This window comes from Melanostigma gelatinosum (genome assembly GCF_949748355.1).
Source record: "Melanostigma gelatinosum genome assembly, chromosome: 5".
In the NCBI taxonomy this organism is placed as follows: Eukaryota; Metazoa; Chordata; class Actinopteri; order Perciformes; family Zoarcidae; genus Melanostigma; species Melanostigma gelatinosum.
In genome coordinates, this window is record NC_136638.1 from 8,786,882 (window position 1) to 8,858,970 (window position 72,089).

Below are 72,089 nucleotides of genomic sequence, written 5' to 3' on the forward strand. Positions count from 1 at the left end.
AGTTTGTTGGGATCAAGGATCCCTGCATCGAATCTTTCACGGTCTTTGAAGTGACAAATCAAAAGCAATTTTGAAAGTGTTAGTGATGCTTTGTTTATATATAAACGCCCTCCTCACCTGTTGCTGATCACTACACTCTGACACTTTGTCCTGCACGTTTTAAAGTAGAATAACAGTGGAGCAGACTAGATGAGGAGCACATTCAGAGGCCTGGCAAGCTCTTCATATTATGCATAGTTATGAAATCAGTCTGTGTGTGTTGGTGTGTGTGTGTTTGTGGGCCTCATCCTTAGCTGGCTTGTTTTTGGCCCCGGGGCCTAAATCTGTTCTGTCAAGCATCTGCCTGTGTGTTGTAACACACATTGATTCCCTTTCTCACACACACGCACACGCACGCACGCACACGCACACGCAGACGTGGACAAGAACCGTCACTAACCATTTCCTGTTTGTCACCGCCATGGATCTTCAAGTTGGTCCTTCATTGCTTTGTGAAACAGAGCTAAAGCTGCTGCTTGGTATCCCCGCACCACCACGTGCTTCGACACTAGCAGGTAAGTTAGCGACAATTATGAAAGTTATTTCTGCTTATTGTCTCAGCGAACGACCACACGTATCATGTCTACTGTTAATTCAGAAACAAATAATGCTAATGTTTAAAGAATGTTCAGAGTTGAAACATAGTTCACGTTGAAGTATGATAAGATATGATCATAAACTCCCGCTGCTGCAGGTATACAGGTGCTCAACTCCCAGCGGGCCGAGCAGGGCTCATGCGGTGCTCCGTTAAGTTCCACTGACTGCATTTGGCTGCAGTGTGAGAGCTGCTCAGCAGCCCAAGTCTCCTCCCCGGGGTCCTCATCCTCCATGACCTCACCTGCTGCTTGACAGATGTGGAGAATCGCACCACATGTGGTCACAGATGACATCAAGGAGAGCTCAGTGTACGCTGCCTCGAGGAAGAAGCATCACATGTTTTACGATACACTGCACTGTAAAAAATGTTTAAATTGTATGGTATGTGTCAAATGTTTCTTAAGTGAAAGTATGTAAGTATAATAATCAGGAAAGGGTACTTAAAGTATTAAAAGTGTTCAATGCAGTATTTCTTTTTTTCATTTTCTTTAATTGTTTTGACGATGGATTCATCTGCTGATCATTTCTCAATCGATCGATTGTTTGGTTTGTAAAAATTGTGAAAACAAAACCATTACCCGCATTCCCAAATTACACTCCAACCAACAGTCCAAACCTCAACATTATTACAAATAAATGAAAGGAATTAAAAGGAAAAGAAACAAATCCTCACATTTTAGAAGGTGGAAACATGAAAAGTTTATGAATGAAAAATGGCCGAATCAATTGAAAAAATTGTTTCCAATTTATTTCCTGTCAACTGATCGATTAATCTGCCAAACATTTCAGCTGTTCTTGAAGACACTGTTGGTTATATTTATAACTATGCATCATATTTTACAGGCCAAGATCTTCATTTGTAAAGTCACTGGTGGCTAAAGCTCACAGGTAATTGCAGTGGAGTAAAATGTATAGTATAGAGTAGAAGTGCTGTGAAAAGAAAAGACTCAAGTAAAGTACAAGTACCTCAAATTTGTACTTAAGTAGGTACTTGATGAAATGTACTTCCTCAGAGGCTTGGAGGAGGTGTTGATGGGTGTTTGGCGGGCGTAGCCACCATCCCAATGGTAAAGTAGCCAGGAGAGCAACGACTGTTAACGCACTGAAGGAAAAGCATGGTTGTGCATCAGATGCGTGTGGTACTTTAATCCCAAATATACTGCCGTCAATTGCACCAACGCAGTCACTAAATTCCTCGTGGGCAGCCAAGTGTGCAAAGCTCTGCCCGGTGCCGCGTCCGCCAGTGGGTGAGGAATGATTTGGTCTCCTCATAGTGAATTTCTAGCTACAATTTATCAGCATGCCAATTGGTGTACATTTGGAGATATGTTAATTAGAACACAGTGGTGCTAATGAACATCTGTCGGGTCATAAGTCATGAATCTGACAAGAAAATGGGTGTGCTGAGGCAAATATTTTGGCATCTTTAATCAAGCCATCACTGAGCCTGCAAAGAAATAGACATATAATATTTTCAGAAGGGTCAATCACAAGCTCAATCAGGAAGTCGGGGGGGGGGGGGGGGGGGAAGCAACCTGTACAGCAAAGAGCAGATCATTCTGCCCCTAAGGGGCTTGTAGATATTATGAGAAATATGATTCATGGCTCATCATATGAGCTGTAGATCATCTCCCGTTGTCCATTCTCCTCACAAAGTTCACAATGAGTCCACTCCAAATGTTCACCAGTTCCACAAGGCCATCCTGTCACTACACCTGTCCACTCCTCTGAGAAGGTATTATTGCTGTTCCCATTCTGACCACTTCATGCTCACTCCATTTAAGCAACTGAAATGTGCCACTATAACATGGAAACACATGTATTGTGTTTAAACATGACTTGGGGAGGGCACATATATTATAATTTGAAAACTCAGGAGTTTTATCCAAGCACACTGCAATTTTTTGACTTTCAGTGCTCCTGTGCACCATTTACTATTTAAAACCAAAATATACATATTTACAATGTATTTATGTTGTAAAAATAACAAAAAAAAAAGCATCTCAAATGATTTGTGTTTGATGTTCTTTGTAAGGGGGGTAAGCAGGAGCTCCGGAGACTATCTATCAAACCTTCCAGACATGGACAAGCTAGCTCGCTAACTAGCCAACCTCTGGAGAGGACGGCTGGCTAATATGTTCCCATTGGTTATTGTTAACTTTAAGTCAGTGATTCTCAACTGGTGGGTCGCGACCCAAAAGTGGGTCGCGGACCCGTTTTCAGTGGGTCGCGGGCCTTTGACTGACCCAAAAAAAAAAAAAAAAAATTATTTTATTTTGAAGGGCATTTTTTATACAGCGGAATTATTCCAGCATTTACGGCACTTGTTCAGCGGTGCAGGAAAAACACCGACCAATGCGTTGTGAATCACATCACGTGATGCAGCTCATCCAATCAAATATGAGTATTCTGACAAGTTTCCTGACTTGAGTGAGATGTTCACACACCGTGACACACGGGGAGAGACGAGGATACAGAGAGCAGAGCAGGACTGTTGAGGTGTGAAAGTCAAATCATATGACGATTTCCAAAAGAGAAATTGGCCAGAGAGAACAGAGTCATAGAGGTGAATTCTTCCAACACTAAATTCTCTTTTTAGAAGATGAGAAAAATATAATATTGTGGCCTTTTCACTTCATCCTGAATGGACTGAATTTAAAGCTGCAGGGCAATTCAGTGAAAATAATTTTTCGAAAAATAATTTTCGTTTACGAAATTTATTTTTTAATCCAGCCGTTATTTTACTTGAAATGAGAAGAACATTTATTCATGTATTTCTTTGTATTATTTATAATCCATCCAGTTACATTTGAAAAATTTGAATAATATTTGTTAAAATATAATTGATGTGTACTTTCTTTATTTGATTTGGCACAGATACGTTACTACTACTAGACTTCTTGAATATAGATATACATATATATATATATATATATATATATATGTATAATTAGGGTCGTGGGTCCCGGCTTGTCATTAAGGGGTGATGGTGGGTCCCGCAGCCAGACCAGTTGAGAACCACTGCTTTAAGTAACACTCGCTCTCCCGGAGTGAGTACATATTGAGAGAAACTCAACTAAAAATCAAGCCAACAAAACTTGCTAGCCAGCATTAACGAACGTCTTGAGAGTAGTATTATGCCTCCAGCTATGTTCCGCCCACAGAAACACATTAGCATATGTACCAAATCAAAAGATGTCTATTCGGTCCATGAAGATGTTTAGCCACCCTAGTCACACGGCCCTATGGATTAATATCCGTATCTCAGCCCACCACTGTGGTCCAGACAAAATCTCAACAACTACTGGAGGGATTTGCGCAGACATTTGTGGTCCCCAGAGGATGTGTCGCTGGTGATCCTGACCTTTCATCCAGTGCCATCATCGGGTCTAACGTTCAATTCCTCCAATACATTGCTCTATGACTAAATACCTGCGAAACTAATGACATTCCCATCAGCCTCAGCTGTGTTTTGTGCTAATTAGCAAATGTTAGCATGCTAACACACTAATTGGGAACATGGTAGCCTCGATCTTATAGCTCCTCAACAGTATGCTTCACAATCTGTACAGCATACGACACCATCGATCAGTATGTACAGCCTCGTAGAGCCACTAGCATAGCGTTCGACTCTTAGTCTTGTTACATTTTTTATTCTATAGAGACATTGCCTGATAAGTCTTTCTTGGAAAAACAGAAAGTGATTCATTTTGTGTCTTTTTTTAATTAAAAGAATAAACAAGCATGCTAACAATTACTACCTGGCACTAAACACAAACACAACTTGTATGTCATTCATTTTGCAGGTATGTATTCACAAACCAAAGAATTGGGTGAATATGGATCAAAGCTCTTACAATTCATCCTGAGGGGGACATCAACACACAAAACATCCAATAATTGGACCAAAGCTGTGGACCAGCCAAGGAAAGCAAAGAAATCCCAAACATTAAACATTATCAGCTGCTGACCCAGTATACAATTTACCAATTATAAACCATTTTGAATCCAATTTATTTTAGACCATCCCAGTTATAAATCACTGAGTGGAGACAGGCAGTAAAGACCTACATCAGTTAGTAACGGTCAACACACATTGATAAATGAGCGGTGAAATCCTGACAACAGTTGCCATGAAAAACAAACGCCAAAAAACATCACATTACAGATGTGTACAGGGGTGTTCTACAGCTGTGTGGCTGTGTGGAAAGCAACATGGCTTGGCTTGAGATGCGGAACAAGACAGATGTGATTTATAGCGGTTTCATAAAGTGGAGCGATGGAGGGATTCAGTGGCTGTAAGTTCTGACACAATGTCCACACTACAGACATGAATACCATATATAATATAACAGATCTGTGATAGGAGGCTTTCAAAAGTCTCAGTTTTGATCTGAGACTGATCTGAGATCTTACTCAGGTTTTCTCAACAGTATCTCCATATCTGTCTTTTTTTGGTTGGCTTTTTGGTTTGATAAATACACTCATCTATGTTTTACCCAGTGGAATCAGGAGAGGTTGTGTGTTGTGCCCCTTGGGGCTGTGGATCGGTCCTGGTCACTTGCGTCAAGAACAGTTGTACAACAGCAGAGAGAGCAGGGTGCACCTTGTAGACCTTTAACACTAAAATTGTCTTTCATGTGATAGGGAGGAATTCAAGTCAGTCCTAACGCTGAGGAATACCATGAGTAGCACCGAGCTCCGTGAAACAAAGAGGAACCTGTTGCAGCAGGCAGGACTGAAAGTTGTTCACAGAGAGAGAAGCTCTGCTGTCAGGAGATTTCTTCATTAAAACAATTTAGTGATCACAAAGATCTTACCGTAGTGTAATTGCTTGTGATCTGGTATAATTATGTGCACACTAGCGGTTTCTCGCGTTATATGAGCTCTCCTCGGCTGGGACCTAGCTTTACAGGAAGCAACTGAATGTTGAAGAAATGCCAAATAATAGATATTGATCAAAGAGATATTTTAATGGTGATGGACGTCCTGTACAGTATACTCTGTGTGGTGCAGTCGTATCCCACACAGTGACTAAATGCTCATGATGATCGGACTCTGATGAACCTTTCAGATGAGTTATCCAGTTCTACAGTTGGCTCTGGGCCTCGTTTCTCTTCGACTGCCATTTTAACGTGGGCCATTGGACATCCACAGAAGTAAAGAGGTCATCTACATCCGACAGCCGAGACGGAGGTTCATTTAAGACCCCCCCCCCCCCCCCGAAATCACTCACATGTCATATGGTTTCATACTTAGGTCGTGTGATGACAACATAGCAATGCACTGTGGAAGACAACAAGATATGGCTGAAAGGTTATTTTGATAAATTACAGGGTGTACTCCAGGGTGTGCCAGTGCACTGTGACATCACTGTTGGGCGTGGTTACTGATTTAAATTTTCAACCAGAGAGGGCAGGGCATGTTATTAATCTTTCAAGGAATAAATGTAGACTGACTGACTATCACAGAGGGTGATATTTACATTTTTCTTTCAGTCTTTCATTATTTTTTTAGCAGCGTGGCTGTGAAGATGAAATCAGACTGTGAGGTTCTTGCGGATGTCTCGCGGCAAAGGAGGATGTTGTAAAAAGGAATTTTTGGCAGTTTCACACCTCATCTTTTCATAAATGTAGTTCGGTTTTCCTTAAAAACAGAAACTTGAGCTTGTGGAAACATAAAATAGTGCAACACACTGCAAATGGAGAGCATTCGCGTTTTATGGTCCGTCCGTTGAAGGAATCTTGGCTCTGTGAAGGAGCGAGTGAAGGAGAGAATACAGAAAGTGCGTGACAAGAGGTGGAGATGAGCAGCTGAGCAACATACAGGTGCTTCAGGTCCTTCTGTTCAACTGCTGACAAATCAACACAGCTGGGCCGGATAATCCAGTGAAAGAACTTGGAAGAGAGTGGACATAAGAGGTACCACAAAATACAATGATAGAGAGAACGCAGAGGAGGAAGCCCCTGAGAGCACAAACACACAGCCATGTATCACTCTGTCATCTGTGGACTGGACACATCGTCAGTGGTACGTTGCAGCTTTCTCAGGAATTCTTAGAAAACACACATTATTTATGTTGGACTTATTGCAGCTTTAAATGATAATACTAGTTCAATACACATAGCAAGTATTTTGTAACTATTTTATTGAATTACTTTTGTAGTGATGATATTCCGCTTGACAAAATACGATCAGATGCACGTTGGTAAGTTTGCATTTTAAAGCACTAAATTCCATGCATGTACTAAGCATGGATTGATTATTGAACGGGCCTAACGGGCACAGGCACAGTGTCAAGGGCCGACCTGGCCTTTCGCCTACAAAATGAGACTAAAAGAGACACGTATACCGACCAGGGAGAGACTAAAATTACCACAACTACAAAGAGATTAAAAACAGCTGCAAAAAGACCACAATGAGACTCACATCGACTATGAGAAGGGATCAAACAACCTCAAGGAAACTCAAAATGCCTACAAATATACACAAAGCAACTACAAAGAGACGCAAAATGACCACAAAGAGACCAAAGCAACTACAAAGAGACGCAAAAGGACCACAAAGAGACCAAAGCAACTACAAAGAGATGCAAAACAGCTGCAAAAAGACCACAATGAGACTCACATCGACTATGAGAAGGGATCAAACAACCTCAAGGAAACTCAAAATGCCTACAAATATACACAAAGCAACTACAAAGAGACGCAAAAGGACCACAAAGAGACCAATACAACTACAAAGAGACGCAAAATAGCTGCAAAGAGACCAATGGAAGACTCACATCAACTATGAAAAGGGACAAAAACAACCTCAATGGGACTCAAAATGACTAGAAAGAGACTCAAACCGATAACAAAAAGAGGCCAAATAACTTTAAAGTCTATGTTTTTTGCTCCTTTTTAGGAAAGGTGGCGGGGCCTTCTACCCAGGGGCCCATCGTCTCATAATCCGCCCATGTGTAGCAGAAGGGAGCATCGGTGTCCCTTTAATTACCGGGCCAATCGCAGTGGGCGGGCATCGCATAAATGCGCCAGGGATCCCCTCTGCTCCCTCCTGACGTCAAACGCGTGTCCCGCTTCTGGTTTGCTGGACATCCGCCGCTGTGCAGACTATCTCTGGGCTCCCCTCGTCCTGCACAGGTGATTCACCTGCGGAGCTGTCGGTGAGTCTCGATTGGGTCCTGATTTAAATATACTCGTGTTCTGTTAGTGACAGTGCTTTGCTTGTATAGCTGCCGGTAGCTACGCTACATGCCCTCCTCCCCCCTTCTGGAGCCGACGCACATTGCCTGATCGGTAAGGTGATTTTATTCTGTTAGTTTATATACTTGGTGTTAATTATCCTTTAATTCATTTTTTGCTATCCCGTATTACAGGGGACTTTTGGTTGGGTTCAAGCGGAACGCCGCCAGAGCTGCGGCTACAGCTAACCCTGTGTAAATTAAGGACGCTGCTGTTTTGTGTACCGGTGTTTTGTCTATGGCCTTGGTTCAACTAACTGTGGTGGCCTACGGGATTGGTGTACTCTGACCGGCGCTGTGTCGCCTACAGAGTCTGACGCTGCTGTTATCAGCACTGCGCCCCTGTCTTGTGCTGTTGTTAGCAGCACCCTTGTTTTAATGAACCACCTCTTTTTAGCCTGAGCCATTCACTTCTTGTATTCTGACCAACGGATGTGAAGGCCCACTTTAGCTTTTAGTGTGTATAGATTGGGTTACTGATCACCCCCCGTGGCTGATCAGCCAACCCGAACTATTGTTGTTGTTTTCCTTTTTGCTTATTTTTGTTTTGTTTCCTTTCTTAAGAACCAGAGCCTTTTTATAATTGTGTTCTTTGTCCGAGTAGGAGCTGCTAAGCCAAGGTGGTGGGGTTGGTGCTTCCAGGTGGTGGTGTCTCCCTTTGTGTGCTGTGTCGTTTGGTGTGCCCCGGGTTGAGACCCTCACGTGTGGTTGTGTGTGTGAGTGTTGTGTACACGGGTGATCGGGGTGCCTCCTCTTTCGGGATCCTCACCTGCGCTGGTCCACCTCGCCACTGGTAAGCCGCAGTCCTCCTCTTTTTAAATGTATAACGGCTCTCTTCGATTTCGTGTATAAACTGTAAACAGTGCATTGTGTAGCAGAATAAAGATAATTTTGTATTGGAACCACGTCTCCTGCTCATTGTATAATGAACCTGAGTGCCTTTGGTACCCTGATACAGATCAGGGGAAAGTGAATCTCTAGGTGCAACTCCTAGGGTGGCGTTGTTGTGCGCTGATAAAACAGTTCGTCCACGTATCGCCACATTTGGCGTTGTTGGCAGGGTCTACTTTTTGAAAGCAGAGACGTGTGTTCCATTTTTTTCTTTGTTTCCTTGAGTAAATGTTATTTGGTGTATTGTGTGTTTAATTGTGTACTTTTTATTTATTGGTGAAAGCAAAACAGCAGCTGGTTCTTTGGGTTTCTGAATGTAGCGGGTTCTGGTAAGGTGTTCGGCTAGCCTATTTTAATTTTTTCAACCCAGGCTGCGGTCACGGTCTTGCCTAATCGCACACTGTCTGACATCTGTTCTCTCCAGCAGGCTGACCCAGTTATCCAGGCAGTCTCGTTGTTCTGGAGACAGAAGCAGCGTCCTAACCATGAGGAGCGGAAACATTTATCTCAGCCCGCCTTGGTGCTGCTCCGACAATGGGACCGCCTGGTTGATCAGAACGGGGTCCTTTGTCGTCAGATCTTCCGCCCTGATGGTGCAGCAGCAACGTTCCAACTGCTGCTGCCGGCTGTCTTAAAGAACGAGGTTCTAACAGGGGTTCATCAGGAGCACGGTCATCAAGGTGTGGAGAGAACGTTGGAGCTCTTGCGAGCTCGCTGCTACTGGCCAGGTATGTCTTCTGAGGTGGCAGACTGGTGTCAGACCTGTGAAAGATGCCAAGTGGCTAAAGACACCCAGCCAGCTACTCGTAGCTACTTGGGGCATTTATTGGCTTCCCGTCCTAATGAGATTGTAGCCATTGACTATACTGTGTTGGAACCTGCCCATAATGGATTGGAAAATGTTCTGGTGTTGACAGATGTTTTCAGTAAATATACACTGGCTATTCCCACCCGTGATCAACGTGCCTCTACAGTGGCACAGGTTTTGGTCGCAGAGTGGTTTTTCAAGTTTGGTGTTCCTGCCCGTATACACTCAGACCAGGGCCGCAACTTTGAAAGTTCCCTGATCCAGCAGCTGTGTGGTCTTTACGGCATTGGAAAGTCTCGCACCACCGCCTACCATCCGGCCGGTAATGGGCAATGTGAGCGGTTCAATAGAACTCTCCACAACTTGCTGTGCACACTACCCGTCTCTCGAAAGAGAGATTGGAATTCTTGCCTGCCACAGGTCCTATACTGTTATAACACCACTCCCCATCAGGCCACTGGTGAATCCCCCTTCTTCCTCATGTTTGGTCAAGAACCCAGGCTGCCGGTCGATTTCCTGCTGGGCAGAGTTCAGGATCCGGTGGAGGGAAACGTCCACGAGTGGATCCAGGAGCACCGGACTCGGCTGCAGGTAGCCTTTGAGGGAGTTAGGGAGAGGTTGAGGTTGGCGGCCGAGCGTCGAAAAAGAAACTATGACCAGCATGTTCGAATTGCGCCTTTGAGGAAAGGTCAATTGGTATTGTTGAGGGATTTTAGTGTGAGGGGACGTCATAAAATCCAGGATCTGTGGTGTCCTGTGGTGCATAGAGTCCTGAAGGCACCTAAGGATGGTGGCCCAGTTTACACCATTGCACCGGTGGATGACCACAGTAAGATCAAGCAAGTCCATCGGAACCGGCTAAAAGCCGTGGTTGGAGCTGACTCCCCAGGTCGTGGCTCCACCAGTAGCCCATGTTCCATGGACGTGCCACTCTCTGAGGACGAGTCCTCATCCGATGGTGATTTGTTGATGCTGCAGCAGCAGGAATGTCTTCAAGCAACCCCTATCTTGACATCTGCTAGACCAACTGCAGCGACACCAACCACCTTGGGGCTGCTACCCCCACCATTCGACCCGGTGTCCGCTGTGCCAGACCCCGTAGTGGCTCCCGCTATCGTGAGGACGAATAAACCATCTGCCTCCTGGGCTGGCCCACTATCCAGTCCACATGATGGTGGTGATGTGGCCGTACGTCGGACCATACGGTCAACTGCTGGTCAGCATTCTAATGTGCACCATCTTCCCAGAGCAGTGGAGAGAATCACAGACAGGCCTGCAACTCCCCCTGGTCCGGTGTCTAATGCAATGTTTGCTGTGTTCAGGCCCTGGAGTTAGTTCAAACTAAGTTTAGTCTTGTCTGTTCCATCGTCGGGGCGGCGATGCAAGAAGGAGGGGTAGAATGTAGCAGAAGGGAGCATCGGTGTCCCTTTAATTACCGGGCCAATCGCAGTGGGCGGGCATCGCATAAATGCGCCAGGGATCCCCTCTGCTCCCTCCTGACGTCAAACGCGTGTCCCGCTTCCGGTTTGCTGGACATCCGCCGCTGTGCAGACTATCTCTGGGCTCCCCTCGTCCTGCACAGGTGATTCACCTGCGGAGCTGTCGGTGAGTCTCGATTGGGTCCTGATTTAAATATACTCGTGTTCTGTTAGTGACAGTGCTTTGCTTGTATAGCTGCCGGTAGCTACGCTACATGCCCTCCTCCCCCCTTCTGGAGCCGACGCACATTGCCTGATCGGTAAGGTGATTTTATTCTGTTAGTTTATATACTTGGTGTTAATTATCCTTTAATTCATTTTTTGCTATCCCGTATTACAGGGGACTTTTGGTTGGGTTCAAGCGGAACGCCGCCAGAGCTGCGGCTACAGCTAACCCTGCGTAAATTAAGGACGCTGCTGTTTTGTGTACCGGTGTTTTGTCTATGGCCTTGGTTCAACTAACTGTGGTGGCCTACGGGATTGGTGTACTCTGACCGGCGCTGTGTCGCCTACAGAGTCTGACGCTGCTGTTATCAGCACTGCGCCCCTGTCTTGTGCTGTTGTTAGCAGCACCCTTGTTTTAATGAACCACCTCTTTTTAGCCTGAGCCATTCACTTCTTGTATTCTGACCAACGGATGTGAAGGCCCACTTTAGCTTTTAGTGTGTATAGATTGGGTTACTGATCACCCCCCGTGGCTGATCAGCCAACCCGAACTATTGTTGTTGTTTTCCTTTTTGCTTATTTTTGTTTTGTTTCCTTTCTTAAGAACCAGAGCCTTTTTATAATTGTGTTCTTTGTCCGAGTAGGAGCTGCTAAGCCAAGGTGGTGGGGTTGGTGCTTCCAGGTGGTGGTGTCTCCCTTTGTGTGCTGTGTCGTTTGGTGTGCCCCGGGTTGAGACCCTCACGTGTGGTTGTGTGTGTGAGTGTTGTGTACACGGGTGATCGGGGTGCCTCCTCTTTCGGGATCCTCACCTGCGCTGGTCCACCTCGCCACTGGTAAGCCGCAGTCCTCCTCTTTTTAAATGTATAACGGCTCTCTTCGATTTCGTGTATAAACTGTAAACAGTGCATTGTGTAGCAGAATAAAGATAATTTTGTATTGGAACCACGTCTCCTGCTCATTGTATAATGAACCTGAGTGTCTTTGGTACCCTGATACAGATCAGGGGAAAGTGAATCTCTAGGTGCAACTCCTAGGGTGGCGTTGTTGTGCGCTGATAAAACAGTTCGTCCACGTATCGCCACATTTGGCGTTGTTGGCAGGGTCTACTTTTTGAAAGCAGAGACGTGTGTTCCATTTTTTTCTTTGTTTCCTTGAGTAAATGTTATTTGGTGTATTGTGTGTTTAATTGTGTACTTTTTATTTATTGGTGAAAGCAAAACAGCAGCTGGTTCTTTGGGTTTCTGAATGTAGCGGGTTCTGGTAAGGTGTTCGGCTAGCCTATTTTAATTTTTTCAACCCAGGCTGCGGTCACGGTCTTGCCTAATCGCACACTGTCTGACATCTGTTCTCTCCAGCAGGCTGACCCAGTTATCCAGGCAGTCTCGTTGTTCTGGAGACAGAAGCAGCGTCCTAACCATGAGGAGCGGAAACATTTATCTCAGCCCGCCTTGGTGCTGCTCCGACAATGGGACCGCCTGGTTGATCAGAACGGGGTCCTTTGTCGTCGGATCTTCCGCCCTGATGGTGCAGCAGCAACGTTCCAACTGCTGCTGCCGGCTGTCTTAAAGAACGAGGTTCTAACAGGGGTTCATCAGGAGCACGGTCATCAAGGTGTGGAGAGAACGTTGGAGCTCTTGCGAGCTCGCTGCTACTGGCCAGGTATGTCTTCTGAGGTGGCAGACTGGTGTCAGACCTGTGAAAGATGCCAAGTGGCTAAAGACACCCAGCCAGCTACTCGTAGCTACTTGGGGCATTTATTGGCTTCCCGGCCTAATGAGATTGTAGCCATTGACTATACTGTGTTGGAACCTGCCCATAATGGATTGGAAAATGTTCTGGTGTTGACAGATGTTTTCAGTAAATATACACTGGCTATTCCCACCCGTGATCAACGTGCCTCTACAGTGGCACAGGTTTTGGTCGCAGAGTGGTTTTTCAAGTTTGGTGTTCCTGCCCGTATACACTCAGACCAGGGCCGCAACTTTGAAAGTTCCCTGATCCAGCAGCTGTGTGGTCTTTACGGCATTGGAAAGTCTCGCACCACCGCCTACCATCCGGCCGGTAATGGGCAATGTGAGCGGTTCAATAGAACTCTCCACAACTTGCTGCGCACACTACCCGTCTCTCGAAAGAGAGATTGGAATTCTTGCCTGCCACAGGTCCTATACTGTTATAACACCACTCCCCATCAGGCCACTGGTGAATCCCCCTTCTTCCTCATGTTTGGTCAAGAACCCAGGCTGCCGGTCGATTTCCTGCTGGGCAGAGTTCAGGATCCGGTGGAGGGAAACGTCCACGAGTGGATCCAGGAGCACCGGACTCGGCTGCAGGTAGCCTTTGAGGGAGTTAGGGAGAGGTTGAGGTTGGCGGCCGAGCGTCGAAAAAGAAACTATGACCAGCATGTTCGAATTGCGCCTTTGAGGAAAGGTCAATTGGTATTGTTGAGGGATTTTAGTGTGAGGGGACGTCATAAAATCCAGGATCTGTGGTGTCCTGTGGTGCATAGAGTCCTGAAGGCACCTAAGGATGGTGGCCCAGTTTACACCATTGCACCGGTGGATGACCACAGTAAGATCAAGCAAGTCCATCGGAACCGGCTAAAAGCCGTGGTTGGAGCTGACTCCCCAGGTCGTGGCTCCACCAGTAGCCCATGTTCCATGGACGTGCCACTCTCTGAGGACGAGTCCTCATCCGATGGTGATTTGTTGATGCTGCAGCAGCAGGAATGTCTTCAAGCAACCCCTATCTTGACATCTGCTAGACCAACTGCAGCGACACCAACCACCTTGGGGCTGCTACCCCCACCATTCGACCCGGTGTCCGCTGTGCCAGACCCCGTAGTGGCTCCCGCTATCGTGAGGACGAATAAACCATCTGCCTCCTGGGCTGGCCCACTATCCAGTCCACATGATGGTGGTGATGTGGCCGTACGTCGGACCATACGGTCAACTGCTGGTCAGCATTCTAATGTGCACCATCTTCCCAGAGCAGTGGAGAGAATCACAGACAGGCCTGCAACTCCCCCTGGTCCGGTGTCTAATGCAATGTTTGCTGTGTTCAGGCCCTGGAGTTAGTTCAAACTAAGTTTAGTCTTGTCTGTTCCATCGTCGGGGCGGCGATGCAAGAAGGAGGGGTAGAATGTAGCAGAAGGGAGCATCGGTGTCCCTTTAATTACCGGGCCAATCGCAGTGGGCGGGCATCGCATAAATGCGCCAGGGATCCCCTCTGCTCCCTCCTGACGTCAAACGCGTGTCCCGCTTCCGGTTTGCTGGACATCCGCCGCTGTGCAGACTATCTCTGGGCTCCCCTCGTCCTGCACAGGTGATTCACCTGCGGAGCTGTCGGTGAGTCTCGATTGGGTCCTGATTTAAATATACTCGTGTTCTGTTAGTGACAGTGCTTTGCTTGTATAGCTGCCGGTAGCTACGCTACATGCCCTCCTCCCCCCTTCTGGAGCCGACGCAGATTGCCTGATCGGTAAGGTGATTTTATTCTGTTAGTTTATATACTTGGTGTTAATTATCCTTTAATTCATTTTTTGCTATCCCGTATTACAGGGGACTTTTGGTTGGGTTCAAGCGGAACGCCGGCAGAGCTGCGGCTACAGCTAACCCTGCGTAAATTAAGGACGCTGCTGTTTTGTGTACCGGTGTTTTGTCTATGGCCTTGGTTCAACTAACTGTGGTGGCCTACGGGATTGGTGTACTCTGACCGGCGCTGTGTCGCCTACAGAGTCTGACGCTGCTGTTATCAGCACTGCGCCCCTGTCTTGTGCTGTTGTTAGCAGCACCCTTGTTTTAATGAACCACCTCTTTTTAGCCTGAGCCATTCACTTCTTGTATTCTGACCAACGGATGTGAAGGCCCACTTTAGCTTTTAGTGTGTATAGATTGGGTTACTGATCACCCCCCGTGGCTGATCAGCCAACCCGAACTATTGTTGTTGTTTTCCTTTTTGCTTATTTTTGTTTTGTTTCCTTTCTTAAGAACCAGAGCCTTTTTATAATTGTGTTCTTTGTCCGAGTAGGAGCTGCTAAGCCAAGGTGGTGGGGTTGGTGCTTCCAGGTGGTGGTGTCTCCCTTTGTGTGCTGTGTCGTTTGGTGTGCCCCGGGTTGAGACCCTCACGTGTGGTTGTGTGTGTGAGTGTTGTGTACACGGGTGATCGGGGTGCCTCCTCTTTCGGGATCCTCACCTGCGCTGGTCCACCTCGCCACTGGTAAGCCGCAGTCCTCCTCTTTTTAAATGTATAACGGCTCTCTTAGATTTCGTGTATAAACTGTAAACAGTGCATTGTGTAGCAGAATAAAGATAATTTTGTATTGGAACCACGTCTCCTGCTCATTGTATAATGAACCTGAGTGTCTTTGGTACCCTGATACAGATCAGGGGAAAGTGAATCTCTAGGTGCAACTCCTAGGGTGGCGTTGTTGTGCGCTGATAAAACAGTTCGTCCACGTATCGCCACACATGGTACTAAGCGTTTCTCCCTTGTTGAACCTTTGATATTAACCTCTTTTTAGCGTCACAAACTCCAGCGAAACAAAGAAAAATCCTTGAAAAATCTCCATCGTATCAAATCCCCTTTTTGATTCTGGTTTACATTTCCTCAGCAATTGTTATTCAGTGTGTTTTGTACTTGCCTCAAGAGAAGAGTCCACCTCTCCTGTCCCACTATCACACTGTTTTCGCGTAACGCGGAAGACAACTTTTGATGATGAGAAGTTTTTAATATATTGTATCTGGTATAATTGTGTCAGATAACTGTCTTCTTTATGTTCGGGTGCCCAAGTCGCACTTTGTGGTTTACATTTCTCACAGATTATCCGCTCAAGTCACGTTTCTCTTGGTTGATACAGAGTTAATTCTGTGACCTGTATTATTAAAAAGCACTTATTGTTTCAGACAATAAGGTGTTTCCCAGTTTTCTGAGACTTTTTTTAGGGGTGTTTCTGCTTTCATGACAGAGGCAGTAAACAAATAACACAGGTTTAGGGCCAGAGCTGTTACACCAGAGCACCACCTGAATCAAGAAAATCAGTTCAACGAGAGTCAACAAGCGTCTAATCCACTGGCTAATATTTGGAATGGAGCCTCTCCTGCAGTAAAGCTACTCCAAATAAACTAGAGAGTTCCTTTCAAAGGGGATATGCTTTGAAATCTGCATGTCTGCCGACAGGACTGTACTATAGGGTACCGAAACAAAGAGAGAGAGAGCAGGCAGATTATAGAAATATGGAGAGAAAGGTTGTTTGATAAAGACCTTCAGAGCTTGTGAGATTAAGAGAATGAGAAACCAGCGGTGAGCGATTTAGAAGGAACGTCTGAGGAGACGGCCTACATCACAGACAGGTTAAGACAGAATAATATAACTGTACCCTGAACTTTTGGTCGAGAGTCACAATCAACAAAGAAAGTTTTACACCAAGGTTAAAAACACTGTCAACTTCATGTTGACAAAAACCTCTTTGACCACCTCCAGAACTGGTTTTAACAAGGAGATTGTTTGCTTCCTCTTTCTGTGAACTTGTTGCGCTGACACAGCCAACCGTTAATTAAAAGGACTAATGTTGAAATAAAGACGAGCGATGTCAATACAACTATGTGTCTTTTGGTGGTTGTGGATTTGTCTTATTAATGCAAATAACCACATCAATTCTTTTTAGTTTCTAAAAAGTAGAGTGCCAAAATCGCTTCATAGCTTGCTTGATGGCAACCGTGTGTGGTCATGTCATTAGCTACGGCAAAACTGAACATTAGCTTTTAATATGGACATTTTTACACATGCTTTTATCTTCTGTTTTGATGCGTTTGAAAACATGACATGAAAAGCAATAGATTAAAATGTTGCTGATTGCTTTGTGTGCTGAAAGGTTGTTAAGGACGCACAATACATGCACAAGGATTAGTTAATCTTGCAGCAACCTTGGTCCGTCATCAAGGCACCCCAGTTCGGGAACCACAGATCTAGGCTTTAACACAATCTGCTGGTGGCTGAAACATGTTGGTTTGGACATGGGGGATCAGACAGAGCTGTGAGGGGGTCTGAAGGCAGATCATCAATCTAATCTCTTCAGCATAATATCTGACCTGTTCAGGCAACAACCTCCAGGTCTTAAAAGTGAAGCCAATGCAAAAGTGTCTTCAACTTGAATTCTTTCTAATGGCCATCAGGGGGCGACTCCTCTGGTTACGCTCTGGTTGTATAGAAGTCTATGAGAAAATGACTCTACTTCTCACTTGATTTATTATCTCAGTAAACATTGTAAACATGAGTTTATGCTCTCAATCGCTTCATCAATAAATTATTATCGTTTAGTAAATGATGGTCCGTAAAGCAGAGTATGCTCACTGTGATTGACAGGTCACTGATGCTATCAGAGCCGTTTACAGTGTCTCTACGTCACCCCTCCGCATTCCAAATATGGTAACTTCCGTTCTTTGGTTGCAAAAACAACAACATGGCGACGGTCGTAATCCAAGATTGCGAACTCAAGGCTTCAAAACATCAGTCCACAAACCAATGGGTGACGCCATGATGACTCCACTTCTTACATACAGTCTGTCGGTATTTCCGGTAAAACAAAACACCTCTTGTACTTAGCTCCACCCCCTCGTGTCCCTTCTGGTTAAAACAAGATGGCGACGGCACAAACGTCACCGGGTGACGTCAAGGTGACTATGTCCACGTCTTGTATACAGCCTATGGGTTTAACCAGGTTCCTCCGGGTCTGTTCTCTGTGCTGTTGGTGGCACAGAAGCCTGAAAGAGAACATGAGATTTGAATCTTCAAGATGGATGAGCCGTATAAATGTTTAAGTGTGCAAACACTGCTCCAAAATACACACACACACACAGAAAAACATTACAGAGGCGAGAAAAGAAGCCTGTCAAAACAGGATGCAAAGTTTGTTGTTGCTTACAGTGACCAATCTGTATGTGGGTATGCACATGTGTGTGTGTGTGTGTGGGTGTGTGTGTGTGTGTGTGTGTGTGTGTGTACAATGTTGCTGGATACCAGAAAGTGTGGAGAGAAATGGCTGAGTGATGTAAAAGTGGCGCCGTCTGCTGTTTGAGACAACTAAGGATTAGACACAGGAACCAGATCGCTTCTGACGCCAACATCTTGGTCCAGTCGCCTACAGATTCTACACATGAATGCAGAATCTTTTTAGGATTAAAGTCAAACTTCATGCAATTATCAGTCTGATATTGTTTTGTACGTGTCATTTTATTTCAAAGAAACACAGAATTAAGAGTATTATTTCTGTAAATCAACGTCAGTTATGCTTGTCACTATTTTTATCTCACGTTGTGGCACAGGAAGATAACATCCTCTGTCTTAGGTCTGGAACCAGACGATCATGATGGATGAATCACCTCAAGAAAGAAAGAAAATTAATTTTGACAAAGATTACTTTTTTTTGTGTGTGTCATCATATTCTGATGGTGGAAAGGTTTAACAAAACTCTTATTTACCTTGCTCTCATTGCTATTGTATTCTATTTTGCAATGGTGTCAGTATTATGTCTTTTACACTTAATAATAGTTATTCTATTCATATATGTTTATATTTTTATTCTATTTTCTTTTTCTTCTGTTGTAATCTTTAATGAATCTCTGGCGCAATAATTTCCTTCGGGATTCATAAAGTTCTATCTCATCTCATCTTATCTTTTTAAACCGATTGTAAAACTCACAGTGGAAACGTAACTTGCACAAACCGATGACACGTGTGCAGTTAGAAGGAATCGACTGAAATAAATGACATACTTGAATGTACCTAGAGGCCTGTCCTCTTTTCTTTATTACTACTAAAGCATTACATTATAATTGTATTATTTCCTACGATTAAGTAAGATTTAATCATAATACAGAATAAAGATAGTGGGGGTGGTAGTGGAAGCAAAAGGAAGGGAAAATAACCCCTATAACAACAGGCTTTTTACTAAATGTTTTACAAGCTTTGGCTTGTATCACACACATGAATGGCTCCATCTCTTCCTTCTCCAGCTGAAGTAAACTAAATAAAAGCGGGCAACATTAACAAAAGAGCCCCTGTTACAAAAGACCCATTCATATAGATGTGTTTAGAACAGGTCAGCGACTTAAGTGTTTCCAAATGTTAGCGACAAAGATCAAACCTCTTACGTGCACTCGCACTGTGCCGCTCCGTGCCACCGGTTTGTGTTGTGAAAAGCCCAGACTTTACATTTCTACATGACAGAAACTTGTCTTGAAGCCTGTAAATCGCTGCATCAACACAGACCAGGTATGGTGCCACGGTGTTTCAACACTGCAGGTATTAGGTACAGTATCAGGGCTTAAAGGGACAATTGGACTGTTGAAAACCCACCCATCCTGTTGGGAGTCACTGTAAATCGAATCCGGCCAGCTCACATGAACGATACCCCACGGCCTGCCAACTTTTGCAAAGTAGGCTTCATGTGTACGGACGGATTATTATAATTGCCTAATCTGTATTCAAAAAGGTGCAATGTACCTTCGCGAGGGAGAAGAGAGAGAGAGAGAGAGAGAGAGAGAGAGAGAGAGAGGAAGAGGGAGGTGGAGAGTTGGCAACGGTGAAAGCGGGTGAAGAGAATAACAGGCAGAGGGGGGGAGAGCGGAGATAGAGGGAGGAGGTGAAAAACACAGAGGAGTGAGGAAACAGTGAAAGAGGAAAGGGAAGTGATAATGTTTCCACCAGGATTGGCTGCCTGAAATGGGAGTCAGATTGTCGGAGAGGGAGAGAAAGCAAGCGGAGGGATAGTTAAAGCAGAGGGAGGGAGGGAGAGGAGATGAATGGAGGAGGCGAGGGGAAGGAGCAGAGGTGTAGGAGGCAGATGGAGAAGCAGCATTCCTGACCGAGCAGTTACGGAACGTGGACGAGAAGGAGGTGATCGGGAATCCAGATGCCTCAAGGACCAGCAGAAGGGTCAAACTAACGCGTGCACACACACACACACACACACACACACACACACACAGATAGAAAGCGCTCCATCTCCTCTCCTGCTCCCTCTTTCACAGACCTCAGGACCTCAGTGGCTTTACAAGTCAGCAAACATCCACGGGACTAGAACATCAACTGGATACTTTTTTGATGCCTGTTTTTCTCGTAAAACTCTTGAGACTTTCCAGCCTGCAGTGAGAACTGAAGGACTTGTTTGGAGGTCTCTTTTGTATTTGTATTCTTTCCCTTTTCTGGAGGAATTTCCAGGTGAGTGTTTTGTGGTTTTTACAATGGGACCTTGTTAAATGCTCCCAGATGCAAAAAAAGGTAAATATAATAGAGGCTTATTGTTTGGTTTCAGGTGTGTGTTGGTGTGTTGGTGTTCGGTGCGGAGCTCATGGTTTTAATATGTTGATGCTCATTTAAACACGATGATGCAATTAGACCAAACGTTTGCACTGATTCAGTGTCGTTTTCAAGAGTGAGCCGAAAGCAGCTGACGTGTGTCTGATGACTGATTGTCCCACATTTAGCCTTAAAGTGTCAAGTTGATTAAGTTGAGGTCGTCCAATGGGTGTCAAAAGGTTGCAAAAGTGGCTGTTTTAGAGCCGCAGTTGTCTTTGCGACGTCGTGGAATGCCGTCGCACTCTGAAATCGGATTTTATACTGACATGTCATGCCGTGACGGATGTGGTCGGTGTCACGGGAACCCACCTGTTGATTGACTTGTGTGGAATCAGCAGGACTGCTGTGAAATGGAGCTCGTCTTCAAAAGCTTTTGTACCTCTCTGACCGATATGTAACCTGTTTTTGCTCACCGCAAAAAGAAATGTGCTTCACAAGATTATATTGATGTTCAAAGAGCATTTATGGCAAATATTTACACTCTATATGCTGTGTGCAAGACAGAGAAATCTGTGTCAACCACAGCCTGTTTCTGGGAAAAGTTTGTTTACTATGACCATGTCCTTTGGCGAAGTGCGTTTCAATCATATTGGTACCAATGAGCGCTCCAGGCAAACAGACGCTCAGTATAAATACTCTTTAGGTATTTATTAGCTACACGCTGCTTTGTTTTTCCGACTAAAAGGGGGCTGGCTTTTTAGTAATAATAAGCAACAGACAGAAAAGGAGAGCTTGCTTGACTTTGCCTAGACAGTGCAAATTATTTTCGGCCACCTGAGCGTCTCTCCGTGCCAATGCAGCAAGCCATAATACAACTTTGAAAGATTTACAGCCCAAACTTGGAAAGGACTCCTCAAAGGAATCTGCCCATTAAAAAGTTTAAGCGATTAATTAACATCCAGTCCATTTTGATTCGCATCCAGATACTGTACATTCAGTGGAAGGGAAACACAAGGTAAGGCAAGGCAAGTTTATTTGTATAGCACATTTCAACAAGGTAATTCAAAGTGCTTCACATAAAACCATTAAAAGCATCAAAACATAAGGCAAAAGAAAAGGAGATTTAAAAACAATTAAGAACATTCATTAAAACATTAAAAAACAGTGCAAGAAATTAAATGCAGTAGTAAAATGCAGAAATGCAGGAAATTGATTAATATATTAATTGAACGTGGTTCAATTAAAGGCAGCAGCAAACAGAAAAGTCTTCAATCTTGATTTAAATGAGCTGAGGGTCTCAGCAGACCTGCAGCTTTCTGGGACTTTGTTCCAGATATGTGGAGCAGAAAAACTGAACGCTGCTTCTCCATGTTTAGTTCTGACTCTGGGAACAGAAAGTAGACCGGTCCCAGACGACCTGAGGTCACAAGAGGAAAAAAAGGGGCATTTGTTCCGTATTAATACCCTTCCACGTTTTATAATGTCCATCAATAAAACAGACGTCTGAAACTAAAGTGGACTGTTTTTACCTTCAGAAGTCTCTCAAGAATATAAAAACATCATGTCACTATGGAAACAATTTAAATAAATTACCATAAGACAGACGTGGACGAAGTGAGTCGGACAACTATGTAACTCCCCATGAATATTTTAAATATAAATGTTGAAATATATCTTTGTCATTCATAAACCAACCTCGACACGGTTTCGATAACAACACCCGACACATTACGTTGAAAGAGATTTCCCAATGTGTATATGGCTGCGCACGATATTAGAGACTTGCATGAAAACATGTGGTAATCATATTGTGGTCTTCTCTTGACATGTGTTATCTTGAATAAAGCAGCTGTGGCTTGGCTGGCAGTCGGCGTAATGCTTTTGACATTTAGCTGTATTGGCCTCAGTCAGACATTCTTAAAGGCATACTCTAAGTATTCAGGAGGCTGGTTTGGCTTTTGATCTGTTTTAAGTTTGAATTTATTAAGTTTGGACACCAAAAATCTACTAAGAGTGGTCTTTAGATTATTGACCAATGCTGCTATTGAGCGTGGTTCAAGCTAGCATGCAGCAGCTACATGCTAGCTTGAACCACGCTCAATCACCCTGGACTTCCGGAAAAACAAAACACATGGTAATGTCTTTCCTTCCTGCAGCTATTAATACGATTACAGTTATGTCTCACTCGTGTAAGTAAACTGTGTAGCTGATTCGCAATCACTTCTTATTTGCAATATAATATGGCAAGGTTTAGGGAGTCAAAAAAACCCGTCATAGACACATGTTAAATCACATAGCTCCACGGTGTCATCAACAAGTGCCCAAAGTACATTAGCACCATGCTAAAGACTTTAATGACATTGAAGACAATCTAAACATCCAAACAATGCTAAATAGTTGCTTCAAATCTAGTTTTTATCTCCAGGTAAAGTAACTTGTTGTTGTTTATAAACCTAGGTAAAGTTGCCTGATGATGTCAAATGCTAATGTACAAATGAATTTAACTCGCTATGAAAAGGAACTGGCCTTTTTTTTACCTGGCTATTAGGTTAGCATAGCATAGTATACTAACCACTTTTAATGCAGACGTAGTCGACGCAAGCGCCACACTGGAGACAGCTCAATGCTCAACTCAGTTAAATTCGAACGAAAACTATTTGCTATGAAAGTACGATTGCCAGCTGTTTCAATGAAAGCTTTTGGCAGTGGTTGCAATGTAAAGATGATAAGGGCCAAAGGCCATTTAGCTCTATTGTACAGGGGTGGTTGCCCAAGTCTAGAGGAAGTCCATAGACCGCATATAAGAAGTGGACGTAGTCATCATGACGTCACCAATGGGTTTGTGGACTGTCGTTTTGAAGCATGGAGTTCGACGATTTCGCCGTTGCCATCTTGGATTACGGCCTTCACCATCTGTTTTTGCAGCCAGTTAACGGAATGCCATATTTGTAATGGAGGGACTTAGAGACGCCGTATACGGCTCTGGTAGCAGCGGCAACCTGTCAATCACAGTAAGGCCGCTCTCCATAATTTACTAGATTCTCATAATGCGGGATTGAAGAAGTCTTGAAACTAGAGGTTGAGACCATGAACTCATGTTTGCAATATTTACTGAGGGAATAAATCAAGTGAGAAGTAGAGTAATTTTCTCATAGACTTCCATACAATCGAAATACTTTTTGCAACCGGAGGAGTCGTCCTCTGCTGTTGCCCCCTTAGGGAATCTCAAAACCATGGCCAGTTTGTTTGTTTACATGGCAAGTAGCTTATGATGCAATTGTAGGCCCCCCTCAAATTAAACTTCAACATTTACGATATTGAGTTCGATTTTTGACCAAATAAGAAATCCAAAACGTTTTACTACCAAAATATTACGCTCCCTTTTGTTTTTTGCTACACATAATCCTGCTATTATTCAACCTGTTGAAGTCTAAAGTGTGGGCTAAAGATCCACGAGGAGGTTTTCTTCTCTATGTTCTCGACCACAATTTCTGCCCAACATTCATTTATTTAATTTACCATTTATTTTCTTTGTCAGTGTGACTTTGACTCCCTGCATAGTTCAGTCACTGATTGTGTTTCAAAATACACCACAGAAGAAGACAAAGGAGTGAAGGATGTGTCTTGGCAGGACACCACTGTGTGCCAATGAGCATACGATTTTGATAAGCAGGAGGTTTGACAGTGCAGTGCTCTGGCTCCTTCACTGGATGCACTTTATCTCTGTCAGGTGAGAGTCTGGCATTGTTAAGTGATTTCATTGTACAGGGACACCCTTTTCTCATCTCTCCAACTCTCCTCATCTGTTTTCTCTTGCTCTTCTGCTCTCCTCTATCGTGCCTCCCCTCCCCTTCCTCTTCCCCCTTCTCTGTTTTTACCCCTCTCCCCTTATTTCCTTTCCTGTCCTCTCTCCTGTCTCCAAAGTGCTAACACAGGAGAACTGGCAAAGCCATTAGAGGAAAGCAGGAGCAGAGAAACCAGCTGGCTGACAGCATTCACCTGTGATCATCATAACCCTCGATACTGGAGACCGACTGAAGGGACACCTTTATTGCTCTGTAAAGTTAAAAGTAGAAGATGTCGCAGCAACAGGTTTTTAGTCTTACCTGAGACATATTATATGCGGATCACTGAACAGCTGTGTGCAACACCGAATAAAATGCATCCAATATCCGTTCTCTTTTTTAAAGTCATTTGAATTATGGACCCGACGACCACGTTTTTACAGACAATCCGGGACATTCTTTGTGAGCCGTAGAGTATATCTGTATAATGTCAGATACTGGCTTTTGAACAATGTTAAGCATGAATTTTTATGATCTTGGACACAAGGTGGCGAAGTCATTGAGACCCGAAGGCACACGTTCAAGCTGCTGGAGTGTCGACCCCAACAACGAGCCTCTGCTCTAGTCGACCCTGACCTCTGACCTCCCTGTGGAGGATGCAAGAGGAGATGTTTTCCGTGGATCAATAAAGGATTATTATCACATACATACCATCGGCTAATGTATATATTTTGAGTGTGAAAGTTCATTCTTGACCCTGTAGAGAGGCAAAATAATCTGAATTTAAAGGTGCACTAATCTTTATTTTAGAGTAACAATGGTTAAAATTACTACATTTTTGTGAAAGGTGTTTTCTGCAGCTTCCCCTCAGCTTTTGTTTTACGGGTAGACAACGGGTTTCAAGCTTGTTTACGCTGCCCCCCAATTGGCGGAATCAGTTAATCCAGGTTAGCTTTTTTCCAGATATTTCAATTGCGTGTCATGGCCATCTGCTAACAAAGACCAGGAGGTATTGAAAGCTCTGGAAAGAGTTAGTAAGTGGACCTTGAGTTGAGATTGTCAGATTGTCTCGGTGAATCCTATACTTTGGTCCAGACTGACATTTATCAACCATTGGATTTATTGCAATGAAATTTTGTGCATACATTCATGTCACCCTCAGGAGGAAATGCAATTATTTTGTAGAGCCCCCTGACTTTTGATCCAGTGCCATTATCAGGTCAACATTTCAATTTGTCCAATACTTTGATTCATGACCAAGTATCTGTCAAACCAATGACAGCCTCAGCTTTACTGTGTCTTTAGTACTAATTAGCAGACAAAGATGTTGAACTCGGCTTCTACCTTGTTGACACCAAGTCCCAAAGTAACTTTTGCATTTTTAATTCTTCTCACCAGTTCAATCTGAAGATGATACTTTTGCTGGAAACAATAGACTGCTGTCACCGCCTTTTTTAAAGACACTTAAAAGCTTCAAAATTCACGAGAGGGGCATCTACTGACTTATATTTAAGACATTAAAATCTCGAAACATTGTGTTAACCACACACCATGTGTTCAACCATCCAAAAATCCATTGACTTCAAGACGAGGGAACCGAAAGTCCAAAAATGTTAACTAATTTCGGGTTGTAGGCCTTATGAGATCTTAACTGTCACCTCTGAAATCAGAAGACCATACTATACAGATACAGTTAATGTATTCGTCAGATCAGGAAGGAGCGTGAATATCAATAGCATATCAAGATCCAGGTCAACCCTTAGGGCATCCTCCTCCTGTCTTCCTGTTACAAATGTCACACGCAGGCACACACACACATACTGGTGGATATGTAATAGGCGGACTTTTTCGCCATACAGGCCCGGTTGTGGTTTGGATGGACTACCCTTTCCTGAGGTCCCACAGCTTTGGCAGTTCGGTTAAAACACTTCAAAAAATCTGAAAAAAATTCAGCTCACTTTAGATTTCAGATACAACCAAAACAACTTCAATACACAGCAACCTAATTCTATTGTGGTATAGGCAGACATTTCTATTTTTGACAAAAGTGTGACTTATGAGGACCAAAAAAACACTGTTGGGTCTTTAAAGGGACAATAAGCCCGCCCTCCTCATTAACATAAATACACACACCTGACAGGACACAGCATTACTGGAACAGTTAATTTAATATCAAAACTAATCTTAATAGATGACCAAATTGGAGGCATGCAAGTTGGCCACCTCCAGAGTGAGACAGTATGTGTATAGATAGATCTATCTATCTATCTAGAGAGAATCAGCGAGTGCCTGAACCTGGCTTCAATATCTGGCTTTCATTTAACATGAAAAAAAACAAGAGGTGGGGCGCTTTATCATTCAGTCAAGTTTATTAAGTTCAAACTCAGGCCACAGACTTAATTTTTTTGTAAACAACTCTTGACAAACCGAAGAGAACAAGAGAGAGCGACAGAGACAGAGAGAGAGAGACAGCGACAGAGAGAGAAAGAGAGACAGCGACAGAGAGAGAAAAAGAGACAGCGACAGAGAGAGAAAAAGAGAGAGAGACACAGACAGAGAGAGAGACACAGACAGAGAGAGACACAGACAGAGAGAGAGAGAGCGAGCGAGACAGAGCGAGAGAGAGCGAGAGCGAGACAGAGAGACAGAGAGAGAGCGAGCGAGAGAGACAGAGAGAGCGAGAGAGACAGAGAGAGCGACAGAGACACAGAGAGCGAGGGAGAGAGACAGAGCGAGAGAGAAAGAAAGAGAGAGAGACAGAGAAAGCGACAGAGACAGAGAGCGAGAAAGAAAGAGAGCGAGAAAGAAAGAGAGAACGAGAGAGAACACATGAACATTAACTTTCCTGCCAAAAAAAACAAAATAACAAAAAAGGATATTTGTTTACAGCTTCTGTGACTGTCTTTTTTCAGCTGTTCCCCGATTCCGAACGAAGTCTCTGACATTTTGCACAGTTCTTTGTTCCAAGACTGGTCCTTCCACCAACTTGCAGTGACTGCATTCGTTCTTGGAGGCCAGGTGACCTTTACGAATGTGATTTTTGAAGTGCCGCATTACTGCTGCAACCTCAGCCTTGGACCACGCTTTCTTTGTCCCTCTTCTGGACCCAGCATCTTTTCCTGGAAGATATACAAAGTAGACAAGACGATCACACAAACAGAAAACAAAATGTATTGGCAAAATGAAGCAATCAAGTACGGACACTTAGGAATATGTTAAGCAGTAAAACTTACAACAAATTACTGTGATAACATCTTTAACATTTTAAAGTGGCTGAACCTTTTTATATTTCAATAGATAACTCATTACAGTGCATGAGGGAAACCATTTCTGTTGTTTTGGTTCTGTACTCTAACACACTAGATTGGAAATTAAAGAAAAAAAACAATGTTGAGTTAAAAGTCTCAGTGAAGCGTATTTACCTTCTATACTGTGACGCAATCTCCAATGAAACAGAATATTTGAGCTGTGTACAGTAACAAGTGGGATCAAATTCTTCACATTTGATTGGACAGCTAAAGAGTGGGCAGGCTTAGAGTTTAGCATGATATGGAGCTACAGAGGACTGTTGGCTTTACACACCTCACCAGTTGGTAGAGAGATGGAAGGGAAACCTTGCAGATTTTGAAACAGCACAGTATCACTACACCGTAGCCAGTACATGCAGATGACCGGTACCTAGAGCTCTCTGCTGAGCCACTGACAACGCAGACCGGCGGAAGTACATTTTCTTCCCACCGATATTCAAATGCACATCTCTTGTTGTCTGTCTCCACATTGTTACCAAGATCAACAAAAAGGTGATATCACTGGTGTGGCTACTTCGTGGCTCAAAGTTTTGTTTGATCGGATACATTTTGAAGACTTCAAACATTTGAAACTGTTTTGCTGAGAAAAGAAAGGGACTTTATGGGGATTTTGATGAAAGTTACCTGGATATTGATATTGTTTTACATATATTTGGCATAGAACAAGAAATAAATGAACAATCAACACTGGAACTTTAATTAAGATCCAATTCACAGTTAAAAAAATTATTGAATTAACATCCACATTGGATTAACAGTGGGAATTGGGCCTGAAAGTTCAATATTGACCTTGAAAATATTAGTCATAATCTTCAGACTATGGTCTGCTCTGGAAAAAGGCAAGCTGTGTTGATTTAGTGTCGGTGCTAGCACAGAGGGGAAAAGCAATGCCACTTCATCCAGCAAAATAAGTGCCAGCATTTCTGGTACTAATAGCTATTTACTACAACGTTTTGTACCTAACGGTTTGTGTCTGTCCTGAGACTGCAGATCGAAAGCAGCGGAATTTGGTAAAATGCATCGGTCTCCTTGGATGAGATTAATGTGTTTTGTACATGAATGATAATGGTTTGTTGCCGTGATAACTTCCTTCTCAAAATCCTTCCATAAAGTATTATTAGCCATTGTGAATGTTATGGCTTCTGATAAACCTTAAAACTATTATTAAAACCCGCTGAAAGCTATTTCCAAGAGTCGAGACAAAACAATAAAAAGTGAGTCAGTCGGTTACTGTATAAATATGTATGGACTACAACATATTTTAAATAGGATTAGTCAAGCCTGCAATTTTCTTACCAGACCAGGAGTCTCTGGTCACAGTGAAAATCAGGGTGAAACATTTAAATGGGTCCAATGAGTGTAGTAGACTCATTCGTATGTGTGCCTGAAACGGGTAGAATGAAATTCACTACGGTCATGTTATGTTTTAGTTTATAAATAATGATACATTTTTTAACAGATCTGGTATTAGTTATATTTACCACAATCTTCAATCCCATCTTCAATGAATTAAGGGATATAGATAGATAGAGATATATATATTCATACCACTTTTTAAAATATTTATTTTGCATTTTTCTTGAAAGTGAACTTTAGCGTGAACTACTTGGGCGCTCCTCACTCTTTTTAAATCGTATGTCTTCTCATTTTGCCTTTTCTTTCTTCTATACCTTGCATCAATGCCTTTTTGTGTCTAATGTAACTACTTTAAAAGGTGCTCTACCATCAAACTTGGCTTACCTTCAGAGAGAGGGGCGGTCTCAGTTACTGTGGACGACACTGTTCCTGCTAAACACACAATTTCACAATACTTTAGTTTCAAATTGAATTTAAAGAACATTTGGTGAACAGCGACAAGTATAAAGTGAGGGAACCTACCTGAATCTTCAAAGTCATGGACCTGCTCTGTGATTGTAGAGTCAGATGTAGCATCTACAGGCTCGCTAGTTCCAAACTCTGATGCTCTGCCTGCTGTGCCACAGTTATCGGATTCGCTCCCACTGTCCTCGTCTTCAGTGCCGCTGAATGCAATTTCATCTGGAAAATAGTATTAGTAGTTCTCGCATGAAAAGCTGCACATAAAAACAAATCAAAGTTGGAAATATTTTTGCTTATTATATGGCAGCATATATAAAATTTAAAACAGTATCAGGTGTGTTGTAAGTGTTAATTTCTTTACAAACCGTCCACTTCAAGCTCATCCAGTGATTTTCCCTGCATGCTGGAAAGATTCCCTTTCTCCATCGATAAAAGCAGTTTGGAAATCTTGGCCAGTTGTGTTGTGGGAACTGATAATCTGTAGAAATCCCGGTGAACACGGATGTCGTGACCCATGAAATCTGCAACCTGATCAAGTTCATTGTTTTTCAAATTAAGGACTTGTGAGAGTGTGGCGACGTGTTTCCTGAGCTGTGTCGACCTGAGGTACTCGGGGTGCTTTGCTCCACACTCGCTTGCATAAACACGCAAACAGTCCTGTCCCCTGTAGTGGCTCATCGAGTTGGGTATCGCAAACAGGAAGACATTTGTGGCACAAACACCACAATCTGTTCTTTTACTGGTAAGGAGTGACAGAGCATCCATCATGCTTGGTGTGAGCAGAACTGCAACCTTTCTGCCCCTTTTTCCCATGATTTCGATTCGGCTGAAATAGTTGCACAGTCTCTGTTCAGTCTTCGACAACCCCATGGCAACATCTTCATGAAGCTTTGTATCGTCTCTTTCATGGAAACTTTTGAGGCGCATTTTTGAAACCTCCCCAGCACGTCTTCGATTGAACACAATGATTTGTGTAAGTGTACTCTTTGCAAGTTGAGCATAGTTCTGAGTACTGGTCTTCTCCTTCAAGTTGCAAAAGGCAGTTTCTGCAGACTTCTCGAGGTGCCGATGAAGGCTCTGAACATCTTCAGTGAAGGGTAATGTTGATGGCTTGTTATATTTTGCGTCACTCAGTGTGTTCAGGGCACTGTGAGACACCATCTCAGACCACTTGGTGGTGTACAGCTTCTTGAACATGTCAGTGGACTTGATCAGTTCTTCATCTTCTGCCATGAGGCCCCTACAATGAACAATGTCACCGATTTTCTGAAGTGCATGTCCCAATTTCAGCGCGAGGCTTGGTCTTGCGTATGAGTGTTTTTCTTCATCAAAACCTGAAACTTTCTTTACAGCTTGCACAACCCTCTGGAAGTTAGCAGGTTTAACAGCCTCCTCTAGGTTATGTACAGAGAAGTCTTCGCGCAGACATAGCAACAAACGCCCCACTTCACGGAGCTTTTGTCGTATGTACTCATACTTGGTAGGATCTTGTCCATGTTTGTTATAGAGTGACTGAGCTAAATTAATAATGGTGAGGTCATTTCGCACAACTGAGGCAACCGCATCCTGTTTCATGACACTAAGGATCCTCCACACTCCACTTGAGATCTGCTGACAGAGTGCAGATTCTTGAGCTTCAGCCAAAGCCAGTACTTTGGTTCTCCCAGGTTCTTCATCTTTGTTTTCTGGCTTAAAGGGACATCTGCGGGCATGTCTCCAAAGTTCCTTACGAATGTACATGCCTTGACAGTACATACAGTGAATAAACTTTCCAGCCAGTGCTTTAGCCTTTGGTTTTCTTTTCACTTTCAGTGGTCCTGTTCCATCTTGTAAAACTTTAGTGTTGTGTCTAAAATTTCCCTTATTCCTCATCTTTTCTACTAATATCTTGCGATCTTTTGAGTGCTCAGGGAGGGAAAATGCTTTTACAATTTCAGCATGTGTCTTGTGTGTTTTCAAATGGCGGGAAATTTTGCTTTGTGGCTTACCACAAACATAACAGTAATTCTTTTTGGTCATAGTCAGATGTGGTACTTGTTGTTCGTGAAGCGCAACTTCACACTTTTCCTTTGTTGAGTCTTTGGTAGGATTCAATGAATCAGATGTTTCAGCAGCATTGGCAACCATGTGATCTTCAAGAGGTGGGAAACCTTTTACTGAAGTGGACACAACTGGGACGCTCGTGTCTGACCCATAAGATGTTCCAACATCAGGTAGTACTGGTTTTACTTGAATCTGTTCGGCTTTCAACTGACTAGGCATAATGGGGATGCTTGCATCTGAATCATCATCTTCTGTTTCTGAGTCTGGTATGTATTCCTCATCGGACATGCACTTATCATCATCTGATATTTGATCCAGAAACTGGTAAGAAAACAAAGGATTTCACATGATGATGGACAGCTACAGACAGTTAAGAGTTCAGCAAACCATATGTGCTCTGTTTTCTGTGTCCAACTCACCTGTGATGAGTATTGGAAGTTATCATTTTTAATTCTTCTGAGGCAGGATTTATGCCAGACTCCTGAACAACCTGTAAGACATTTTGAATATACAGTACAAAGTTTCAATACCACATGTTTATTCAAAAAGTCTCCCTTTTAAAGAGATAATTGATGCCCATGTTTGCACTTGTAAGTGTAATAACAGGTGCATTGGAGAAAAACCTCTAGCATTAAAACATAACAAATCTTGTCAGTGCCAATGAAGCAAAATAAAACACCTTTAAGTAATCTGAATGATATCCCACACTCTTAACTACTTCAACTTCATCATAACACATGTTTACACATCCTACAATTTTGAGAACTAGTTGATATATTAGCCTATGTTGTGAACCAAGGATTATTTGTCATCAGTGTTTCATTGTTGAATGGTTTGTACATTAGAACAGCAAATATACCGACCCAATACCCTAAGACAAACTCTGTACCAATTCAATAAATATCTCACCTCTGCATTCATAGCCAATCCACTTGTAGGAGGATACAGGTCCCACACAATGAACACACTTGTCCAAGGAGGATATTGTTGCGCACACCAGGCGATGATTTTGACACTGTTAAAATTAAGTATAATTTATTTCTGACAGTTTTACATTGACATCTACTAAGTTGACTACATTTTCCAATTGACCTTCTGAATCAGAATTTTCTTTTAGGAACTGTAATTGTTCCATATACACCATATGAGGCAACTGCACTTACACACACTAATGAAACATGATTTCATGTTTTTCATAAATAATGTAATTAAACTTAAGTTTACCTTTTCAACCCTGTGGAGGGGATCAAGTTGTGGACATGTTTGAGTCAGGCCATCCTCAGAGGTCTCAATCTTGTCAGTCGCTTCACTCTCAGCAGTCTCAATCAGCTCACTCTCAGTTATCATCTGTAGCAGGCAAAAAAGGAGGACAATGAACAGAGAGAAACTGTAATGTACCATTACAGACACTATTTGGAGTTTTAATGAGAGAAACAATCCTACTGTTGCTAAAACTATGTTATGGACACCAAACATTTCCAGAGGCATTTCCTTATCAAGACCCTGAAAAAAAGGTCTTATCATATCTATATTTGTTGAAGACTGGGTGCTTCTTGTGTAACATTATGTGGAAGTTATGACTGTTTTTGCCTTCATAGTTCTTATATTAGCTGTGATTGATTAGTTAAACAGATATACATATCACATGCAGGTTGTGCAAATATTCTTAAAAAACAAAGTGCTTGACACACACACAAACAATACTGACTTACACTTGGACAAGCATTTAATGAGATGGCTGTCCCAATAAAACATACGACAGTCAGGCAGCTGCATACACACACAACCATCATATTGGTATATTTAGACAATATCTCATGTCCTCATATACCACCCGTCTCTATAAACCATGAGAGGAGACTACACACACACACACACACACCCACCCAACATATTGGTATATTTAGACAATATCTCATGTCCTCATATACCACCCGTCTCTATAAACCATGAGAGGAGACTACACACACACACACACACTAATGAAACATGATTTCATGTTTTTTCATAAATAATGTAATCAAACTTAAGTTTACCTTTTCAACCCTGTGGAGGGGATCAAGTTGTGGACATGTTTGAGTCAGGCCATCCTCAGAGGTCTCAATCTTGTCAGTCGCTTCACTCTCAGCAGTCTCAATCAGCTCACTCTCAGTTATCATCTGTAGCAGGCAAAAAGGAGGACAATGAACAGAGAGAAACTGTAATGTACCATTACAGACACTATTTGGTGTTCAAAACATAGTTTTAGCAACAGTAGGATTGTTTCTCTCATTAAAACCCCAAACATTGTCAGAGGCATTCCCTTATCAAGACCCTGCAAAAAAGGTATATCTATATTTGTTGAAGACTGGGTGCTTCTTGTGTAACATTATGTGGAAGTTATGACTGTTTTTGCCTTCATAGTTCTTATATTAGCTGTGATTGATTAGTTAAACAGACATACATATTACATGCAGGTTGTGCAAATATTCTTAAAAAACAAAGTGCTTGACACACACACAAACAATACTGACTTACACTTGGACAAGCATTTAATGAGATGGCTGTCCCAATAAAACATACGACAGTCAGGCAGCTGCATACACACACAACCATCATATTGGTATATTTAGACAATATCTCATGTCCTCATATACCACCCGTCTCTATAAACCATGAGAGGAGACTACACACACACACACACACACACCCACCCAACATATTGGTATATTTAGACAATATCTCATGTCCTCATATACCACCCGTCTCTATAAACCATGAGAGGAGACTACACACACACACACACACACACCCACCCAACATATTGGTATATTTAGACAATATCTCATGTCCTCATATACCACCCGTCTCTATAAACCATGAGAGGAGACTACACACACACACACTAATGAAACATGATTTCATGTTTTTTCATAAATAATGTAATTAAACTTAAGTTTACCTTTTCAACCCTGTGGAGGGGATCAAGTTGTGGACATGTTTGAGTCAGGCCATCCTCAGAGGTCTCAATCTTGTCAGTCGCTTCACTCTCAGCAGTCTCAATCAGCTCACTCTCAGTTATCATCTGTAGCAGGCAAAAAAGGAGGACAATGAACAGAGAGAAACTGTAATGTACCATTACAGACACTATTTGGAGTTTTAATGAGAGAAACAATCCTACTGTTGCTAAAACTATGTTATGGACACCAAACATTTCCAGAGGCATTCCCTTATCAAGACCCTGAAAAAAAGGTCTTATCATATCTATATTTGTTGAAGACTGGGTGCTTCTTGTGTAACATTATGTGGAAGTTATGACTGTTTTTGCCTTCATAGTTCTTATATTAGCTGTGATTGATTAGTTAAACAGATATACATATCACATGCAGGTTGTGCAAATATTCTTAAAAAACAAAGTGCTTGACACACACACAAACAATACTGACTTACACTTGGACAAGCATTTAATGAGATGGCTGTCCCAATAAAACATACGACAGTCAGGCAGCTGCATACACACACAACCATCATATTGGTATATTTAGACAATATCTCATGTCCTCATATACCACCCGTCTCTATAAACCATGAGAGGAGACTACACACACACACACACACACACACCCAACATATTGGTATATTTAGACAATATCTCATGTCCTCATATACCACCCGTCTCTATAAACCATAAGAGGAGACTACACACACACACACACACTAATGAAACATGATTTCATGTTTTTTCATAAATAATGTAATTAAACTTAAGTTTACCTTTTCAACCCTGTGGAGGGGATCAAGTTGTGGACATGTTTGAGTCAGGCCATCCTCAGAGGTCTCAACCTTGTCAGTCGCTTCACTCTCAGCAGTCTCAATCAGCTCACTCTCAGTTATCATCTGTAGCAGGCAAAAAAGGAGGACAATGAACAGAGAGAAACTGTAATGTACCATTACAGACACTATTTGGAGTTTTAATGAGAGAAACAATCCTACTGTTGCTAAAACTATGTTTTGGCCACCAAACATTTCCAGAGGCATTCCCTTATCAAGACCCTGAAAAAAAGGTCTTATCATATCTATATTTATTGAAGACTGGGTGCTTCTTGTGTAACATTATGTGAAAGTTATGACTGTTTTTGCCTTCATAGTTCTTATATGGGAAAAGTATAGATAAACTAAAGCAAGACAAGCTAACAAATGCTACAGAGAAGTGGATACAAACTGCAGGTTAGTGTTGTGGAAGATGTCGGTCTGAGGAATGTTCTCAAGGTGCGTTCGCGTCACGTTTGGTGTGAACGCAGCTTTAGGATCGCAACGAATGACGTCACGTATGAGCCTCAAGACGCACAGTCACAAGAAGAATGCACGAGTTGTGTTAAAGTAAAATTTGGACTACCTTGCATCTCCACGGCCAGTCTGAGTCACCATAATTATAGGTGATCTCCTCTCCTTGACTGATGTCTCGTGCTGCAAACAAACACAGATGGGGCTTCCCTTTGATGGTTACGTACTTCATCTTGCCATTAGGGTTTCGATTATCGTCGTTTACAAGCCTTCCAAGCGACCCATCCTCTTTTGCTGCATCAACACTACAAAAATACAAGTGAATATTAGTTTCACAACAGTAAATATATAAAATAAAGGCAATGTGTCATTTAATTTTGATTGGACTAAGCATTGACATAATACGCACCACCATAGTTTGCCATTAAAATGGAACTCAAACATGAAAACCTTAAGGCTGTTGTGGTAGATTCTCTGTCTCCGCTCACATTCTTGCTTGCTTATCAGTTCACCTCTATATTCTAAGAGAAATTCTCCCTTTTCAAATGGAGTACAGGTGAAGATGCCGCGACCTATTTCATACACAGAAAAATATCCGTCAAGTTTATTCATACTTAAATCATGATTACAAAATCAGAACATTCAACTTACCTTTGAAGGCATTGATGTATTTGACATCAAGTCCCACTTTGTCCGCTCCAGTGTCAGTGTAGAATTTTGCATCATCCTTTGGATTTATACGTCTTCGCCGTTGCATATTTTTTGCTGAAATTACCAAAGAAGATGGTTGTCAGGATTATCATCTTTATTTGTAGAACATGCATGTTCAGAAAACATTGTATAGCCATTTAAACCAGTAATATACTGGGATAAAGGTGAGGAAGGCCAGCAGCGTGCTGGGGTGTCCACTGGATACTGTGGAGGTGGTGGGAGACAGGAGGATGATGGCGAAGCTCTCATCCCTGATGAGCCACGCCTCCCACCCCATGCAGGACACTCTCGCAGCTCTGCACAGCTCCTTCAGTCTCCCCGCTGCTGTCAGGCTGCACAACAAACTGCTCTCGGTGGACCACTAACACACTGAACACGAACACTGAACACGAACACTTTAATTCATTCACCTGGTGCAATATCTTATCTAATCCGTGCAATATCCAATATGTTTAAGTATTTACCTGATCCGTCTGTATATTCTGTATATACTGGTATATTTAATACTCTTCTTTACCGTCTTATTTTATTACTGTTTTACTGTTTAGTTTATTATATTAATTGATTTGTATCTTTTATTTTATTTACTTGTGAGCAATGCTGCTGTAATCCTGTAATTTCCCCACTGAGGGACGAATAAAGGATTATTTTATCTTAAAAAATATGAAGAAAATGCATAACTGCTCCATTCATATTTGTAATTGACACTGCTTCACTTTTTAAGAATATCATTAGACCATCTAAGATTAACTGTCCTCTCTGCAGGCACAGAGTAAACGCACTATCGCACTATTATCATATTGGATAACCCGGACCACCCTCTCCACCAGCTCCTGCAGGGACAGCGGAGCACTTTCTCCAACAGACTCATGCAGCTCCGCTGTCACAAGGACAGATTCAGAAAAACATTCATGCCCTCTGCCATTAGACTTTATAATAAAACACTCGCTCGCTAGCTCGCTAACACGCTAGTTTGCGCTCGTTCGCTAGCTCGTGCGTTGTCATTGTTAAGGCCAGTGTTGAGCCACATCGTGTGTCAGCTAATGTTCGCTACATCGTCTGTCAGCTAATGTTAGCTTGTTCGCTAATGCTAGCTAGCACACCACATGACTCAACTGCCCTTAAAAATCACAAAGCATGCCATCATATCTCACCTCACACTGTCTCATCTCCTCCAGTCTCACCTGTTGCGAGCTCCGTTTTATACATACAAATAAAAATGCTTACCTGGTGGTGGTGTCTAATCCTCCATGAGTCCATGCGTCTCTTCCATGCCTGTCTGTGATTAAAGGGCTCCTTGGACTTGATGTCCGTAACGTTACATCGCTCCGACGTCCCTCCCTCGCGGGAAAACCAGGACGTGACGTCCCTACGTCACTCCGACGTACCTCGACGTAAAACCAGCCCGCGAAATTTAACTTGTGTATCAAAATGTGTATGAAACTGCACCAGCATGGTCAAGCCGATAGCAGGCGCTGTTCTATACACAGGGATACACAGAAATCAGGTCAACTGGTAAAGGTGGACTTAAGAGAATGTATGTTATTTAGACACTTATAAGGCGTTTACACTCTTTGTTTTATGAGGATCAGAAATCAGGGCTGCTGGTAAAAAAGGACTTTCCACGAAAAAGAGATTGTATGTTATTTAGACACTTATAACGGAGTTTACACTCTTTGTTTTATGAGGACCTCAGCATGGTCCGCATATACCAACTAAGTTCTCATAATGCTGGTGTGTAATCAGGTGAACAGTCCAGCCATAACATATCCACAGACACACACACACACACACACACACACACACACACACACACACACACACACACACACACACACACACACAGCTGTTAGGTGAATTAGCCTCCCTGTCAGGAGAGAATACAGAGATAGAAGTGGAAACCAGAAAACCCCAAACTGGCCTCTAATGACTTCAAAATATGTATGTGTGTTGTTTGGTACCTGGGGGGGGGGGGTCTGTAATTGTTATGTAATCCCCTCAAAGCAGCGTGTTAACATTTAAACCAACATAGTGAGCGCCAAACCACCTGGCACTGTAGCAAACCACAACTGCCAATGTTAAGTGCTTGTTTTCCACCCTACACTCTATTGTATTGTGTGCGGTAGTAGCAGTGGCGGCTGGTGGAAAATGTTCTAGGTAGGGCCATCCTATCAATTTCAGCAAACATCCCAGTTTGATTTCATGCAAAAACATGCATTATTACTTGGCAGTTAAATATTTAACATGTATTCCAACACGAAAACAATCAGTGAATAACACTTATATAATATAATATAACATGTTCATTTATTGAGATGCCCCTATGGACCTTGTTATAGGAGGTAAAGATCAGGAGAAGTAAACATGAAGTGTAATTCTGAATACTGATGTTAAATTAAGCTATGATGAGTTTTCACTGTTAATTTAACATCTCTATTACATGTTGATGCCTCCATGACTAAGTTAAGCAGATGAGACTGAGGACAGCTATGTAGAATAAAAGATGTTCACTTTGTCCAATATGTAGCTTGACAGAGTTCTCATGTGTGTCCTGGTGTTCTCATGTTTCCTTACCTCCTCATCCCTCACTCCCTACCCTGGTGTTCTCATGTTTCCTTACCTCATCCCTCACTCCTGTAACTGTCCGTGCTGGATCCGGCCCAGTTGTTTTAAAAAGCTAAATAAATGATTAGCATGACGTCATCCAGCTAGCCAAACCTGTCTGGTGTACAGCTAGTACAGAAGCTTCATGTACTGCTTCCCTTTCCCGCGAGTCTGCTGTCTGATTGTGAGGTCAGGCTGATCTGATATCAGCTCTTTAGCTGCAGAATCTCCTCAAAGTTCTCTTCTCAAACGGGTCTTGGAGGAGGAGTGCTCGCCTGTAGAGACTTCTCCTGACGAGAACGCTCAGCGAGGGGGGCCTGATCGTTCTGGCCCACACTGAATCTATTTGAGGGCGCTGATTGGCTCAATTGTATGTCACTCATTTATATCTTGAATCAGCAATTGGCTAAACTGCTTCATAGACCCGTCTCTTTTGGGCCAAAACGATCAGGCCCCCCAAGCTGCGCGTTCTCAGAGTGTCGTGCACACAGACGGAGAGGACGAGCAGGAAAAGCATATATTTTTCGCAGATATCATATTTTACACACATTACTGGGTACATTCCACAGTTCAAAAACACAAATATTGATATTGTATCAACCTCGAGGGCGAATAGTTTGGTGTAAGTATTGCCGCTCCACTCATCAGCTTACTCAGCCATGGATTGTTTTTTGTCACAGTTCTCACTTTCTCTTCATTCTCAGTCACTTGCTATCATGTGGATTCTCTTTCTCTGTTTCTTTTGTCTTTCTTTCTTTTCCTCTCTCTCTTTCTATCGCTCCTTCTTTCTCTCATTCTGTCTGTCTCTGTCGTTCCTTCATCTTAACATTTGCGGGTGTACCAGCTTGGGCATGTGTGAAGTGATTAACGCTCTGCAGTTCTGCGAGTCATTATGATAATTTTCTCTTTCATAAGTCTTGCCAAAGCTTTAGCTTGCATCTGAGAGTTAGTTATTGCCGTTTCAAGAACTCATCTTGCATCAAAGGTTAAAAAAGATGAAGCTGAATATGTATACCATATGTGTGTCTGTACTCTAAAAGCTATGCGTATGCTATTGGAGCACTTACCCGTAGTTAATATCTAAAGATATTTACTTGTATATTGGTAACCATGGATCACATGACTACTTTTAGGTGAAAGGCGTTGCTCGTAGTGATAAACCCACACACAATTATCCCCCTAGTCCCTCAACTCCATGAGGATTTTTAGCCTCTTTTAGCTCCTTGTTTTGGTTTTAAAGCCTGCTACTCTGCTGTTCTGGTTCAACATAGTGGAGCATTTAGCAGCTGTTCAGATATTTCCGAGAGAGATGTCGGACACCAAACAAAATGCAAATGGCTGTAATCCAAATTACAACTACCTCATCCATCCAGCCATCATTCTCTAAACTGTTCAACCTGTTCAGGGTCATGAGGGGTCAGAGGCAATGGTAAGAAGGTATAGTAGTAAACCTTGCACAAGTCGCTAGTGGGTCACTTCCTGTGCCATCATTGTCTGCTGTGCACATGGATCAATAGCAATATTCTCATATAGCCTTCGAAGTAATAATTTTGTTGCATCAACCTAAGTTAGTATTTCACGATCTCTTCCTAAACCTAACTAAGACACTTGACACGTGACGTTGGCACTTGAAAAAATGAGAAGATGATATCATACAAACCGTTGTATGAGGATACGTAGCAATATGCCAATAGTACTACACTGAGTCACCAGTTTAACAGCACAAGATACAATCCACTACCACAGCCATGCAATAAATCATATCTATGTTTATAATGTTTGGCGTTTGTTGAAATCCATGCATCTAAATCGATCATTCCTTCCTGCAGGTGTATTAATGGCGTAAGCAGTCAGACAGCCGTCCGGTCATGGTGCTGTGGTGGTGCGCCAACGTCTTCTGCAGGTTGGCTGCAGCGTGGCTTCCCCTGCTCTTCTCATCACTGCTATGGCAAACGGTAAATCTGCATCGCAGGAGCTCCCAACGTCTTATAAAAACCAGTGGTTTGAATCAGAAGAGCTTGACTGAAAAACAAATGACTTTGTTTCCCTGGCGGTGAAGACAATCTGAAAATGTCGTTGCGCCGTTGGTGTTGATTCATAGGGAAACCAATCAGTTTCCAATCAAACGTTTGCTAAAGTTATGAGGCTGACGTAGGGTGAAAAACACAAACCCAAGGATAGTTATGTGACTGAAGTATACATTTCCTAAAACTACACTTTTTTGGAAGGAAATCTTGAATTTATCATGATGGAATTGGGCAAAGGAGGGCACAATGTTAACACACCTGGTCTATTTGATACAAGCCCCAAGTCGATTTCCTCCCCTTAGTATTGATTTCTTTCCAAACTGTCAGTGGCGATACAGGTCTGAACTCATCTGTTTGCTTCTCCCTCTCTTATCTCATCCTGTCTGAATTTCTGATTTTGCCTCTGCTGCTCACTGCTTTCTCACACCTCCTTTATCATACCTTCCCACGTGTATCTTCTCTACTCTCTCTCTTTGTTATTGTATCCCCTAACCTTCTTAATCTGATTGCTGTCTGTCCTTAACTTTACTCTCAACTCTACTGTAGATCTCCCCCGTACATGCCATTGCACCCTGCCCACGGAGCTGCAGCTGTCCAGGCATTAAAGAGGTCCACTGTACGTTCAGACACCTCACCACCGTACCAAAAATCTTCCCGAAAGACACAGAGAGGCTCAACCTCGGGTAAGACTCCATCACTGTGCACAAACACACACACACACGGCAGCGTTGAGATGTTGTTGTGAATGGCAGCCCGTGGGGGAAGAAACACAAACACTCTGCAGGAAGTAGTGTGGAATGTGGAGTCGGTGATTTGTCAGAGGAGTGTTGGCTTTAGCTCACAAACACCACCTCTAAGAACTTGCAAACCAATATGCTGAGGCAAGGGCTTTTCGGCTGACCAGGATGAGATCACTTTCTTTTACGCCTTAGAGGAGCTACTCTCGTGCTTTAGCTGGTGGGATCATTCTCCGTATCGCTGCTTGCCATTGGTTGATATGCCAACAGTCCTTAGGAACAAAAGAAGCCAGTTTTACACCAAAGAGAGCAGTCTCATCACTTCACTTCTGCGCGCAGGCCATGGTGCATTTCTTTTTTTCCACATCTGCTTTCAACCCAAAAGATAAGGGCTTAGCACCAGCATGAGGTGCTGAACTGACTCCAGCGGGGACAAATCACTTCCATGTGGACGGAGCTTTCACTGCCCTCCAGCACAGCGTAGAAATAACCCAGCAACTGGTTTGTATGCAACAAACTGCCGTGTCTAATAATTTGCTCCCAAACGATCCATATTTACATGGCAAACCACATGGCAGGCAGGAGCCAGAGCCACAGCTTTGTTCACTGGAGGCTCAGCATTTGCATGTGGGGGCTCTGTTGTGGGAACAGCTATCACTGGATTTCATGTGCATCCCATTTGTGCTTTAAGTATCTCTTTAGCTCTGAATGTAATGCTGTGCTGTGATGAGCCATTTCAGCAGGTAAAAGCTACAACGCTGTGCCAAGCTACAGTCCTCAGGAGGTGAACTGCTTCCATATGCACTTCTGGCAACAGTAGAGCTATCAGTAAAATTCCAGATAATCTTGGTCTTGAACCAATACAGAAAGCATGTACTGTTATATATAGCCAGCATTACACTGCTGGGACTTCATTAGGAAGCGAGTAGATTGTTTGATGATGCACTTTTGCATTCTGATTCTCTATTGATTCCTGATTTGTGTACTTTGTGTGGGGTAGAAGGCAGTGTCTGTTACGACGGGAATAATGGGAATTTCTCAACAACACTTCGGCAGAGCAGACATTTGGAGGGAGACCAAACCTTTAGGGAGCTAACAGGATCTGACTTTCTAAACACTAGACCACCCTGCAAACTGGTGACTGCAGACCAGGGGGATTTCGTCCCTAATACAAAACTGTTGGTATATGTTCACACCAGGCATGCTTGCATTGTTTTATTTACACTCCAGGCCTGGTTTCCTTTCGTTCCTTTAGTTCAAAAGGACATTGCTCAAATAAATGCAGGCGTCCATCCTCTTTCTAAGGATCTTCCGCATTCAGTGAGTGGCATGGAGGATGATATGGACCACCTAAGTACCTGGCATAATGACAATGGGGCTTAAGATTCAGCTCATTTTCCCAAGTACTCTGTCATGATGCAGTAATGATACATTATGGGAAACAGTACACAAGTATGCCATGATTTATGCTGGAATCCAATTAACTTCCTCCAGGGATCTCGAGATCTGTCACAATGGGTTCACTGAGAATTAACATTTTCTTATGAACTGTTAAATTTGTATTCATCCACCAAATTAAATTAGACACTTTTTTCTGATGAAGAAATGTGTTTACTACAGAATTCTGAAAAATCAAAACTGCAAACACTCCTGTGTACCGAAGAAATGCAACACTTTTCGTTATGGTATGAGTGCAAAACACTTTGAACGGGTTTAAAGTTCAGTTCCCAATGGGAAAACCCACACTAAACATATGTGCATTGTGGAAAGGCACTCTGGATGAAAGTGACCACGAGATGATATTCTGTGAGTTGGCTGTTTTATTGATGGCAGCGGAAAAACGCAGAATCCCTCATATGTGTTCAATTGGGTAGGGATAACTGCAAACAGGGAATGCTGTGTGTTTTAGAGTCTAATAACTCACTTCAGGATAGTAGACTCTGAAAGACAATGTGCTGTGCTGATCCCTGTTGTTGAAAGGCCTGACAAACTCAAATACTGAAATCTGTCAAATGCTGTGGGCCCCTGCCAATAGTCAACGTGCTCTGTTGTGTTCCTTTATTAAAAAATGGCTTTGGCTCTGGCTGCTACTGTTCTATACTGCACTTGGCAATCAGTTTGACTCTTTGTCAGATGTAATGTGCTGAAACCTAAAGACTCAAAGAAAGGCTCTTTGTATTTTGACTGCCGATACATAGACCCCTTCGGCAAAACTAATATAAAACTACTGAATTTCTAAACGTATCCCATGTCTAATGCGCAATTACAGTGTTGTTGGTCAGACTACCTAAACTGAGACCATGACCAGAGTGTATCAATACTGAGACAAAACCAAGGCTCTGATGGGATGAGACAAAGTCAAGACCATGACCAGAGTGTATCAATACTGAGACAAAACCAAGGCTCTGAGGGGATGAGACAAAGTCAAGACCATGACCAGAGTGTATCAATACTGAGACAAAACCAAGGCTTTGAGGGATGAGACAAAGTCAAGACCATGACCAGAGTGTATTGTGTATTTTGTGTGCAATTTAGTGATATCCCTACAGTCGTGGTCATAGCTGGTCTTGAAATAAAGTCCTCTTTGTCTTAGACCAAGATAAGACCAAGTTAAAATGTGTTTGATTCCGAGACAACATCCAGATCTACATCACCTAGTCTTGAGACCAAGACCGATCTCGAATTATACAACACTGGTGCATCTGTGCTTGGTCTGTAGCTATGAGTGTGTGTTTCCTCTAACGAATGATGAAATAACTGTGGTTCAAAGGTTGACTGAGATGTCTCTGTGATCCCTCTTTCCATCCATTCTTTAGAGCTATCTTTCCCCCCTGTCGTTTGAAAGATCAGACACACATGCACGCACCGATTGTTAACTAATATTAGTTTCCTATCCCTCTGACTCCCCTCATGACCCTCGGCTACTCTTTCATCGCAGTAACCGGTCCTGTTTCTTTTCTCCCTCTAACAGTTATAACAGCCTGACGGAGGTGGCGGGGTCAGAATTCAGGTCACTACGGCAACTGGAAATACTCATGTTGCATGGCAACGACATTAGCTCAGTCCACCCTGGGGCATTTTACAGCCTGAGATCACTACAGGTAGAGTTTGTGTGTGTATGTGTTTGTGTGTGTGTGTGTGTGTGTGTGTGTGTGTGTGTGTGTGTCTTGTTATTTCAACTACAATACCAACACTTTACTTCTCTAAATTTGTCTTCAAAATCAGACGGACTAGTTTGTATGTGTAAAGGTGGTGAAAATGAATGAATTAATTCATACATGAATTCATCCACCATCATTAAGACTTAAGACCCATAGCCCATTGGATTTAGTTCTGCAAGAACCTGTGGTTTCTCCTACATTCCGTTCAGGTCCAATGGTCCAACAGATCCGGGTCAAGTGAAAGTGATTTATTGCTGATATGGTTTCTTCGATATGTGTCAAACCCTTTTGAGTCTTTACCTTCTCCATATCTGGCTCTAAATCATAGCAGGAGCAATTTGTAGCAAAATATGTAAAAGTAATGAAGCATGTTGGGGCTGGCCAACACCACAGTGTATGTACAAACAAAGCCAGATCAAATGTTCCCCTTTTAAGCCAATGATTAGTTGCACTTTGATTGCTTGACTAAAAATGCAGTCTTGTTGGGTCCAGATGGGGCCAATCAGAACCTAACTTTGCATTCTAAACAGGCGGAAGATACATAAGAATTGGATTGAGTCATCGACTTATTTGAGGTACAAATGTCCTCAAAAAGATGGAAGAATGATGGAAGAATAATAAAGGACGGGATGCTCTTTTGTAATGTAGACTGATACGTTTCTTAATGAAAATGCACCCAAAGCACCTTTCAACAAAAAGTAATCACAATCACCTTTTTAGTAACACAATATGAAACTGAAGACGATTGAATCAATTCGACAGGGTTGTTCATGCGGCCAAAGTGCTGCCTTCCCTGCAGCTCTGCACATTTATTAGGCACTTTTAGCTCATCGTTTCCCGGGGCAGCCATTTCCAACAAAGCTAGCTGAGACAAGCCGGGTGTACACTTCCTATCACGCATGAAAAAGACACAAAACACGCAAGAAGCTGAATACATCTGAAAGCATCTATCAAGCTAAATATGACAAAAGAAATTGTCAGCCTTTGATGGAATATGGACTTCTGTTAGTCACATCCCTTCTGTCCCATCTCCAATTATCAAACCCATAGCCTGCAAATTGCTTAATATAGTTTTAATGTTCAATAAATCAGTATAACTCTTTTTTCCCCAGATCTTGAAGTTGAGTTACAACAAGCTAAAATCGGTGAACCCGGGTCTGTTTGAGGGCCTTGCTGGTTTGATCCGTCTTCATCTGGACCACAACCTCATTGACTTTATAGAGCCATACTCCTTCTCTGGCCTGAGCTCGCTGAAACTCCTGCAGCTGGAGGGGAACCTTCTCAAAGAGATCCACCCTCATACCTTCATAACGGTGTCACTACTCGGAAGCTTTTGGACCTCTGGACTCAAGTAAGAAGCAGAAAGGCGGTAGATGTTTCTCTTAATTTTTGAAAATTTAAGCATCTTTTCAAAACTGTTAAGGGTCAAATAAATTGTACTTGGGAAATAGTACTACTTTTGGAGTATCTATTTATGTATTTGATGATATGGTGTAAATTAAATGAATGGAGTTTGCATGTTCCCTCCAGTTAAAAGATGCAGATTCCCCAACTTGTGTACAGGTATAAAGTTGCTATACCTGCACCTCGTACCTTATGGATACTCCAGTATATTTGTTTCCCTCCCTATTGCACGTAGCATGCAAGACTATACATCATCCTCCTGTCACCCTGCAGACCAGTGAGTGAATAAAATGATGTTTTTGTTTCAGACACTTACACCTGTCGGACAATCTGTTGGAGCAGCTTCCTGCCGCAGTGCTAAAGACAGCTCCCCGGCTTGAGATCCTCTCTCTACACGGTAATCCCTGGGCCTGTGACTGTCAGCTCCACTGGTTGATAGAATGGAGCTCCACACATGAAGGTAAGGACGCATGAATGATTGGTCAAATCCTTTTTTCCTCACATCAGAAAACTGCCCCTTACTTCTTCACTTCTGTGGTACCAAAAAGTTTAATCTTAAATCTGCTTTAATCAATTAGTTTGGCCACCTGGGGGAAGGAGATCCAGCAGAAAACGTCCACATGTTATGACCTTATCAAGTTTATGAAGTCATTTGGACTTCATTTTCCTTTCAGCTCAGCTCCACCAACTCCTGAGAAAAATATGTTAGCTTGTTAGCAAAGTGTTACTTATTTACACATCCAGCAGTTCGGAGCAACATGCCTCTGACTACCTGGCAAATGTGAGTCTTCTTAGCTCCTAAACGCTCCACTGTGTTCACCAGCCAGTGAACTGTGTCGAACTGTGTCTGTCTGCTGTTTGGTGCTGAGCAGAAAGTGTACCATGTGTTTTTAGAGCTTTCTCACGAAAAACAGCTGAAGCTAAAGCTAAAAACAACTTTTATGAGAGTGGCGAGAGACGCACAGCTAAACAATGAGCTGAAACTCACTATAGAGCTCGGTACAGCTGACGGGGGAGCTGCTGATTCAGGGTATGATTCTATGTAGGTTCATTACTACGAGCAACCCCTTTCACACTGCCACATTGTTTTCTCATGGCGTTTGATAAGAATACACATTATAGCCACTTTAAGAAACAATATCTGTCATAATAGAAATAGGGATGAAGATCAAGTGAGCAATCACTGAGCAACTGGACTGGCTCCTATCAAGGCGAAAAACGCCGTATCAAACAATATCAACCTTTAAATGAACACAAGTTTAAATCAGAACTTTCAACTTAATAACTGGTTGCAACCAATTTCTATATTAACAATATATGCACACCAAGAATAATGTCTCCGGACTTCATACGAATGTTTTTGACCAGAAGCAGAGCATAATGCTGGCAAATAATTGTGCATGTCTGCCTTCTAACTCTAACATTTGTAGGACACAGCTTCCCTCAATATATTGACTGTATTTGAGCCACATGCAGTTTTCTTCATCCGTCTTTCTCATTCAATATTTTTCATTACGCATGTGCTTTGCCACATTTGTTGTTGCTTTGTTACAGTTTTGTGAATAGCCTTTAAGCCAGTCCCACATGCTAGCTGTTTGTATCAACAGAACATTTGACATATATCATTGTTTTTACGGCCCGCTTCATCTGAAAATGGGGTTCTGTGACTGCCAGAACTTTATTAGTGGATGCATTAACCTTCACTGAACTGAAAACTCATGAAGGGATCAAATTGTCTCCACATTGTTCCAAACCCTTATAATGCCAGATTCATGTTTTATTTTTCACCTTTTTCCCCTCTTTACATATCTCCCATCTTAATTCATTCCTTAATTTTTCCCTTGCCCTGTCTTTACCTACAACCGCCCACTTTCCCTTCCAATTCCTCAGATGTTTTTCCATCATGCCTTATAATCCTACCTTTTTTATCTTTCCCCCCTCTTTCTACCAGGCGTTATAAAATGCAAGAAGGAACGTGGCTCCAGTGAAACTTGCCCCCAGTGCTCCTCTCCTCAACCCCTGAATGAGACCCATTTGCTAGGACTGACTCCAGCCAAGCTTACTTGTGAGCGGCCAGCTCTTCGCTCGGCCCTGAAACAGTGGGACAATCCTGTGTGGGCTGAATCTGAATCAGAGCCTGACCTTCCGTACACCCGTGACTTTGAGAAGCCTTTAGGCCATCTGACCGTCGTTCTCTCTGACAGCCATGGAAACAGTGCTCACGTGGCGTGTGATGTGCGACAACCCGGAGACAGTTCATCCATGACTTGGACAGTAAATCCACAGTCACCTGGCGAGTTATCCGTGAATGTATCGCTAGTGACTGTCCTCGAGTGTGAAATTGATCGGAAGCAGTTGCAAAATCTATGGCAATTGGTCGCATATTACTATGAAAGCCCTGCTATCTTGGAGAGAGGTCAACTGAGAGGAAATGCAAGCGGAGTAACCTATCAATATGTCCAAGCCGTAAATGAAAATTCCCCATATTTTACTGAATTAAAAGGGTACTTGGTAGCAGAACCCTCATGGCTGCTCCAACCCAGAGTCACTTTGAGGCTCAACAGACCGCAGACAACAACCAAGAAACTGGTGATGGATTTCACTACTGTAATTACGAAGCACACCAACAGCCATAGAGGATCGGAAGATGACAATGACCTAGCCATGTCCTGGGCTCTATTTCGCAGAGGGACAGCAGGACGGGTTCAGACTGCTCTTGAAGGTTCAAAGGTTAATTTGGAGTGCAGTGTTGTCACTTCAGATCCAGAGATGAAAGTGGAGTGGATGCTTACAGATTTGTCCATTGTGGAAGACGCAACTGACAAAATTGAAATTTCTGAAAGAGGAGAACTTGTGATTTTGAATGCCACACAGTCAGACTCAGGCCTTTACCATTGTATGGTGAGGACCAAAGCCGGTGTGGACTTGATACCTCTGAGACTCACCATCAAAGAACTCTCACTCAGCCCAACAGCTTTCAATGGTCAGAAAATTGTAGTTCAAAAGGGACACTCTTTTTTTCTCCCGTGTGAGGTGACCTCAGTCCAGCCCAGTCAAACTATGTGGTACCTACCCAAAAACCAAATTCTTCTTCCAACGCAACAGACAAGACGGACAGAAGTGATGGAGAATGGGACTTTGGTGGTAAGGAGATTGACACAGGAAGATGCAGGGGAATACACCTGCCTGGCCTCAAATCTGTATGGAGTTGACATGATATCACACCTGGTGGAAGTTACAGGAGGAGAAAAGTCCTCTGATACATCCAAAGTGCAGACTGCGAAAGAGCAGCAGATTTTGCCAGTTGGCATTGAGGAAGGAGAGGGTTCTGGGGGAGATTACCAGGAAATTATACATCCTTTTGCAACACAGTTCCCTAAGAAGGTAGGAACTCAACAAAGGAATCACAATGGGTTTTCAAAGAGGATAAGAATTAAAGATTCAAAGAGAAAACCCAATACATCTGTGAAAGAATTAGATCCAAATCGTTGGGCAGAGATATTGGCTAAAGCTAATGCTAAACCAAGTGTTGCTCTGCCCACAGATCAGTCGCTTCCAGAACCCAGCACTGTAACTATCCAAACAAGTACATCCAAACCCACTACGACAACTGCTACAACAATTTCCACTAATGCTAACAACTTACACCCTACTACTACCCCTCCTGATATCAGGATACAGACAACTATTTTCCCCAACACAAAAGCTAAGACTAAAGCCTACTCTACAGAGAAAAAAGGGGATGACTCTGAGACATCGGAAAGTCAGCCAGAGGTTTTCCAACTTCCGCCTCCCAGAAGTATTGAACCAACCCCCCACCGTGTTGGTGGGATGGCAGAAAAAGTCGAAGCAGTCACAGACTTTCCTGCTGTTGGAACTCATCTGCCAGTCGATCAGTCAGAAATTAAGCACTCTGGAGAGGGGAGAAGGAACAACATCCTCATTCCTGGTCATACAAACAGAAGAAGGCCTCCTTATAGGCGTAGAAAGCCCCCAATGAGAAGAGTCCGTCCGCACGGACACCCCTTTTACAATTCATCAAACAAGCCCCAAACAACAGTTCCCCCAACAACAACCATCAAACCAACAACACCAACACCAACAACTACTACAACTATTACTACTACTACTACTACTACGACAACAACAACAACAACAACACCTGCTCCAACAACAGTGGAGAACCATGACATCTTATCTGCTGAGTATCAGACAGAGGAAGATGAAGGTGAATACTATGAAGAATATAATTACAAGGATAGTGGTAGTTTTGATGCCAAGGAAGATTTAAACAGTGAAACCCATCATGCTACTCATGATCTTGACAGTTGGCTTACCACATTACCAGCTAAAGAGAAAGATGTAGGTAGTTCTCCACTCAATCCAAAGACGATTGTCAATTCAAAGCTCGACAGTACTCCTCATCCAACTGAAAGGCCTGTTGAAGAGAAGGAGACAGACACTGTGAAGCTTAAGGAATCTGAGAGACAGAGTGTGGAGATTACAACGCAAACTGAAGAAAAGGGCAGAGACAATGAAGATTTTGCAGCAGAGCGTGAGAGGGAGGTAATAAGAGCAATGGAAAGGGAAGAAACACACAAAATAGACACAGAAGGAAGTGACAAAGACACAGAACAATCAAAACAGACGTGGGTTACAGAGGGCTACAATACACAAGATAGCATCCGGTTAACCACACAAAATAGACCAAGACCTAACACTCGACCTTCACCGGACCAAAATACACCAACCCAAGCAAGAACTTCATCTACCTCACATTCAACAAGAGGCAGAGAAAAACAACTCACACAGAAAGAGGATAAAGATGTAAACAAGCCAAAGGTGAAGCCTGAGGTCCACAGTTTCCCAGTAATGGAACCTGTTCACCCCTGGCTCCATCAGATCAAACAGGGAGGAGGGCAAACCACTGCATCCAGGACAACACACACAAACCAAAACAGAAATATAGCAAGGCAAGGCAAAGTGAATCCGGGCAGGCATTCCCAGCCTCCCAGAGTCCCCCCGACCTCCCGCTGGCCTTCACACCATCGTTACTACCCACTCTATCCTTCCAGGCCTGGTCAAAGGTCATTTCCTCATCCAAGGCAAGGTAAGTAATGTTGCTGTGTAATGGTTTCTTTTTGAAATACTGTTTTGAAAAAAGGTGACGACCAAATGTGATAGAGTGTAAGAGATAGTGGATAAAGAACAAAATGAATACAGCAAATATACTACAAAAAAGGTAATATTTTATTGGCCTGGTGTTATGTTATGGAGTAACTCTAATACTGGTTGGAATGCATGTACATATATTTGATAACATTTTTGTTCTTTAGGTCCTTGGTCCCACCCTGTGCCTACGCACCGACCCTGGGCTCTCCCCCACCCCTGGGCTCAAAGTCCGGCTGTCACCAACCGACCCGAGATCACTGCAGAAACAGTGGAGCCCACACCTACACTCTCTGGAACAACAGGAAATTCCAGAGTTACACTCTCTAATTCCCATCTGTCACATCATCACCAACAACAAAATCATCATATGGATGGCAGGACCCAAACCAGAGACCAACTGTTTCTATCAAGGTTGAGGAACAGATACAGACAGGTATGAAAAAAGGTTGGTTTTAGAGGTTTGCAATCCTATTGTTCATCTTAATCTTCACAAAGTGCTTTGAAAACACAAAGTGAGTGAGCAACATTTAGCTTTGTTGGCAACACACCCCTTGAACGCAGACTGGCCAATCATAGTGTAGTATCAGCCCGCTCTGACCAAGGTCTGACAACTAACCCGCTGTGCTCCACAGGGAGTACCCGGAGAGTTTGGAAGGAGATACTGTATATGTTTCTTGAATGTAACTTTTCTACGTAAAAACCTGTGGAGCTAACATTAGCAGAGTACGTTAGTACTTCATTAACTAGAGTTAGCACTATGCTACACTAGCTGCTGAAGGTATACTGAATGTATACGAATGCTGTTTTTGCTTTTTAATGTTGGTTACAGTGAAGTAGAGCCTACCCGCCTTTACAGAAAAAGTGTTGTTCCTTAATTACATTGTCTTTTGCCTCGATCGCCACGTGATGTGGTGGTTCACGTTTACATTGTGATATGCAGACTTTAGCTTCTATCTTTATCTTTTGAACTTACAATTCATCAAACAAGCCCCAAACAACAGTTCCCCCAACAACAACCATCAAACCAACAACACCAACAACTACTACAACTACTACTACTACTACTACAACTACTATAACTACTACTACGACTACTACTACGACTACTACTACGACTACTACTACAACTACTACTATGACAACTACTACTACTACTACTGCTGAATCAGTTTGACATCCTGGATATACCCTTCAAACGAATATTGTAGAGCCTTCTGTCTGAAATCGCTGAATAGTTTTTCCAAAAATGAATTAATATTCATGCAGGGAGTGCAGTTAATGACAGTGTGGGCTCCATGGTAGCTCTGACAGCTTAACGGCGCAGCAGCGGGGGCCGGGGCTTAGCAAGGGTCAACTGCTAATGATGGAGATGATGATGAACCAGCTCTCAGAGATGGCATTTAGTTTCAGGTAAATGGGTTAGTACTGTAATAATTGATCCTTTTTATTTTTCCAGGCGCAGCTCGAACGCATCGCTCAGTTAGGGAGGATGGTGACTCCCAAACCTCGCATTAGCTACCACAATCCATCCTCCATCACACCTAAACCCAACCCTCCATCTCTACATAGACCCTACAACCCTAAACCACCAGCACCCACTGCATCTTACACTTACAAGCTGCAACCTCTGAACCCTGCTAAACCTTCATCATCACCATTCTCTGGTTTTCACACCACCCCTGGTGTACCGTATGCAGGTCGGTGGGGTGTTGGAGGTAAGAACACTTTTGAAAATATGTAGGTAATGTATTCATACTGAAAAATTAGGAATATATTTGAACATATTTCATTCAGTAATGATATTATTTTTGGTCTTGAATGCATCTTTGTAGCAGGAAGAATCAGCTCTCGGTGGGCCACAGCTGCACCTCCTTTCCCATGGGTGTTGGGAGTTGGAAGTGGTGGGCTGAAGGCCCGTATTACCACGGTGACCGCAGCTAGTGTGTCTGGACTGGCGGAGAGTGATGTGTTCCTGCACTGCAAAGCAACAGGGAATCCTGAACCCAATATTGCATGGACCAAAGTCTCCACAGGTAAGGGAGAGAGAAGTCAAAAATAACTCTAAGCTTCTAGCTCGTTCTTCTCACTGGCCCTGGGTCAGAGCTGCCTGCTGCTGTGTAGGGTTGGGTATCGTTTGGGTTTTTTCCGATACCGGTGCTAAAACGATACTTTTAAAACGATACCGGTGCCTAAACGGTGCCTGAACCGATTATTTTTTCTTCAAATTGAACAACATATTAACTGTTAAAGTATGCTATGAATATAAATAAATACAAAACACTTTGCTTCAAACTACAGCTTCAAACGTTTTAACAATGAACAATATGTTAACTGTTAACAGTTTACAGTATACTTAAAGAGATATAAATAAATACAAAACACACACACTCTGTACACACACTGCAGCTTCAAACTTCAGCAATTATTTTGCAGAAATATGAGCATATTTTCCTTCTCTGGCAAAATACGACACGTCTCATGACTTATTTTATTTTACCAGTTGGTGGCGGTAATGCGCCAATTCGTCGTTTGCCAACCGCCAGTTGGTCTCAAAGAAGAAGAAGAAGAAGCTTTTGCGTGCCTGTGTTGTTGTGCTTATCAGCGGCAGCGCTAAGTACCCCGTTGTAATAATACTATGAGTGAGGAGCGGAGGACCGAGTCCTGCTGCCAGGACGTAGTCATCAGAGTAGTGTAAAAAAAGTATTTCAATCGGCTCAGGCACCGAAAGGAAGCACCGAAATCTGTGTTGCGTTTCGGTCCGGTAGGTACCGGACGTATAGGAACCGGTTCCATACCGGCACCGTTTTTCGGTACCCAACCCTACTGCTGTGTCTATTTAGATACTATCACTGGGGAACACCAGAGACAGACATTTTCAAATATGGCATACTCAGTCATGAGAATCATGATCCAGAATTAAAATCTCTCTTTCATCATTGCTTCTTTATCCTTTCTGCACTCCTCTCAGGTGCCACCATCCCAGCAGACACCAAGCATGGCCCCCGTTTTGAAGTCTTCAAAAATGGAACTTTTGTCATTAAAAACATCCAGCTCCAGGATAGAGGCCAGTACCTCTGCACGGCCCAGAACAGCTTTGGATCAGATCGCATGGTCATCACCTTAGCTGTCCAGACTGAAGCACCAAAGATCCGGCCACCCAAGTCTACAGAGATAGCAGTCTACTTTGGGAAAAGTGTGACTCTTGACTGCCTTGCTTCGGGTAAACCACCTGCCCAGATTTCCTGGATTCTTCCGGACAGGACATTCGTGCGTGAAGTCGGGACTATTCCCACACCCCTTTCTCCGATGTCTCTGCTTCAAAATGGAACCCTGCAAATGCACTCTCTCAATTTCTCCAGCAAAGGGGACTATAAATGTATCGCAAGCAATGCAGCAGGTGCTGATACAATCACTTATCATCTCCATGTGGCCGCTCTGCCGCCTAGCATCAGTGAAGGAGCAATGGCTACTGTGATCATTCAGCCAGGTATAGTACAGAACTTTAACTTCCCATTACAGAAAGTTTGTCTCATGATGTGGCTGTTACTAAAAGACAATAAAATGCTTGTCATCTAAACTAAAATAAATCACATTTAACCAGGCAGGAGTGTGTATGTTCACTGCTCTGTGAAGGGCGAACCGGTGCCTGCTCTGAAATGGACGCTCCCGGGAGGCGGCCATGTAAAACCGTCACAGTTTCTTGGACGCAGGCTGTTTGTCTTCCCCAATGGGACGCTGTATGTGAAGAATGTTTCACCAGCTGATGCTGGGAGGTGAGATGTGCATTTCTTTTAGTCTATTCATGATTCAAATGTCTGGTTGAATATGTGTACTGTTTCATAAGATATGGTTCCTGGTTTTAGTTGACCTCCTTGGCTGAATCCGAATGTGTTGGTAATCACCTAATCTATTCAAATAATCCTCTCAGTTTAGGTCTGATTTCCCTCTGAAGCTTTATGGGTTATGGTTAGCCCAATGCTTTGGTTTTTGACCAAATTGCATTCCCATCAACCTTACAAAGCTGCATTATTGTAATATGGACCTACCAAGTGTAAATTTTTAACTTCTGACTTTGAATAGCATGCAGGAATACCTAACGACAGTAGAGGTTTTGTTCACTGCATTTAAAGTCAGAAGTTGTGTACCATTATGCAAAGCACAGTATTCCTGTCCCAAGCAAAACAAATGAATAATTCAACTCAAAGTTATCAGGCCATTATTCTTCTCTGACTATTGCTCTGAGCTCACCAGGCTGCTGTCAATCCTCCCACAGGTATGAGTGTTTGACCACTAATGCTGTAGGTATGGCCAAAAGAACTGTCCAGCTGGAGGTGAGGGAAGATTACCCCTCCTTCTTCCGCCAGCCTCCTCCTCCTCTCCCCATCCCTCCAACCCAACGCCACGGTGTGCCATCCCGACAGCACTCTGTCTCAGCTATGTACGGTTCTGCTGTGTACCTGCACTGTCCAGAGTCCACTGGATCCACAAGAGGGACCATCTGGCAGCTACCCTCCAAGACCATCATGGAACATCGATACAAGTTAGTTACTTTTGTGAATCATCACAATACTGACCATCTTATAAATACATTAAAATATTTTGGTTTCCATTAAACTTCTTTCCTCCATCTGCCTGCAGTCCGGAGAGACCAATTAAGGTTTTCCGTAACGGGACTCTGAGGATACTTCAGCTGACAGAGCTGGATGGTGGAAATTATCTGTGTGTCTTTCAGCGGCCCAATGGGGAAGACATGGAGCTCTTCCAGGTATGAACAGGGCAGGCTTCAGCCAGGTTCATTTTGCTTTCCATTAGTCTTTGTTTATTTTTTTATTTTTTGCATTAAGAATCCCTTCCTTGTTAATGAGTGTCAAACTCAAACAAAAAATGTCTAACATCCCAAGAATCAAAGATGTGGATGTTATTTCTATGTACTATATGTGCTGGCAAAAGCTGTAACAGTCTGTCATTCAATGATCAATGCTCTACTCTCGCTGTATTTGCCATGTATTTTCTCATATTTATTCACATAATCATGTATTCACTTCAATCAGGTGGAGGTGTTAATGACCCCTCCCAGAATTGAACACGTGAGGACTGCACAGACCAGGGTCACCTTTGGAGAAAATTTCCAGGTATTTTTGGGAGCTAGCTCAAACTTTATTTAAAGTAGGATAGACATTGTCGGGGACTTTTCCACATCACCTGTGTTTTCTAGTATACTATTTATTTTTTGACATTATATGATTTTAGATGTACAAATGCGTTTGATGTCATGAGAAGATATACGGGTCTCATTCCTCAAAGGCATCTTCAAGCGGTATTAATAGGAATTTTGTTTTTGGAAACTTAACAGAACAAGATTTAAACTCAATATTGACATATTAACACTTCATAATGTGTATATAGCAAAACGATTAGCAGATACAAAACATTATCATTCATTTGGAGTTTCTGTCAATTCAATTTATTTAATGTAGCCCAAAATCACAAATTTGCCTCACAGGGCTTTACAACATACAACATCCTCCTATCGGTACAGAGAAAAAACTCCCTCATAATGATGGACAAATCATGACTACTAATAATAACAGCAGCAGTGGATGTAATATAATAATGAAAACAAAAGCATAGATGGTATCAGTAATAGTAATAGAAATGTGACTAATAATAATTAGTCTGGGGGCTGGTCAGAGGCCAGTCCCAAGATATCTAGATTCTAATTCATCCACTCATTTTCCTTTGTTTCCTTTTTCAGGTGGACTGTGTTGCAACAGGCCTCCCTGATCCAGAAGTTACTTGGAGTCTCCCAGATGGAACTTTAATCAACAACGCCCTTCAATCGGACGATAGCGGCCTTCGCAACCGCCGCTATGTTATTTTTGGCAATGGGACTTTACTTCTCCAGCAAATGGGAAAAAGAGACGAGGGTGACTACACTTGCTTTGCCAAGAACAAACTTGGCAAGGATGAAAGAAAAGTGAGCGTCAAAGTGGGGCCGAATGCTCCGAAAATCACATTGAAATCACAATCACTGGTTACAGTAAAGTTAGGAGAATCGGCTAAGTTGAGTTGTCGGGCAACAGGTGAGCCTACACCAAAAATCATGTGGATCTCACCCAGAAATGATGTGATATCTTTGTCATCAGACAAATTTCAGATCATGGATGATGGGATGTTAGTGGTTAAAAAAGTAATACTGGCCGACGAAGGGAAATACGCATGTGTGGCACGGAATTCTGCTGGTGATGATGTCAAAAACATGAAACTAGAAGCTGAACTCCAGGAACCCTTCATTAATGGCATGAAAGGAAGTAGCACCACGAAGGTTTTGGCTGTTTCTTACCAAACATCGCTCCTAAATTGCAAAGTGGAAGGGAAACCCGAACCAAGAGTCTGGTGGGTTACTCCTTATGGTCATTCCCTCCCAACACCCTACCTGGGCGGTCGCTTCCAAGTCCACCGGAACGGGAGCTTGGAGCTGAGAGGGGTGAGAAAAACAGATGATGGGAGGTACATTTGTCTGGCCAAAAACAATCTGGGTGAAGCCTCACTTTTGGTTGAATTAGACGTGACATCAATTGCAGAGAAACCAAGTTTTGCTGTTCCCAATATTGAAATCTTACCAATAAAGCAAGATGGTGGGGAATTGATTCTGGAGTGCTCCGCACGTGGCAAGCCGAACCCAGAGTTTGCATGGGTTCTACCCAATGGGACGATGTTAAAGCCTGGTGTTAGACTCCAACGCTTCACACATCATCTGGGTAATGGAACTCTAAAGATTTCTCGACCGGTTGCAAGTGATAAGGGAGTGTACCGGTGCCTTGCAAAAAATGTGGCAGGACAAGCAGAGAAACGTTATGCGCTGGAGTCGGGCAGAAAGCCAGTGATCAGAGGATCTACAGGTATGTTTTGTCATCTCAAATTAATAAAACAGAAGTGTCCTTAGTTTGAGCAAGTGGAATGGTTGGCAAACGTATTTGTGTTTTCCCCTCGGTTTGGTTTCTTCAACACAGAAAGACATTTCAATGAACCAAAGTGCATCACTAAAAGTCACGTGAAAGCATTTAATCACCTCATTGATTGGATGTGTTGGGCGGGAGCCATATACTGTATAAAATATGCAGGTAGTCTCCCTGATGTCACCCATAGGTCCACTCTTGTCACCCTTTGCCATCTTGCAAGATGCTAAGGTTTGGCCTAAGTGACCTGACAGAGGATAGCTTGCAGCTAGTGACCTGGTACAGTACCCACCTGTGACTATGCCCTCAATTATTCCCCCATACAGTTGTCATGAATGGGGATTTTAGCGATAGAGACCAAAACCGTATTTTTGTACGATGCAGTAAACATGTTTATTTATGCTGTAAAGTTGGCCATTTAACCATGGGGGTCTATGGGGACTGACTCGCTTTTGGAGCCAGCCTCAAGAAGTCATTTGATGAACTGCATTTTTTAGCACATCCGGCTAAAAATTGGCTTCATTTCTGAGCAAGAAGGTCCTGAAAAAGGTCTTTCTTCCCAGATTCCAGAACCACTCCCAAATTATTTTGTGAATGGACCGAGACCACGTCCTCAAATGAGTCTTGGTGTGGTTGTTTTGATCCGCACGTAAGGATGATTTCTGTGTTCAGATCTGCCCAAACTAATCGTACCGAGGGGGAAAACAAATCAAAATAAACAATCTATGGGAAATCTGGCCATATTTCTCACTTGTGATTTTTGTTGTATCAATAATTTTTGCAGGAAATTTACTTACTATTATAATTTTACTTTTCCAGGTGGTATGAAGATCACTTACGGCCTTAATCTCAACTTGCCCTGCACAGTGGATGGCTGGCCGCAGGCGTCAATCACATGGACCCTACCTAATGGTCTTGTTTTGGACAAACCTCAAACCATTGGCCGGGTATTTTTTTTTGCCAATGGGACCCTCCAACTCAGGCAGGTCGCCACCTTCGACAAAGGCACATACATCTGTAAAGCCTCCAACTCTTTCGGCTCGTCAACACTATCCTACCCAGTTGCAGTCATGGTTTTCCCACCACGCATCACCAATACGCTGACCTCAATTACAAGGGTCCACCGGGGATCACCAGTGAAGTTAAATTGTGTTGCGACTGGTATTCCTAAGCCGGATATTTCGTGGACGTTGCCTGGACGCACAACGCTGGTTCCACATAACCGGTTCACAGTGCAGGGAGGGATTCACATGACAGAGGAGGGCAGTCTGGTCATACAGAACCCCATGCTCATGAACTCTGGCATTTACAAATGCAACGCTAGAAATGCACTCGGCACAGACTTTAAATCTACTTACCTACAAGTGGTCTGAGTGACAGTTGCAAGTATTGTATTGGGAAAATGTCACAGCAGAAGTAGGACCGGATTTTTCCATCAGGATTTGAATATTCTGCATCGTAAAGATACTCTGGAGAGAGACTTAAACTGTCTGACTGGCAGCTTGGCTTGAGACACCTTGCAAAGCAGTTCCCACAGAACATTGATGTTTCAAAAAACGTTCACCTTTTGTGATTTTTAACTGCATTGTTTTCTTTTTTATCGTGAAAATGTTGCAGAAGTCTACATTTTGGACCTTGAAGTGTATTTTCACTTTTCAAACAGCCGTATTAACTCACTGCTCAAAGCTTTGCCTTTCTGGCCTTACCCTGTAGACACCTTTCACATTCCCCATTCGATATTATAATTTGTGAAATTTTACCTCACAGTACAATTTTACTATGACAATGCTCGTTCTGCAACGAAACAACTTCAGACTCTTAATAGATCTAAATATAATGTGTACCCCTTATATGATTATTACTGTCAATGTGCTGGTACATGGTGAATATTCAATTGCTCACATTACAAAATAGAAAAACAACCTTACAATTCATCAACAAGCAGTGATGAATAGTGGAGTGTCATAATTCTTGAACATGGGTATGTCATCAAATATTCTACTCGTGTGCATATAAAGTGCCATATTTCATGAACTCTTTTCTATGAGGATACAAATACCCCCGACCCTGTTGCTGCTCTACAGTGTGTATTAGCGAATGACGTACTGTATGTATCAATGTCCTTTATTCGTGTTCATAGTGGTGGGAAAGTAATAGCTCATAATATCTACTTCGTGAGCTCAGTTGAGCGACACCGAAACAAAACGAAGGGGAACTTAACAAAAAATATGTAAGTACATAATTTATAAAAAATAAAACATAAAAGGTATTTATTGTTGGCAGTCAGCTGCGTCATTTTTGCTATGTTAAAGCTGCAATGGCTTGACTAATTTAAATTGATTTGAGGCTTCCTTGAGGCTCAGCTGTTGAAACACGACTATTATGAGTGATTTCAATTGTTGCCCTATGCTTGGATGTAGCACATGTTATGGTAGAAGTTTTACCTCATAACAAAGAGAAGGCCGGAGCCATGTGGCCGGCTTGTGCCGTCGACACACGCTGCAATAATAACGCTACCAAAACTGGTTCACAATTATAAGGAATTTAATTCCACTGATGTAAGTACATTTACAGTAACACATTGGAGTATATACTCCCATGAAATATTACAATATTAACCCTCTTTGGAAAAAAACTACCTCTGGTCCCAGGACACAGCCGTCCTGCAGATCCACAAGCTAAAAGAGGCAGAAAAAACACTTCTAACCCGCCCACATATTAATTCACGACTCCTCCCTTCCGTCTATCTCAATTTCTATTGGCTACCCACCCTCACCTCAGCAAACGCCTGTCTTCACATCTCTCTCTCCTGAGCAGCTAACACATTCAATGATTGTCAGTTATTGTTTAATCCCATCTATAATAATCCTTCAAAATGAAAGTTAAACTTCTGCAACTTGGCAGAAGTTTCATGCTTCTGCATGTTTATGTTTATCTTAATTATGCATTCCCAAAACCCTTATGATTATGACTAATTATGAATTATTAATTATGAATTATTAAACACTTTTATTATATCTACTAACTACAGTTTTTTGCTCAAATTTCTTACAATTCCCCCCTAACTCACAGTTCACTGTGAGTTAGCTACTCAAATGTAGTTAGTTATTCAAATGTCCCTGGAGACCTCCCCCCTACTCAATCCAGGGAGAGGCTCCCTATCTATCTAAACAGAGGCAAAGAATTCATGCACACAGATATCATTTCAAGTATTTCTGTTCAGTTCGTTTCAAGATAGAGTGCGTTGAAAGTCACTGCCTTCCATGTCTTGGGGCTGGCAGGATCAGGATACAGCCTGTAGGCTAGAGAACACATACTGAGAAGCCTTGACTGTTCTTTTACACGACAAAATTACATTTCTTAATCTTTACGCCTTAAAATCCCTTTATAACCCAATTAAACAAAAAATGTAATCTCCAAATACTCATCCAAAACAATCCGTCTATTTTCCAAACTTCCAACATCTCACTGGATGTTTTAGAAGTCCATCTGGGCCTTTATCAGGTCCTTCAGGATCTCCGAGAGGATGGTCAGGAACCGCTTGTGAAGTTCTGCTATGGCCCCGCTGGTGGCCTCATCTAGACTGTGGCCATCAGAAGCTCCAATTCGTCCTCATCCTCGTCACATAACTGGTTGCCTGGACTGGTGTCTGGCTCATCGGTGGAGCAATAAACCCCTGTAGAGGTCCACGGATGCAGGGGAACCCCCATCCACAGACAACTCGGCGGTCTATGACGACAGCACACAGAATAATTACGATTGCCAAAAATGTATGTTTTCACTGGCCAAACATACTTCCCAACCAGTCGATGAATGGATTCGTGACACCAGAGTTGTCTGCTAGCTCTTGGCTGAGTGCTGTCAGTCCCTCCAGAGCCCTGGTCACCGATCCATCAGGAGCTGTGTTATTTGAAATGAAAGTACAGCACGCAGACCCAAACATCTGGCACACGCCACTTTTCTCTGCTAAATCATATCTAATGCCATTCTGTTCTGCAAGGTCATTAAACTAGTCTTCGCCAGCTGTGCATGCAGTCCTGATATGGCGTCACTGGTGACGTTTACTAAACGCTGTTGGTTATAGTAAATGTAGTTGATCCAATCGACATTTTTATTAATCGTCACCCTCTGAGAGAAAACAGATTCTAAATCTGCTGCTATTTGATTTCTGGCTTGAAAGTCATTAGACACCCCCCTTGGCAGTCTTATGACATCTTATGTACACTTGGTCATCAAAGGCCCCCTTCGGGCCACCGGCATCTCTTTTGGATCTTCTGTTAGCATGTGGGCGTGGAGGGATGAGTTCTCTATAAGTTGCATCAGTGACAGGCAGGATATAGAATGACAATACAAGTTGCATCAACGCACATCTACTGGTCCAATCTTTAGGCTGGATTGGATATATGGTTCTTCCTCCACCCCACCATCATAAATCAGCTCTAGGTGCTGTCTGTCTTAACACACTGTTATATAGATAGTTGCTAGCGTTGTGACTGTTGCTACAATTTGCAATAATTTGCAATAATACTACCTACATTGGGCCCCTTAGCTGTATCTGAGACTATACAATCAAATGGACCCTCTGTAACCTTGAACAGAGGTGGGGTATTATATTATACAGGTGGGTAATCTCAGTGTAGCCTCTGACAAGTGTGATGGAGGGGCAACGTGTCATCAGTAAACAGAGTTAAAATACAACTAAATTCAGGACTTATGAGTCTGAATCTTGAAGGAACTGGTGTTGCTAGGGGTTGCTAGGTCCTGAACACACAATACAATCTGTACTACTGACTCTTAAAGGATTACATCTACCCACCCCCTTTGTACACATCACAGGCATAATATGATAACAGCTTCCCATACTTATGTGTGGCAGGCCCACACTCGTCAGTTTATGATGCACAAGGTTTTGGACATCCACCCGTAGGTGTGTTCATACTTGGGACTGGAAACTACTTCACAGAAGTCGAACTGGACCGTTGATGTTGTACCTTCTTTGAACATAAGAGTGAGAGTTACATTTTCATAGGTGAGTGTCGTCAGAGAAGCCTCTCTACGTGGTCTAAGATCGGTTTGATTAGCTACTGAGGCTAAATGTCGAATCCTGATGTAGTCATACATGTGATCTGGTTCCTGTCTGTGGTTAATTCCACATACTAAGAGGGAAGCTACTGAACTCAGGAATAAAATAATTACAGACTTCCATAACCCACTGACCCTAGAGTCTCCTACAGGACGCCCTCGCTTAAACTGTGGGGGAAACGTCATCTTCAGTACTGTCTAACCCCTCTTTTGAGGTGTCTTTGGCTTCAAATTTTCCTGTCTGATGTTCAATCCTGTCTCTGCGAGTGTCTCACTCGTTACCTTCGCTGCTGCACAGTGAGTGAGATGGTGCCAAGTTGCTCCCATTTTATCTTTTCTGCATGTGAGGTTGCCAATACTACCTCCCATGGACCTGTCCACCTTGGTTCACTCCACCTGCGCTCATGGACTCTTATCCACACCAGACTGCCTGGTGACACGTCAGCCTGCTTCCTTTCGTCAGCTGCTGCTTCTGCGTTTGTCACCTGAGAAAACAACACTCGGCTCATGTTAGTTAGAGCTCCCGTATATTTCTCAATTTCTAGAGTTAGCAAGTCTAGTTGTGGTTTATCATGACGTTATTAAATCTCAAAAATTGTGAGTAGCACCTTTACTGAAAACTATTCTAAATGTGGATCTACAAAAAATGTTTGACACCTTACCATATCCCCCCTTCACCTCGATATCTCTGCTGTAAGGGATCACATGGCAACCATCTATGTATCTTGGCTATACACTGAACCTCCCCATGGTCCTGGTGACAGCATGGGCATCTGTTGATGTCTCACGGGAGGAGGTCCAGATGGACCTGGTCGTAGGTACTGCTGATGTTGTGGTGGGAACGGAGCATGTTGTGGTGCTGCATTGATCGGTCCTCCTGCTCTTTTATGAGGGCAATCTCTCACCCAATGACCTTCTCTCCCACATACGTAGCACACTCCTTTACTTACAAGACCCCCATGCCCCCCTTTATCGTTACCTCTCCCTCTGTTGGATGCACCACTTCTGCATCGTGGTGGGGGCTGATTGTACACCACCGTGGGGGCTGGTACTGCTGGATTTTGTTGCTGCTGGGCTTCTGCTGCTCTCATCTGTTTCTTGGCCTGAAATTTTCTACTGATTTCTCTGTCGATCTCTGCTACTTGAAGTTTCAGCAGCCGCCGCTGCATTCTCCTTATCTCCTCGTCTTCTTTACTTTCTGCTCGTCTTTCCTCTATCTGCTGTTGCAAATCTTTTCTGATGCATTCTACTTCTCTTACTTCACATTTTAGTCTTCCCACCAGTTCTCCTACTTCCCTTACTCCACATCTTAGTTTTCTTACCAGTTCTCCTGCTTCCTTCCTCTGCTTCTTTAATGTGAACATTATGCAGCCTAGGAGTATTCAAATGTGTGTATTAAATGTGCATGCTTGTCATCACATGAATCAAAATCAACTCACCCTCTGTGCTGTATGGCGTGTGGCCGTTGACTCCAAAACTGGGATCCACTGCTTCACTTCCCAGATCTGGACCCACTCAACCACGCACCTTGACTAAAACAATCACAAAACTGCCAAAAGTTCAGCAGTAAATGTTAGCATACGTCTGTAGTGTAAGAGAGGTCAACGATCTCTCAAATATGTTGCGCCGTCCGTGTCAAAATTGATTCTTAGGAACTATGTAAAATAGTAAGTGTACCAAAATTAGTCAATACTGGATATGTGAAGGAATCTCGAATCCAAAATTGAAGCTAGAATTCCGAAATCAAACTCAACATCTAAATCAGAATCACAATCACAATCCAGTTCCAAATCAGAATTCGAAAGGTTTAAAATTGGAAGTAAAATGAAATAAAAAAACAATGAATAATTAATCAATTAAATATTAAATTCAACTTTAAAATCAATAACTGTGTTCAAAGATATTCAATCAGAAATACCAATGCAAGTCAAACTGTTGAACTGCACTTACATTCTGGTCTGCACAATAATGAATCACAATTAAGTTCAAGAATTGAAGAAACACAACTGAAACCATTAATTTTTGTTAAAATGCTGAATTAAAACCAAAGTCAACGACTAAAGTTATAATGCTTAATTAAAACTAAGGTCAGGATATAAGCTCACAGCTCTTAGACAATGAATCTCTGAAAAATTCAGATTCTAAACACTTCTTTACGGTTACCTGCAGTTACTCCTTCTTCTGTTTAATTGTTTTTAAATCTCCTTTTCTTTTGCCTTATGTTTTGATGCTTTTAATGGTTTTATGTGAAGCACTTTGAATTACCTTGTTGTTGAAATGTGCTATACAAATAAACTTGCCTTGCATTGCCTTCTGCGCCGAACCGGAAGTTGTCCTGCGCCGAACCGGAAGTTGTCCTGAAACCGGCTTTTTGTAACGGATATGCTAACCGCAATGCTAACGACAAAAACGGAGCTTCTAATAAAGCATACGCACACACAAGTATCACCAAAATCCCACACTTTAATTCCACTCATACGCCTTCTGTCTCCTCTCTCACTCCAGCCGTTATTTTATTTTATAAGCACTTATTTTACATACAGAGTACCGCAACACCGGAGCTACACGTAGCTAGCGTTAGCTCCTCCAGCGCGGTTTACATATCATGCAATGTTAATCATTTTAAACGTATTTCCACGCTGCTAAAACACAGACTAGTCACACGTATTGTTGGACTTATTTAGTCATCATTTTAAACGTATTTCCACGCTGCTAAAACACAGGCTAGTCACACGTATTATTGGACTTATTGTCCGGTTTTATTATACCTTAAACCTCCGGTTAACAGGTTAATGGCTCATCCAGACCTGAGTTCATCGTTACGTCTGATCACGAGTTATACACTGCCAGTGTCACCCACTCTCCTCAGTCTGTCTAGTTTCACCAAAAGCCTTTATTCTACATCTTCCGAATCATCCACACGACCCACTAATTATCCACGGCCAAAGCGAGCAAGAGTGTCTTTCCTGGAGCCTGCGGCCTCAGAAGCTAACTCCCGCTAGCCTAGCTCTCTAAGCAACGTACACTTCAAGACCTGAGACTCGTGGGCTGAACCCGCAAAGACTTGCACCTCTAAGCCGGAATGCCACGAAATCTCAGTCCGCCAAGTTATATACCTGCTTTTGAACAGTTATCAGCACAAGCCCAAAATTTCACTCACCGAGCCAGAGGGTCTCCCAGTATGTGCAACCTCAGTCCGCTTTAGCTAAACAACTGCTTGATACCAATGTGATGATTTACTTACACAGCGCTGTCTGCCTTTAATTGATTCTTAGGATCCTTATACTCTTGACTAATCCCTTAAGTTCATCATACTTCAGACAGTAAATCGTACTTACCTCAGTGGAACGTGGCCTCCTCCTTGGAACGTACCCACCGGCAACGGAGCGTTAGCCGTTAGCAGCGCTTAGCCAAGCAGACATTCCCCTAAGATTCCTAGAAACTAACTCACAGATTTCATGAAACGGCTCTGCCTACCGATATTGTGGGCCCGGGATGTCTGCTTGACCAACGCCGCCTTCAGCACACACAGCGAGGCCGGTAAGAATGTCCCTCGTGGTCTGCCAAATTTGTTATGGTAGAAGTTTTACCTCATAACAAAGAGAAGGCCGGAGCCATGTGGCCGGCTTGTGCCGTCGACACACGCTGCAATAATAACGCTACCAAAACTGGTTCACAATTATAAGGAATTTAATTCCACTGATGTAAGTACATTTACAGTAACACATTGGAGTATATACTCCCATGAAATATTACAATATTAACCCTCTTTGGAAAAAAACTACCTCTGGTCCCAGGACACAGCCGTCCTGCAGATCCACAAGCTAAAAGAGGCAGAAAAAACACTTCTAACCCGCCCACATATTAATTCACGACTCCTCCCTTCCGTCTATCTCAATTTCTATTGGCTACCCACCCTCACCTCAGCAAACGCCTGTCTTCACATCTCTCTCTCCTGAGCAGCTAACACATTCAATGATTGTCAGTTATTGTTTAATCCCATCTATAATAATCCTTCAAAATGAAAGTTAAACTTCTGCAACTTGGCAGAAGTTTCATGCTTCTGCATGTTTATGTTTATCTTAATTATGCATTCCCAAAACCCTTATGATTATGACTAATTATGAATTATTAATTATGAATTATTAAACACTTTTATTATATCTACTAACTACAGTTTTTTGCTCAAATTTCTTACACACACACATTTTTAGTACATATGAATGCGTGAAACCACAACATTGTTTTGGCGTGTATGCATGCATCCAAATGTGTGTGTGTGTGTGTGTGTAAATGGTTGCTATATTTCGCTTTCGGTTTGCGTTCTCCAGAATGTGAATGTCCCACTGAGCCTTGCCTCCAGACAAACAGGTCTTTGACTGAGGAAGAAGGGAGCTTTGTCAGACACAAGCGTTGGGACGATTCAACACAGCCCGAGTGTGTGTGTGTGTGTGTGTGTGTGTGTGTGTGTGTGTGTGTCTCTTTGAGAGACCGTGTGTATGTCTGTGAGGAAGAGATTGTGTCTGTGTGTAAGGGATTGTTCCACACAGTGAGTGGCGTGCCTGTGTAAATGTATATGGGTGTGTTTGTGTGTGTGTGTGTGTGTGTGTGAGAGACATTGACTTAGAGAGGGATAACAGGGCAAGTGTTTGGTAATTCTATCTGTGTTTCAGTCTGATATCAACAGACAGGGAAGGGAGTACACGTGTATTCTGTATGTGTGTGTGTGTGTGTGAGTGTTTTGTGTTGTTTTTTTGCGGTTGTTGTCAAAATGGAAGCAAAGCAGCTCTTAAACACGGCAGCACTTCGCGCAACTCCATTTCATACGGTGAGTTACGTTAAATTCCTCTCGTTTTCACCTCCAAAATTAGCTCTTCAGACACTATGCAGTCCGATTCTACGTGAACATTTTTGACGTCTCCCATAGTCAATAATCAACAGAATGGATGGAATCTGCACCACTAAATAGAAGCTGATTTGTAATATGCCATTCAGATAGGAGGAAACATGCTAATAGTGAGATAATGCTACGGTTGCAATATTATTTTTAGCCACGCCAACGGTGTGGCTCTTGGGATTGCAATTTCATCAGGTTGGTCAACAATGTTGGTCCAGACCGAAATATCTATTGGATGGATTGCCACAAAATTTGGTACAGATATTCATGGTCCCCAGACGATGAATCTTAATTACGCTGGCGATTTAGAGGTTGACATTTTTGTTCTTCAGTCTAGACAACTATGGGTTGCAGTGAAGTTTGATGCAGACATTCATGCCTATCTCATCTAGCGCCATCATCAGGACAGGTCCTATAGAGCAGTGATTTTCAACCTTTTTTGAGCCGCGGCACACTTTTTACATTTACAAAATCCTGGGGCACACCACCAACCAAAATGACACAAAAAGACACTAACACAGTACATATAATACATATAGTTAATAATATAGTTTCTAAATGTATTTGTACTCACTTAGTGTGAAACCTGGGCCTGTTTCGATGAACACAACATGGATATCCTGGCAGGAATGGTAGAAAGACACACACGAAGCTCTTCCTCAACAGCTCTCAGTCTCTCTCTGTTTTTAGTTTTTATCGCTGTCAAGCTTGAGAAGCTCAGCTCACACAGATATGTGGTTGAAAACGGGAGCAATGTCAAAATAGCTTTGTTGGCCAGAATGGGGAACTCCTTGGCAACAGCTAACCAAAAACTGTCCAAAGGAAGATCAGCAAAGTTTAGCTTTAAACCACGATCTTGTTTCAGTTCAATGAGTTCCTCTTGCTCCTTTAAAGTCATGTCCTTTCCAGCAACAGATGCTGAGCTGTATGGGTCCCTAACCCAGTCAAGGCATTCTGTGAAGGCTGAAGAGAAATAAAATGACAACTTCTCCTCCAGAGTTTTCAAATGTTTGCCAATCACCTCGCACATTGCAGCAGTGTTGCCATCCTGCAGTTTCTCGGTGAGTGGGAACATCTCAAGGTTGCCACGCTGCACATGTTGTTGCCAGAGCTGCACCTTTAAACGGAATCCGTTCATTTTGTCAGTGCTTGTAAGCAGGTTTTCATTTCGGCCTTGCATCCGTGTGTTCAGTTCATTCAGATGATGAAATATATCAGCCAGGTATGCCAGCTTTGCACACCACTGATCACTTGCAAGCAGCTTTGAGAAATCGGGCCTCTCGTCTGTCAGAAACACTTTAAGTTCCTCTCGGAGCTCATACACACGGGCCAGCACGTTGCCACGCGACAGCCACCGGACCTCCGTGTGGAGCAATAACACTTTATGTTCCGCTCCCATTTCCTCACACAGAGACGCAAATAAGCGAGATTTCAAAGGTCGCGTCTTCACAAAGTTCACTAAGCGCACAACATCATCCAACACAGGACCTAGATCTGCTGGTAAGGTCTTTGCAACGAGGGCCTCACGGTGCAAAAAACAGTGCGTAACAGTAACAGCTGGGTTTCTTTCTTTGACCCTACTTACGAAGCCTTTGATGCGCCCGACCATGGCTGCGGCTCCATCAGTGCAGACACCTGTGCAGTTTTCCCACGTAAGCCCGCTTTTGTCAAGATATTCCGACGTGACCCAAAATATTTCATCTCCTGTTGATTTTTCTGGCAGTGCCTTGCAAAATAGGAAGTTTTCTCTAATGGCTTCTCCATCCACAAAACGCACGTTGGCCAAGAGCTGACAATGTCCACTAATATCCGTCGACTCATCAAGTTGCAAGGCAAATTTCTTACTGATGCGCATCTTTTCCAAAACAACAGTTTCTATGTCCGCAGACATGTCATCAATACGTCTGGCAATTGTGTTATCTGAGAGAGGCACTTTAGCTATCTCTTTGGCCGCGTCAGGGCCGAGCATCTCATTCACAATGGCTTCACAAGCTGGCAGTATTAATGTTTCTGCCACGGTGTGGGACTTTTTTGTTTTAGCTACGAGTTCAGCAACAAGGTAGCTAGCTTTGAGGGCTCTCTCGTTTACCTTTGTGGTTTTTCTCAAAACAGTTGCCTGTTTCTCATTGTTTGTACGTCAGCGTACAAAATAGTCCATCGACTTGTTTTGAACGGAAGGGTGTTTCGTTTGGAGATGGCGTTTAAGCTTGCTTGGCACCATGGCGCTATTGGATAGCTTCTCACCACACACCAAGCACAGCGGACTCGGTGCCGTTGCATCCCCGGTGAACGTAAATCCAAATGAAAGATAGCTTTCGCTGTATTGCCTCAAGCTCACCGTCTTGTCTTTTTTCTTTTGTCGACCACTCATACTTGGGCCTTCATCTGGGTCAGAATTTTGTCCAGGGCCCTGTTCGGCATTTGCATTTTCCCTTCTCAAAAACTTCTCCATCACTGTCACCTTTTTTTTTTTTTTTTTCATCACTGTCACTTGCTCGTCTTGCTTTGATCCCAAACTGTCACTGTCACGTGTCGCGCAGCACTAACTCTATTGTCTTTACAGGTATTTAAATCCCTCTGCTGCCACCCACTGCCATAGAAGAGTATTACATTATCTGCGACACTTTATTACAGCACAGACACCCGACAATGGTTAATTAGGTGATATTAGAAAATTTCCCACGGCACATCTGACGATCTCTAGTGTGCCGCGGCACACCGGTTGAAAATCACTGCTATAGAGTACTGCAGGGATGATGTATTTTTGTTGGCCAGCCCCGGAAGTTGGCATCACACTACCGGTAGTTCCTTCGACAAAAAAGCCAATGGATTTTGAGATATGGCAGAAAATAAGCTCTGTGACAAATTTTCACAAATGAACACCGTTTCTGTGATTTTTGAAGCGTGAATGCAATCGGAAGAAGTTAACAGCTAACATTAGGATAAACCAACTACACCACAATCACATGAGCACAATTATTCACAACGAGAACGTTGATTTGAATGGGAATTCCTGCTAAATGTGTTAACCTTTGCGGCATGCCTCCTGGTGACACTGCAATCCCCCTTGCATTACGGCCATGTTGGTTTGTGGAATGTGATAATATGACCAGCTGATCACGTCACATGACTAGATCGTGTGAGAAAATCTGTTCCACTTTCTCTCTCTGTTAGAACCCCCACACTGATACAATCACCTTGTTTGTATGATCAGTGTTTCAGCTGCATTATATTTAGAAGTTCAGTCTTTTGGTGAAATATTTCGGTCTGTAATCGGAATCTTTTAATGGCGGGTGATTTTAAAGGTTTCAGGAATATTAGTTCAGAACTGCTGATGCATCAGTTTGCAACAAAATGGAGAACATAAACATACAGTACTTTCCGCAAATGACACAAATTACTTTATGCAACTTAAAATGTGGTAATTAACAGTAGCCTTGTTGCGCTTTAAAACACCATCTCCTATGTCAACAGTATAAAGTATGACTTTGTCTGTGGGTCTTAATAGCTTGTGACATGTCTATTTGAATGATCTTGCTTCACTATAAGGGGACCATAGGGGACAGAAAGAAGAGAAAACACACATTTGTATTCTTTTTTTGC

At 42.9% G+C, this 72,089-nt stretch overlaps 2 protein-coding genes and 1 long non-coding RNA gene across 4 annotated transcripts; 1 reads left to right on the top strand and 2 right to left on the bottom strand.

Annotated features, from left to right (window-relative positions):
- Window positions 1-26,690: 26,690 nt before the first annotated feature.
- Window positions 26,691-33,624, bottom strand: LOC306777334 (uncharacterized protein). Its single transcript, XM_079268406.1, has 8 exons — window positions 33,506-33,624; window positions 32,694-32,816; window positions 32,379-32,484; window positions 31,889-31,959; window positions 29,792-31,790; window positions 29,487-29,645; window positions 29,349-29,396; window positions 26,691-27,419 (listed from the first exon to the last, which is right to left on the bottom strand). Exons 2-8 carry the CDS (start codon window positions 32,814-32,816, stop codon window positions 27,184-27,186), a joined length of 2,742 nt encoding a protein of 913 aa, XP_079124532.1. The 5' UTR covers window positions 33,506-33,624; the 3' UTR covers window positions 26,691-27,183.
- Window positions 33,625-35,548: 1,924 nt separating this feature from the next.
- Window positions 35,549-38,076, bottom strand: LOC306777137. 2 transcript variants are annotated; one of them, XR_013771963.1, is made up of 4 exons: window positions 37,671-38,076; window positions 36,384-36,497; window positions 36,142-36,304; window positions 35,549-36,037 (listed from the first exon to the last, which is right to left on the bottom strand). It is a non-coding gene; the product is annotated as an uncharacterized lncRNA (long non-coding RNA). The 2 variants fall into 2 exon arrangements; XR_013771964.1 differs by lacking the exon at window positions 37,671-38,076 and having other exon boundaries at window positions 36,384-36,688.
- Window positions 38,077-40,915: 2,839 nt separating this feature from the next.
- On the top strand, window positions 40,916-60,714 carry LOC306777211 (matrix-remodeling-associated protein 5; the record flags this gene model as incomplete). The annotated part of the gene is made up of 16 exons (XM_079268244.1): window positions 40,916-41,002; window positions 41,621-41,757; window positions 44,783-44,912; window positions 46,085-46,323; window positions 46,685-46,836; window positions 48,328-51,486; window positions 51,713-51,981; window positions 53,005-53,263; window positions 53,381-53,581; window positions 54,517-55,035; window positions 55,150-55,321; window positions 55,822-56,088; window positions 56,187-56,313; window positions 56,600-56,680; window positions 57,304-58,450; window positions 59,327-60,714. 16 exons carry the CDS (start codon window positions 40,916-40,918, stop codon window positions 59,878-59,880), a joined length of 7,500 nt encoding a protein of 2,499 aa, XP_079124370.1. The 3' UTR covers window positions 59,881-60,714.
- Between the last annotated feature and the right edge of the window lie 11,375 nt (window positions 60,715-72,089).

Excerpts from the sequence above, each read along its gene's own strand:
- LOC306777334 (XM_079268406.1), bottom strand. The coding sequence starts at position 32,816 with ATGATAACTGAGAGTGAGCTGATTGAGACTGCTGAGAGTGAAGCGACT. Across the intron at positions 32,485-32,693 it reads CCCTCCACAGGGTTGAAAAG|TGTCAAAATCATCGCCTGGT; the intron begins GTAAACTTAAGT and ends TAATTTTAACAG. Across the intron at positions 29,397-29,486 it reads CCATGACTTTGAAGATTCAG|CAGGAACAGTGTCGTCCACA; the intron begins GTAGGTTCCCTC and ends TTGTGTGTTTAG.